At 41.5% G+C, this 72089-nt stretch overlaps 1 protein-coding gene across 1 annotated transcript; it reads left to right on the forward strand.

The window, feature by feature from the left end:
- Positions 1-4402: 4402 nt before the first annotated feature.
- On the forward strand, positions 4403-49136 carry siah2l (seven in absentia homolog 2 (Drosophila)-like). The gene is made up of 2 exons (XM_067996976.1): positions 4403-5026; positions 44021-49136. The coding sequence occupies exons 1-2, from the start codon at positions 4637-4639 to the stop codon at positions 44570-44572; spliced, it is 942 nt and encodes a 313-aa protein (XP_067853077.1). The 5' UTR covers positions 4403-4636; the 3' UTR covers positions 44573-49136.
- The last annotated feature ends 22953 nt before the right edge of the window (positions 49137-72089 follow it).

Consider the following 72089-nt stretch of genomic DNA (forward strand, 5'->3'; position numbering starts at 1 on the left):
TTACTTCATCACATACTAATATTTTATATAGCTGAGGTACATATTGTTTCTTTCAATTTACTATACTGTATTCCCTGCACACAATGCGGTCTCCTCTACACTGGGGAGATCAAACGCAGACCGGGTGATCTATTTGCTGAACACCTCAGCTCTGTCCGCAAGTGTGACCCTTACCTGCCAGTCACTTGCCATTTTAATTCCCCGTCCCACTCCCACTCTGACCTCGGCCTCTTACACTGTTCCAATTAAGTTCAACGTAAGCTCAAGGAACAGCACCTCATCTTTCATTTAGACACTTTACAACCTTCCGGACTCAACACTGGTTTCAATAACTTCAGATCATAATCACTGCTCCCATTTTTTCAGTCAGCAAGTAATGTTCTGCTGTTGCTATTCACAGCTACTCCTGACCAATCTTTTGTTTCTTAACCTGTCCCATTACCACCCTCTTTGCCTTGCACCTTCAACCCTTTTGTCATTTAATCACTCTTGCCCTCTACCCTATCATGTTCTTTCCTCCCCTCCCCTCCCTCTCCCGCCCCCTTTCACTGGCTCTGTATTTGCTTAAAAACTTTAATTCTTTTATCACCTTCCAGTTCTGTTGAAAGGTCTTCGACCTGAAACGTTAATTCTATTTCCTTCTCCACAGATTCTGCCTGACTTGCTGAGCTTCTCCAGCATTTTCTACTCTTATTTCATATTTAGGATCATCCTTCTTCCACATACCTCTCCTCCTGAAAACAAGTTACAAGCGAAAAGTTTCCATGAGTAATTGCACAGGAAATGCACTAATATTATATAGGAGATAACACACTGCACCTGGCAGTAGGTTACAGGGTAGTTAATGTGATACCAAATGAGGCAAGAGATCTTGTCCTGGTCTATGGGACAAAGCAGTATGAATGGAGACCTGTATTGCCCACAAGGCCCTCCATTGCTTTATAACACTTATTGGATCACTCACTTCAGCCAATAATACATGATCAGGATGAACCAGCTTTACAATTGGTAAACATTTTTCTGCTCTCTTATGATAACAATTTTGAGTTTTTACAATATTACTTCTTGTTTTCTTTTATGACTGTTTAAAAACTCAATGTTCAAAAGGCCTTTATGGCAAATTAATGACTGCTGTCCACAAGCAATCAGAAATTTGATTTACTTCATCACATACTAATATTTTATATAGCTGAGGTACATATTGTTTTAATACCATTTTAATGTGCTGCTTTAAGCTTTAGTTAAATACCATTAGTGGGATCACATGATTTTTTTTGCACAGAAAATTACTGGGTTTGTTACTATATTTATCCATAATTATTATATTATTTATAACATTGCAACCAAATAAAAAATTTCTTCACATAGGCCATGATAGAACTGCATATGTATTTTTAAAGAACGTAACTAAAAGTAATACAATATATAATGTACAATTTTGTTTGGTTATGCATAATTGCCCATCTATAAACAGCTTTAAAAAGTGGACACAGGCCAGAAAAGCCCACAACTCAAAAATGGCACTGAATATAAGCCTTATGATACATGAAAATAAGGAATTAGAAAGTGCAGGGTGACCCTTGTCTGTTATAACTTAAGCTATAAGCATACCCAAGATTCGAGTGGATAAACAAAAATTACACAAAAGTGCAGTTGGCTGTACTGGTGATTTGGAAATTACTGAAAAGGATTTGAGTGCTGAAGGCATGAGATTTATTTTCTAAGGCTTCTGAGGACACCCAGAAAGTTTTGATTTTCTTTACACTTTGGTGCACTTCCCATCATTTTGAAGCCTACTGTAATTCTATTTTTCAAAGATAATTTGTCTTGGAAGGGTTACAGTTAACTTAAATATGAAAACAGAAGTAGTCACATTGAATTCTATACAACTTCATAAGATAAAACTAAAATAGCAGATAGAGGAATGTCAAACAAATATGTTAAGGGTTCATACGCTATTACCGCCAATTTTCATGTGGGCTTAGATTGCTCTTTTCAACTTGTCAAAAAGATTTATTTCACTCTTCTGGAACTAAAATTAATTACATCTTGCAATTATTAAAAAAAACACAGTACATTAAATTATGATTTCTGGAACAAACATACAGCGCTTAATGTTGTGCACCTTACTGCCTCAAGTCCGAGGTTTGCAATCTATTGTGCTCTTCTTGATTATTAATGTTGCATCTTACATTTCCCAGTGCATGTTGACTGCTCTGATATGGATGCTGCAGGCTTTCTTCCAACTACTCCATAGTAAAAAAGGGACTTTCAGATGTGTGTGTAAATAAACTGTAAAGTGTTTTCAAAGTTTCAGAACATAACCAGGCACTGTGACTCACACAAATAAGCTGAAAGTCTGCATTACACCTAACAGTGGTAATTATAGCAATTTTAGTGTAATTTTTAAAACTTAAGTAAAACTCATCACCATTCAGTATTTTATTTCCAACCCCTGGCAATTCCACATATGCTGTGACAGGAATGTTCAAATAAAGCCAGTTAATGCATTGACACTGAGCAACATCCTTCTTATCTCAAAAAGAAGCTATAACTAGTTTTATGAAGGGACCGAGTGTAATGTATCCAAGTTTCCTGATGACACAAAGCAGGGTGGGAAAGTAAGCTGTGAGGAGGACGCAAAGAGTCTACAAAGGGATATCAACAGGTTAAGTGAGTGGGCAAAAAGGTAGCAGATGGAGTATAATGTGGGGAAATGTGAGGTTATTTACTTTGTTAGGAAAAATAGAAAAATGGAATATTTTTTAAATGGTGAGAAACTATTAAATGTTGGTATTCAGAGGGATTTGGGTGTCCTTTTACACAAAACACAGAAAGTTAACATGCAGGTACAGCAAGCAATAGGAAGACAAATGGTATGTTAACCTTTATTGCAAGGGGGTTGGAGTTCAAGAGTAGGGAAGTCTTGCTGCAATTGTATAGGGCTTTGGTGAGACCACACCTGGAGTAGTGTGTGCGGTATAGGTCTCCTTACCTAAGGAGGGATATACTTGCCTTAGCGGCGGTGCAACGAAGGTTCACTAGATTGATTCCTGGAATGAGAGGGTTGTCCTATAATGAAAGATTGAGTAGAATGGACCTATTCTCTCTGGAGTTTAGAAGAATGAGAGGTGATCTCATTGAAACATATAAGATTCTAAGAGGGCTTGACAGGGTAGATGCTGAGGTGTTTCCCCTGACCGGAGAGTCTAGAACTAGGGGACATAGTCTCAGGAAAAGGGGTCAGACGTTTAGGACTGAGATGAGGAGGAATTTCTTTACTCAGAGGGTTGTGAATATTTGGAATTTTCTACCCCAGACGGGTGTGGATGCTCAGTCATTGAGTATATTCAAGACTGAGATCGATAGATTTTTGGACCCTAAGGTCGGGAAAGTGGAGTGGATGTAAAAGATCAGCCATGATCTTATTGAATGGCGGAGCAGGTTGGAGGGGCCGTATGGTCTACTCCTGCTCCTATTTCGTATGTTCTAATGTTAAAGAAAATAAACCTTCACATAAGACACCAGCTAGACATAGTCCAGAAAGTTGCTCTGAGGAATTTTTTTTGAATTAAAGACTTTAGCAGCTAATTTGTTATATATGATTTATTTGCGAACAAACACTAAATCAAATCTCAGAAACCATCAGCTCATCATCCTAAAACTTTTCTACACTCACGTTCATTCACAACCATTGGTAGGAGAAAGTAACGTGGTTGACAGGCTGCAGTGCTGCCCCCAGCTGATTGTTCATATTCATAATCTCTAATGCCGGTGAAAATAAAAAGAATTTTCTTAGAAAATGCTGGCAACTGATATATGACTTGAAGCAGTGACTTTCAGCTTCAAAAGCTAATTGCTAACGTACATGTATGTATTTTGTTTGGGGAAGCATGATAGCTACAATATTTCTAAATAGGCTGCTTTTACATTTTAAAGCACAGAATTGGCGATCGAATCATTCTTTTATGCTTTAATCATTTTGTTATTTTATATGTTATATAAATTCCCTGAAAGGACAAAGGTCTTATCTTCAAACGCAGTAACACCCAGGCACATGATTGCACTGAGAAAGGATAAAGTAAATGCACATGACAACAAAGATTGAAACATGCGTCGACTACAGCGCTGATTCCATGCACTATGGGAGGTGAAGTCCTTCCAATTCCCTTCCCGGAACCGAATGAGAACAGACCAGCGTCTTACGAACTACAACTCCCGAGATGCTTTGCACGTCGTCCCAGGCTGACGACTCCACCGAGCGTGATGCGGTCGGAACATCACTGAGCCTCCCCCCATTTCGAGCCACTCAGCAACACTGTTGTCCAGCGAGGCGGGCTCTGATTGGCAGTAGTGATCAAAGGACTAAGCCCCGCCCCCGGGTCGCATTCGGTCGTGGGATGAAGCGCCGCCGCCGCCATGTTTACGCACGGCCGTGAGAAGGGACGTTGGCTTCAGAAATAATAATAATAATGATGGCGTTAATAACAAGGAAAGGACGAGGTCGTGCTGCTCGCGGCGCGATTTAGCCGGAAAATTTTTTTTTGTTTGTTTTCTTTTTGAGAGTAATTTAAAATTTAAAAGAAACGGGAAGGCCGTTATTTTGAATGCGTTGTCGACCGGAGCATCGTTCGCCATGAGCCGACCCTCGTCAGCCGGCGGCGGGAAAACGGGGAAGCACACGGCGACGGCCGCTGCCGTGGCGGCGGCGGCAGCAGCGGCGGCAGCGGGTGGAGGAGGAGGCGGCGGCGGCGGCAATAATAATAATAATCCAGCAATAGCAGCAGCCGCGGCCGCAGCAGGGGGATCCACCCCGCCTCAGCCCGAACTCACTTCCCTCTTCGAGTGCCCCGTCTGCTTTGATTATGTGCTGCCGCCCATCCTGCAGTGCCAGGCCGGGCACTTGGTATGCAACCAGTGCCGGCAGAAACTTTCCTGCTGCCCGACCTGCAGGGGCCCACTCACCCCCAGCATCAGGAACCTGGCCATGGAGAAGGTGGCTTCCACCATCCCTTTCCCTTGCAAGGTGAGTCCGTGCATGCGCGGAGCAAAGACCCGATAACTTTTGGGGCTAGTTATGTTAAACTTCGGCGGTGCATGCTGGACCGTACAAGGTGTGTTTCTCCATTCCTGTCTTTTGCAGTCAGATAGAATTCCTAAATTTATAAAGTTATCTTTTTAGCCAGCTGTTAATACTTACTATAGTTGCATATAAAGTAAATGTGTTGTAGTTTAATGTATTAAGATATTCGATGTGTTTATATTCCATTTCTTACTGTGTAACCATTTGGTGATAAATGTAGCTTAGCTGTCAAAGATCATCTGCAGAAAAGAGTGATGTTAAGATTTCGACTTTCTCAAGTTGAAATATCCCCTTTTTTGATTCATTCGGATAATTATATTAAAACCTGTAAAAGTACATTGCCCAGCATTGATATGGCATCAGTTACTATGACAGTGGATGGAGCTGATGGTTGCTTATTCTGAAATTATTTGGCGCTAGGTGTATTTACAACATAAATCCAGTGTTTTCCATGGATGGCTACATGTCTTGGGATTTGATAGTTTGAGATTTTGATGCCACAGTAAACTCATTATTGTTATTATCCTTTAGTAATCCTTTGCCACTGCTTGTGACATGCTTGCATTGGTCCCTGGCTTCCTATTTGACCCTGAGATGCGCTTCCGACCACATATCTGCTTCATCACCAAGACCTCCCACATCCACCTCTGTAACATCGCCTGTCTCTGTCCCTGCCTTAGTTCATCTGCTAAAGCCCACGTCCACGCCTTTGTTACCTCTAGACTCTTCCAGTGCTCTCCTGGCCTCCCATCTTCCACCCTCCATAAACTTAAGATCATCCAAAACTCTGCTGCCTGCATCCTAAATCGCACCAAGTCCCGTTCTCCCATCACCCATGTACTCACTGACCTGCTTTGGCTCCCGGTCCGGGAATGCCTCGATTTTCAAATTCTCATCCCTGTTTTCAAATCCCTCCACGGCCTCGTCCCTCCCTATCTCTGTAACCTCCTTCAGCCCTGCAACCCTCTGAGATCTCTGCGCTCCGCCAATTCTTGCCTCTTGCGCGTCCCCTAGTTTAATTGCTCCACCATTGACAGCTGTGCCTTCAGCTGCCCAAGCTCTGGAATTCCCTCCTTAAACCTCTTCGCCTCTCTCTCCTCCTTTTAAGATGCTCCTTAAAACCTACCTCTTTGACCAATCTTTTGGTCATCTGTCCTAATACCTCCTTATGTGACTTGGTGTCAAAATTTGTTTGATAACGCTCCTGTGAAGCGCTTTGCAACGTTTTACTACACTAAAGGTGCTATATAAATGCAAGTTGTTGTTGCTGCAGTTGACTTGAACTCTTTCTCCTTCATTCTACATTCTTTGTTCCTCATGATCTGCTTCCACTGTTCCTTTTCCTGATCTCTGCTCTTTACTCTCTTCTTCACTGTTTGCATTATGCCTTGTGTACTGCACCCTCCCTGTTGCTACTCTCCCGCTATATTTCTACTAGTGCTGCCATCCCAGGCTTCTATCCCTCCTGGGCATTCAATTGACCTTCCCTTCTCCAACAAGGGCATTCTTTGCTGCATCACATGCTGCTAGCTTTATTCAAGCTGTCTAATTTTCCACCCCCCCCCCCCCCCCCCCCCATGCCTTTGGGGCCAACTTTCCCACTCTTCAACCCTCTACAGTTCTACACTGACAGTTTTCTTCTCAACCCCCAGCCATTCTCCAGCAGCCTAACCCCCCCCCCCCCCCCATTGCTATTCAAAATATCCACACTCTTGCAAGCATGGCACTCCCCATCCAGAACCTCATCGCCTGGGAACTTAATATTGCTGGTTATAACCATTTCAGGAGATATAGGGAGGCAAAAATAGGGGTTGGAATGGCAGTGTTATTAAAGGATTCTATAACAGCGCTAGAACATAAGGATCCTTATGGATAGAGTTAGGAAATGGTACAGTTCTCGTTATGCATTACAGGCCACCAAACAATGGAGATGAGAGGGTGATCTGCAGAAAGTTCAGGGAGATATAAGAATAGCTGGGCAATCATATTAGATGATTTTAACTATCCCAAGAGAGACTGAAATAAAGATAATAAATGTGGTCAAAGTGGGGAAGGCTTTTCAGAATGCATCCAGGGTTTCTGCTTAGCATATATTAAGTTCAACAAGAACAGAAGCATTGCTTGATTTTGTTCTGGGAAACAAAGTGGGGCAAATATCTGACGAGTAGGAGAACAATTGGGAAATAGTGACCAGAACATAGTTAAATTCAATGTGAGAAAGAAAGGATAATGAGTATAATATAAGTGCATTGGACTGGAAAAAATCAACGTTAAGGGATCCTGCCCAAATTAACTGGGCAGACCAGCAGTGAGATGGATAGAGTACAAAATAAATATATTCCTGTAAGGTGAAAATGGGGAGCATCTAAAATTGAATTCTATGGATAAATGGAGAGGTGAAAACTAAACAAACTTAAAATTAGGGCTAACTGTACTGATGAAAATTATGAATATACAGTTTAGTGGGGATGTGAAAAGGGAGATTAGAAGGGTAAAAAGGGAATATGATAAAAGGCTGGCCGATAATATCAGAAGAATAACCAGGGCTTTTATAAGCATGTAAAACTGGAGGGTAGGACTAAGAGATGAAGGAAGGGGGTCTATTTGTGGAGGATGAAATTGTAGTAGAAATATTAAATATTTTGCATCCATTTTTACAAATGACGTTGGAAGTCAGAAGGTAGGTGTACTAGAGGAGGATATGGGACAATTGTTAGAGATAACTATCGAAAAGGAATTGGTTCTGAAGAAATGAGCAGAACTCGTGATGGCATGCACCCTGTTGAAAGGAGTCAGAGGAGATAGCAGAGGCATTGGCTGCAATTTTTCAGTCTTTTTTGTTAGATATGCAACTTCTGCCATGGGACTGGGGGAGTAGTGAATGCAACACCTTTGTTCAAGAAGGGAGAGAAAGATAAACTAGGTAATTATAGACCAGTTAGTTTAATGTCAGTTGTGAGCAAATTCTTAGAATCCATAGTTCAAGATAAAATTAGCGAGCATTTAGAAACGCATGAGTTAATCAAAGATAACTAGCATGGATTTGTTAATGGCAAGTTGTGTTTGACGAATTTGTTTCTTTTCAGTAAAAAGTAATTTGATGAAAAGGGAATTGCAGTGGATGTAGTGTATATGGATTTTGAGAAGGCATTCAATAAGGTGTCTCGCGAGGCTTGTTAGATAAATTCAGGCCTGTCGTATAAGAGGAAGTATAACAGCATAGATGGAAAGTTGGTTGACAGACAGGAAGCAGTGTTTGTGTAAGTGGATGTTACTTGGATAGGAGAAGGTTGGCAGTGGTGTACCCCAGGAGTCAGTGCTGGGTCCACGTTTGTACTTGTACTGCACAGTCTTACAGTTTGCTAATACAAAAGTTGGGCTTTGGTAAACAGCAAGGAGGACTATAAAAGACTTCAGGAAGACAGATAGGTCAGCAGGCTGGTAGATGCAATTTGATGCGAACGAGTGTGAGGTAATGCATTGTGTGAGGAACAAGGATTGGGAATATATACTCAATGGAAAGATACTGAAGGATATGGTTGAATAAAGATCTAGAGGTTCAAATCCTTGAAAGTGTAAGTACAAATAGATAGAGCCATTAAGAAGGCCAAAAGGCATGTTTGATTTTATAAATGGAAGGCCCAGAAGATATAAATTAAAAAATAAGTAATACATTTGTAGAAAACATTGGTTGTGCCAATATTAGAGTACTATGTGCAGTTTTGGGCACTGTGTTGTAGAAAGTACATTAATGCCACTTATGGTCATCAATTTAAAATTGTTACTGAGAAGGAGGGAGAACTTAGGAGACATGTCTTTATGCAGAGGGTTGTTGGAGCATCGATTGCTTTGTCATAGGGAGTAGTTCAAGCAGAGGCCATTACATAATTTAAAGGAAAAATGGATAAATTATTTGAAAATGTGAAGATACAGAACTGTGGGGAGAGAGCAGGGCAGTGGGATTAGTTTTGGATTGTTCCTACCGTGAACCGGCACAGACGTGATGGGACAAATGGCCTCCTCCTGTGCTGTAAACTTTTTTGGGTGCTCTCATCATTTCTGTTCCTCCTATTTCCAACCAGCCCACAACACTGAGTTTGTCATAGTCACTAATGACATCCTGGTGACTGCAGCTCATTGTCTCTTCCTGCCATGCTCGATTTCTTCAGTACTGTAGACAAACTGTGGTGCCCTATCTCTGCTGTTCAACTTTCACATCAGTTTCTTGTGGTTTCACTCCTAGCTGCCCCAACACGACCCTACGTCTTCCCAAATAATTTCTACTCCTGTGTCTGTATAGTAATGTGCAGTGTTCCATCCTTAATCACCTCCCATTCATAGAAAGAGAAAAGAGCTTGCATTTTTATGGCACCTTTCTCAATCTTGGGATGTCCCAAAAAACTTCACAGCCAATGAAGTATTTTTGAAGCATAGTCGCTGTTCTAATGTAGGGAAATGCATCAGCCAATTTGTGCACAGTGTGGTCCCACAAGGTGCAGTGAGATAAATGACTACATAATCTGTTTTAGTGATGCTGGTTGAGGCATAAATGTTGGTCAGGACACTGGGAGAGCTCCTGTGCTCGTCTTTGAATAATGCCGTGGGATTTTTTACGTCAATCTCAGGGCAGATGGAACCTCAGTTTAACATCTCATTTGAAAGACGGCATCTCCGACAGTGCAGCACTCCTTCAGTACTGCATTGAAGTATCGGCCTAGATTATGTGCTCAAGTCTCTGGAATGGGGCTTGAACCCACGACCTTCTGACTCTGAGGTGAGACTGCTACCACTGAGCCAAGGCTGACACCGTAAGTTTCATCTGCCATTGTTCTACCCATTTAACTATTTTATCCAACTTGTTTTATAGTTTCTGATCTGCCTCCTGGTACCATTGCCTCTGCTAGTTTGGTATTATTTGCAATTTGACCAATTCAGCTGGATGCTGTTTCCATCTCTGGGACATCAGTCCCTCTTGATTTTAAGGACACTGCTATTCAGCTGGTCCATCTGGGATTCATCTGTTGATAGGACTGTGCTCTGCTGCTGCAACACTCTTTGATTCCTGTCTGCCATCAAAGGTTTCTATATTGTTACCCTGGCTTACCCACAACTCTGGGCTCTCCAACCACTGTGCATATCATCGGATTACTTTTTGACTTTCCCATGGCTGTAAAATAGATTCTGTACTACACAACAGCAGCCATGAAGATCCTAGCAACCCTTTCACTTTTTGTGCGCACCCTTAATTACTCCCGATCTTAAAACAGAGCCTGGACTTCCCGATTTGCACCGATATCCCAGACTCTGTGAATTCTGGACTGCTCTCCAACCCTTCTGGCTGGCTGAAGTATTTCCCTGCCATGTTCTTGTAAAGAACTCTTACTGCTGGAGTTCAATGTTTTAATCTCTTAATTTTGGTGGAATCTGTCTTCATCGCACGTGCAAAGTGACTTTTTGTCTGAAGCCAAGGTCTTCTGCTTCTCCACCCTTAATTTCCTTGCTTCAGTCTTTGCTGTATCTCTACTCCTCACTTCCCTCCCCATCTTGCCTCTCATTCTTAAACCCTCCCACCCAACTGACTACCTACATTCCACGTTGCTCCCTAGTCCCACTTGTTGCTACTCCCTTGCTGAACTCCATTCCTGGACATGCTTATCTTTGTTGAGGAACCTGCAAAAGAGTGACTGCTGGAGCAGAGCCAAAATATCTATTTCTCCTTTCCCTGCACCTCCCTTACCCATCTCGCTTCTCTGGAGCCAATCTCTTCACCTTAAAGGTTGAGCCTGTCCTCAGGGTTGCGATCGGGCCAGTACCAGCTGCTTGCATATCAAATTTTAGAAGGACTCTGCTGCGATTAGTAGCAGAGTCCTGAGGAAAAATTTGTATCAGTGGAAAAACCTGAGTTAAGTATTAAAATTGGGAGGGACGCACTCCAACTCAGGTGAGGGCGGGCCTTTTTAAAAAAAAAATAAAATAAAACAAGGGTCCATAAAATAAGCAGGTGGCCAGATGGTTGAACAGTCGACTATACAATCAAATTCAGGGGAAAGAATATTAAAAATAGTAAAATTTTAAAAATAGACATCAGCAATTCAGAGCAGTTTGTGTCCACTGTCAAGTTGAAACAAGGATTGAACTCCTGTGAATTGATACTTCGAGCTGCACAGTGCCGCAGGTGATGGAGATGCCTGACCGAGGCACGACAGTGCCAACATTTTTTAAAAATTCATTAATGGGATGTGGGTGTCGCTGGCAAGGCCAGCATTTATTGCCCATCCCTAATTGCCCTTGAGAAGGTGGTGATGAGCCACCTTCTTGAACCGCTGCAGTCCGTGTGGTGAAGGTTCTCCTACAATGCTATTAGGTTGGGAGTTCCAGGATTTTGACCCAGCAATGATGAAGTAACAGCAATATATTTCCAAGTCAGGATGATGTGTGACTTGGAGGGGAACGTGCAGGTGATGGTGTACCCATGCGCCTGCTGTCCTTGTCCTTCTAGGTGGTAGAGGTCATGGGTTTGGGAGGTGCTGTCAAAGAAGCCTTGGCGAGTAGCTGCAGTGCATCTTGTAGATGGTACACACTGCAGCCACGGTGCGCTAGTGATGGAGGGAGTGAATGTTTAAGGTGGTGGATGGGGTGCCAATCAAGCAGGCTGCTTTGTTGTGGATGGTGTTGAGCTTCTTGAGTGTTGTTGAAGTTCCACTTATCCAGGCAAATGGAGAGTATTCCATCATACTCCTGACTTGTGCCTTGTAGATGGTGGAAAGGCTCTGGGGAGTCAGGACGTGAGTCACTTGCTGCAGAATATCTAGCCTCTGACCTGCTCTTGAAGCCACAGTATTTGTGCCTGATCCAGTTAAGTTTCTGATCAATGGTGACCCCCAGGATGTTGATGGTGGAGGATTTGGCGATAGTATTGCTGTTAAATGTCAAGGGGAGGTGGTTAGACTCTCTCTTGGAGATGGCTGGAGGGTGTAATTACAATTTGGTAAGTTTACATAAGGTGTTGCCATTATAAGTGTGGACATAAGAATTTATAGTGCAAAAAGTTGATATAAAAATGTGACTTAAAAAAAATAGGAAGTAATGCTTAATAGACAGGAAGTGTGTGCAGACATAAAACTTTTAATAAGATACAGATCTATTTATATTGATATCATCAATCCTGCATACTAGCCCACTTCTAATGATCTGAAAATGGTAGGAAAAGCAAGAAGGAACTTCCATTTATAGAGCTCTTTTCATGTTCTTGGGATTTGCTGAAGTACTTCACAGTCAATGAATTACTACCTTTGTCCAAGCAAGCATGGTAGACAATTTGTGCACAGCACAGTCCCACAAACTGTAGAGATAGATGATCAGCTAATCTATTTTGTTGGTATAGTTGATGGATAAATATTGGCCAGGACATGGGGAGAACTCCCCAGTTGTCTTCGAATAGTGCCGTGGGATCTTGAACATTCACCTGAACAAGCAGACGGGACCTCGGTTTAACATCTCATCCGAAAGACAGTTCTTTGAATAATGAAGCACTCCTTCGTTGCTGCATTGAAATGTGAGCCTAGATTATGTTCTCCCAAGTCCTGGAGTGGGGCTTGAACCCTCAGCCTATTGACTCAAAGGTCAGAGTCTTACCACTGAGTCAAGCTGACACCCAGTCCGTTGAAAACCATGTGACTACCAAATCTCTCCTGTTATTCATCTGGTAACGTTTTGCTGCTCATCGGGAATGACTGCTTGTTGGACACTGTTAACACTGTATTCGTGTAATTCAGCTGCCTTTTTTGATCCCACACTTAGGCTGCTCCTGGACCCTCTCCATGCCTGGCCCTTTGCTCTCAGCCTAACCTCACTCCTCTGGGCAAGTGCCTAGTGTGACAGCTAAGATCAGGAGGGGAATGGCATATGGATTTGTAATCATAGAATCATAGAAGTTACAACATGGAAACAGGCCCTTCGGCCCAACATGTCCATGTCGCCCAGTTTATACCACTAAGCTAGTCACAATTTCCTGCACTTGGCCCATATCCCTCTCTACCCATCTTACCCATGTAACTGTCCAAATGCTTTTTAAAAGACAAAATTGTACCCGCCTCTACTACTGCCTCTGGCAGCTCGTTCCAGACACTCACCACCCTTTGAGTGAAAAAATTGCCCCTCTGGACCCTTTTATAGTCCTTATGAACACTATTTCCTTAGCAGCAGTCTTGGAATCAAAGCTTGCAGCCCAAGTCCCAAGGGAATGTTTCAAGATTCAAATTAAATCTTAGAGCCACACTTTTTGAAAGTTGGAATTTAGACTTTCTGAAGCATATCTGTAGGGATCTAAATTGGAAGGAATTTGGATAATCCCCATTTTAAAATATAGAGTCTCAGGAACTTGTATTAATAGAGCAGAAATTCTGTTCATGATGCACAAAGATTGAACAGTGATGTCCATGACTCTTTCCTAAAGGAACTACTGGTAAATTAAGCACTGCGGCAGCACATAGAAATAACATTCATGGTCTGTGTAATATGTAACATATCTTAGTATTTGTACTTATGGACATGTAGAACGGGTTAATTCTATTCATGCAAATCATCATGCTGTGGTGGCTTTGCTGTTTAACAGCTTGTTACCAATTATGTGCTGATGATTCCTACTCCCGATAGTCCTACTGATGATTCCTACTCCCGAGCAATGAAGTATTTCACTGTATATACCTGTTGGGATGCTTGCAACTTCAAGTATTTTTGTGTGCTCTAAATTTTAAAAGTGCTTTAGTAAATTGGAAGCAAATGTCAAAACTAATTTAGTGGTTACTTGTTATAACATTCCTAAGGTTCTTGGCATTACAATGTCAGCTCCAACATCTTGAGCCGAAACTGTGGGCCATATGTTGTGCAGTGTCCTCCCACGTGCTGCTCACACACCATTTGCTGGAGTGCTTTCAGCTTGAAAATTGTATTGGAACTTGAGGGCATTTGAACAGGTTCATGATTTCGCAGCACTGAGCAAGGTATTTAATAAGTAGAAGTCTTGCAGGGCCTTTTACAGAACCTGGTTAAATTGGGAATATTAAAAGATAGTGTACTGGATTTAATTTGAGTGTTTTTTTAAAAAAAATTGCAGATTTAAGAGCAAGTACTTTTAAAATGTAATTGATGATTGTCATGTTTTTTGAAACAGAAGTAAAACTAAGTGGCTTTAATGGGGCCATGAAGAGTTAGACTGTTCTTTTGTTTTCCTTTGATACAATCTGTGTAGAACTGATATAAATTGAATCCATATCTAAACTAACACATGATATTTTGTTAGCCAAGTGTCTGGCATGTGCAGAAACCGACTCTGTGTCTCTAAACCAAGGTGCGGAGATATTCATATAGGTTGAGTTTTTGTTTGTTTGATGTGGATTGCTGTGGCGACACATTCTACTTAAAGTCCAGAGTACTTAGGCACAAGATGGCATAGCCAAGTCTTTGGTGACACTTTGCATTCTTGTACCTGGCTGAAATAAATTCAGAGAATAGAAACAATTCACAATTTAGATAAGATACCTGCCCGTATACAAGCAAAACAAAAACAAAGAAGTTGACCTCGGGATATGCCTTTTCAGTGCAATTCGATTTTGTGGCTGCAAAAAGAATGGCCAGAGTGAGCACGTTAATAGCAGAATAATACATTGTGTTACATGGTCTGATGTTCTTATCATTCTAACAGTGTATCCTCCAACTTACCATGAGTAATTCCAAGGGAGTGCCACTAGCAAATTACAGTAATATTTATTTCAGCTTCACTAGGAACTGTCCATTATGCAAATATAATTATCAAGCCAATTTTGAAGTTGCTATTGTGAAACTGAGCCTTGTAGGCCAGGAAAATTTCAGATTTGATGCCCAGTTTTGAGTCGAGCTAATTTCAGTAATGCTGCTGTAAGTAGCTTCAACATTCCTGAGCTAGAAAGCAGAAACGGGCCGGATTCCTTCTCCTGTTTGCTATACAGTGGTTCCTGCTTGAATGTGCATGGATGTTGGGTGAGACCTGGATTGGGCTTAATTATGATGCATGGTGTTTGAATAGCCAGCTGGCATTGACTGTCTAGATTGATGTGAAGAGTGCTTTCTTTTTTGTGGCACCAGAAGCTGCTGGTTTGTATGGAACCATACCCTAGAGCAGTACTTATAGAAGAGGTAAATTGGAGGATCAAAAGTACAATTGTGAGGCTCTGAAGAGTAGGGCAGGGCTGCATTTCTAACGGACAGAGTATATTGAAGCTGAAGTACTCTTTAATGCTTGAGTATTGATTGCCGAGAGGTTTACTTTGATTTGAATTTTTGCCAGTTTTGAAATATGCAAGTTTTTTTGTAAAATAAATTTGTCATGTCAAAATTATTCTAAATACATTTGTAGCAGTTCTAATTTCTGATTTACTAAAAAATACATTGCTGCGGAAGGAAGAAGCAGGCAAGAAAAGCTTGGAGAGCAGCCATCCAATAAAGAACATCACTATGTCAGTGATCTTTTTGTAACTCTCTTTCCCTTTTTCCTCTTCTCACTGATTTTGCTTTTCTCTCAGAGACTTAAGTTTATCAAACTAAACGAGTATGTTAACTGTTTTGCGGGGTAGGCTCGGCCCTTCGATTTTGATGGGAGTTGATGGTAACCTTTTGAAAGGGTTTGTGATGGGTAGTTCGTGTTTGACAGTGGTTGGGGGTAGGGCTGCTTAAAGTGTCTTTAAATAATTAGCCCAGTTAAACTCATCCTGATTTAAATAGTGTGATCAGTGATAAGTCTCAAGATTTATGTTCCATAGGATATTGTGGAAATTCCTGTTGCTTTATACTGTTTTATTTCCATTTTGATTCAAATTGTACCTTGTTTAGCACTGCAGCAAATATAAACATCCTGTGGCATTTGGTAAAACAAAAATGAGTGTGGTTTCTTGGTAACATAAAAGGGGTATTACATAACCAAGTTTGTTTGTCAAATTTATCCCGCTTATATTTCAGTGAGATTCAGTGACAATGAATAACTGTGCATTTACAAAATCTACATTTCTGGCTTTGCCAGTTTGTAACTGTCATTTTCCATGGGGAAGATCTGTATAGACCAGCAATACCATTGGTGACTTGTACAAGTGGGCTTGAGACCAGATGCAAAATAGGAATACATGACCTATGTACCGCTTCGGTTGAGATGTTAAACCTGCCCCCTCTGGTGGATGTAAAAGATCCCATGGCACTATTCAAAGAGGAGCAGGAGAGTTTGCCCCAGTGTCCTAGCCAATATATATCCCTTAACCAACATCACTAAAAAAAAAACATTATCTGGTCGTTATCACGTTGCTGCTTATGGGATCATGCTGTGTGCAAATTGACTGCCACGTTTCCTACATTACAACAATGACTACACTTCAAAAGTACTTCATTGGCTGTAATTAGCTTTGGGACGTCCTGAGGTCTTGAAAGGCACTGTATAAATGCAAGTTCTCTCTCTCTCACTGATGGCAACTATTTATATTTGATGTGGAGATGCCGGTGATGGACTGGGGTTGACAATTGTAAACAATTTTACAACTCCAAGTTATAGTCCAACAAATTTATTTTAAATTCCGCAAGCTTTCGGAGGCTTCCTCCTTCCTCAGGTGAACGGTGTGGAAATGAAATTTTCGAATCCTTCGCATTCGAAAATCACAGAACAATGCCTGGTGATTACTGCCCGTTGCCAAGGCAATCACAGTGAGCAGACAGAAAGGTGTCACCTAAAAGGCCACTGTAGACGCTGAAAGACGCCCTAGTAAGAACGGGATATGATGCTCGACTCATCGATCGACAGTTCAGACGGGCCACAGCGAAAAATCGCGTAGACCTCCTCAGAAGACTAACACGGGACGCAACCAACAGAGTACCCTTCGTCGTCCAGTACTTCCCCGGAGCGGAGAAACTACGCCATGTTCTCCGCAGCCTTCAACATGTCATCAATGATGACGAACACCTCGCTATGGCCATCCCCACACCTCCACTACTCGCCTTTAAACAGCCACCCAACCTCAAACAAACCATCGTTCGCAGCAAATTACCCAGCTTTCAGGAGAACAGCGTCCACGACACCACACAACCCTGCCACGGTAACCTCTGCAAGACATGCCAGATCATCAACACAGATACCACCATCACACGAGAGGACACCACCCACCAGGTGCACGGTTCATACTCCTGTGACTCGGCCAACGTTGTCTACCTCATACGTTGCAGGAAAGGATGCCCCAGAGCATGGCACATTGGCGAGACCATGCAGACGCTGCGACAACGGATGAACGGACACCGCGCAACAATCGCCAAACAGGAGGGTTCTCTCCCTGTCGGGGAACACTTCAGCAGTCATGGACATTCAGCCACCGACCTTCGGGTAAGCATACTCCAAGGCGGCCTTCGAGACACACGACAACGCAAAATCGTCGATCAGAAATTGATAGCCAAGTTCCGCACCCATGAGGACGGCCTCAACCGGGATCTTGGGTTCATGTCACACTACATGTAACCCCACCAGCGAACAAATCTTATCTGTTTTTAATATAACGGGTCATTGACTGTCTTCCTTCTCTCTTTTGGGGGGTTTGTATATTCAGTGGCCTTTTAGGTGACACCTTTCTGTCTGCTCACTGTGATTGCCTTGGCAACGGGCAGTAATCACCAGGCATTGTTCTGTGATTTTCAAATGCGAAGGATTCGAAAATTTCATTTCCACACCGTTCACCTGAGGAAGGAGGAAGCCTCCGAAAGCTTGTGGAATTTAAAATAAATTTGTTGGACTATAACTTGGTGTTGTAAAATTGTTTACAATTTATATTTGAGTAATTGGAAGCACTGGTGAAAGCCTCTTTCGTGGTGAGCCTAGTATCTTCAATGACACAAAATTGGAAGTGTAGTGAACAGTGAGGAGGATAGTGATACATTTTGGTAGGAAGAACGAGGAGAGGCAATATAAACTAAGGGGTACAATTCTAAAGGGAGTGCAGGAACAGAGAGACCTGAGGATATATGTGCACAGGTCGTTGAAGGTGACAGGACAGGTTGAGAAAGCAATTAAAAAAAGCATACCGCATTCTGGGCTTTATAAATGGAAGCATAGAGTACCAAAGCAAGGAGGTTATGATGAACCTTTATAAAACACTGGTTCGGCCACAACTGGAGTATTGTGTCCAATTCTGGGCACTGCACTTCAGGAAGGATGAGAAGGCCTTAAAGAGGGTGCAGGAAAGATTTACTAGAATGGTTCCACGGATGAGGGACTTCAGTTACGTGGAAACGCTGGGGTTGTTCTCCTCAGAGCAGAGAAGGTTGAGAGGAGATTTGATAGAGGTGCTGAAAATCATGAGGGGTCTAGATAGAGAGAAACTGTTCCCGTCGGCGGAAGGGTCGAGAACCAGAGGATACGGACATATGGTGATTGGCAAAAGAACCAAAGGCGACATGAGGAAAAATGTTTTATAAAGCGAGTGGTTATGATTTGGAATGTACTGCCTGAAAGAGTGGTGGAGGCAGATTCAATCGTGGCTTTCAAAAGGGAACTGGATAAGTACTTGAGGGGAAAAAATTTGCAGGGCTATGGGAAAAGGGTGGGGGAATGGGACTAGCTAGATTGCTCTTGCATGCCAAATGGCATCTTTCTGTGCTCTAATCATTCTATGATTCTAAAACAGTCCTCTTGCCATCAGAGACTACCCTGTAAGATAAATCATCCTTGGATGTATGCAAGTGGAGTTCAGATTTCAGTGGTATCTTTAACATTATTTTGAGATATGTCATCTGAATACTATAAACTTTCACTTGAATGTGCAGGAAAGTGCTTTTGAACAGTAATATAGAGGGGATTACATGGAATTTATAGCACAGAAACAGGTCATTCGGTCCATGCCAGTGTTTGTGCTCCACACAAGCCTGAAATTATGTCACAATGAAGGCCCTGATCTCAAATGTGAGAGCTTGAAATTACTTACCCACTTTTTTTTGGTACATTATCTCTTCCTGCTGCCCCCACTCCCACCACATGACCCTCGATCCAGTGGCGGGGGAAGAGAAGCAGCAGTCAGGAAACTTCTTATTGGGTGTATGTGCTTTATGACTAGCCTCTAGAAACTTGGAGCATCCTATGATCATTTTTGTGGGGATGTACCTGTTTTCTGACAAAGCAGAGAGCAGGAATTTATAGAATGTTACAACACAATAATGGGCCATTTTGGTTTATTAAGTCTGTATTAGTGTTTTTCTAAATGTGAGCCACCAATTTAATCTCACTCTCCTGCTCACTTCTCCATCTGTCTGTCATTTAAAAAAAATTGTGTCAATGTACACTTTCTGTCTATAAAAGCTTACTTCCTGTTGTCTCACTCTCCATTGTGCCTATTTCCATTATAAATTCTAAATACACATTTGTGATTGAAACTGCCTATGTGAACTAGTCAATGTGTAATTGTACAATCTGGCCACTGTGTGGCACTGTTCTGCCCACAAATCACTCAAACTGCTTTCTGAAAATATTTCACTTGAGAAAAAAATAGCAAGTCAAACATTTTCAAGTCCAAAATAAAAATGTTCAAAGCTACATATTTCATAATAAAATTAAGCCTGCAGCTCCTTTTTCTGCCATCCACCGCCTCCCACCTGACTATGAGCTTATATTAAACTTTAAGATTTTAGCAAGACCTCACATAGCAGTAGGTTTTTAAAAAAAAAAAGTGAAAGCCCATGGGATCCAAGGGAGATTGGCAAGTTGGATCCAAAATTGGCTCAGTGGCAGGAAACAAAGGGTATTGGTCGACGAGTGATTTTTGCGACTGGAACGCTGTTTCCAGTGGGGTTCCACAGGGCTCAGTAAGTCCCTTGCTTTTTGTGATATATTAATGATTTGGATTTAAATGTAGGGGGCATGGTTAAGAAGTTTGCAGATGATACAAAAATTGGTGGTGTGGTTGATAGTGAGGATGAAAGCTGTAGACTGTAAGAAGATATCAATGGACTGGTCAGGTGGGCAGAAAAGTGGCAAATGGAATTCAATCCAGAGAAGTGTGAGGTAATTGATTTGGGGAGGGCAAACAAGGCAAGGGAGTACATAATAAATGGGTAGATAGTGAAAAGTGTAGAGGAAGTGAAGGACCTTGGAGTGCGTGGCCACAGATCCCTGAAGGTAGCAGGACAGGTAAATAAGGTGGTTAAGAAGGCATATGGAATACTTTCCTTTTATTAGTCGAGGCATAGAATATAACAGCAGTGAGGTTATGCTGGAACTGTATAAAACATTACTTAGGCCACAGCTTGAGTACTGCGCACAGTCTGGTCACCACATTACAGGAAGGATGTAATTGCACTGGACAGGGTACCGAGGAGATTTACGAGGATGTTGCCAGCACTGGAGAATTTTATCTATGAGGAACGATTGGATAGGCTGGGGTTGTTCTCTTTGGAACAGAGGAGGCTTTGGGGGTGATTTAATTGAGGTGTACAAAATTATGTGGCGCCTAGATCGAGTGGATAGGAAGGACCTATTTCCCTTAGCTGAGAGGTCAATAACCAGGGGGCATAGATTTAAAGTGATTGGTAGAAGGATTAGAGGGGAGCTGAGGAAAAATTTTTTCACCCACAGGGTGGTAGGGGTTTGGAACTCACTGCCTGAAAGGGTGGTAGAGGCAGAACCCCTCAACTCATTTAAAAAGTACCTGGGTGTGTACCTGAAGTGCCGTGACCTACAGGGCTATGGACCAAGTGCTGGAAAGTGGGATCAGGCTGGGTGGCTCATTTTCAGTCGGCACGGACACAATGGGCTGAATGGCAGCCTTCTGTGCCATAAATTTTCTGATTCTATGATTGTAAGACCTCAGTTAGAGTAATGTATGCAGTATTGGGCTCCACAGTGTAGGAAGGATATTGAGGCTTTAGAGACAATAAAATAGAGATTCACTAGGATGTTGCCTGGTATGATGAAATACAAGTACGAAGAAAGACTTGAAAAATTGGGTCGTTTTTCATTAGAACAATGCAGATTACAAGGCAATATGATAGAACTGTTTAAAATTATGAATGGATGGGACGTGGTTGATAATACAGACTGTTTCCAGTAGTTGATGGGTCAAGAACAAGAGGCCATACACACAAGATTAAATTTAAGAAATTTAGAACAGAGGGCAGAAGAAACTTCTTGAGAGTTGTAACGAAGTGGAGTTCACTTCCAGGGTTAGCAGTTGAGGCAGTTTTCAAGATTAGATGGGCTAGGTGGATGAAAGAAAGCGTTGAAGGGATATGGATCGCAACGGTTAAAAGCGAAGGCCACCACTGCCTTGGGGCAACTATAGATGAGCAAAAAATACAGTTTTGCCAAGAGCAATTTCTTTTTAAATGGCCATACTCACAGAATGATGGCCATCAGCCAAAATCCCAGACTCCTGTATTACCATTCCTGTCCCATCAGAAGAATAGACCCAGTTAATATTCTCTCTTTGAAGCAGTCAGCAAATTCTACTCTTGTATCCTTTCCACAATGGGGTGTCAAAACTCGACACAGTACCCCAACTGCAACCTAAGGTCTTGTACAACTAAAATATTACCCCCTTGCTTTTGTATTTTGTGCCTCTAGATACAAAATCAAGGATTCCACTTACCTTGTTTATAACGTTATCTAATTGTGCTGCCACCTTTTAATGTCCTGCATATCTGTGTACCAAGGCCCTCTTGCTCCTGTACTTCATTTAAAATGTGACCATTTGAAATGTATTTCTTTTTCCTATTCTTACTTCCAAAGTATATTTCATATTTTTCAACTTTGAACTTTATCTGCCATCTGTCTGCCCATCCGAGCTTATCTACATCCTGCAATTATTAACAATCCTTGTCATGCTCCCCAAATTAGTGTCATTAACAAACTTTGATATTATTCCTGCAATTCCTAAGTCTAGATCAATTATTTAAGTATAAGTACCAGTTTGGCTCAGTGGTAGCACTCATGATTGAGTCAGAAGTTGTAGGTTCAAGCCCCACTACAGGGTTGAGAACATAATCTAGGCTGTCTTGAATGTGGAACTGAAGCAGTTCCACATTGTCATCTGTGCCATCTTTCAGATGAGATGTTAAACTGAGGCCCTGTTTGCATGCTCATGGTACTAATTGTTTGGTCAACATTCCTTCCTTGGCCAGCACCACCAAAAACAAATTATTTGGTCTTTAATTTATTTGTTCTTTGTGGGATACTACTATGTGCACATTGGCTGCCATATTTGTCTACAAAAAAGAAAGACTTGAATTTATGTAGCAGAGATACAAACAAGTAGATTGTTTTAAAGCACTTTGGAACGTTGCAAGGTGTGCTGAATAAATGCTCTTTTTCTTTTTTCCGTATTTTCTGTCTCATTCACACTTTCGTGCATGCTCATTGATACCCATAGTGCTGACCCAGTTTCTCTCTCTACAGGAAGGTTGGGACCTTAATTACCAGCAGCTGATATTTGGGGCATCAAATATCAACATAATCTACGTAATGGTGTTTCCACTGACCGATTGAACATCGGTGCGAGTTCTGGTCATTCTGATTTACTGAGAAGGTGCATTACAGTGCACTGATATACTATTTAATTTTATTGTAATATATATGGAATCATTTTGCTCTTACTTTTTGGAGGACTGGTGGTCCCAGTAGAACCAAAACCAGTATGGGCATTGCCTTTTGTTGTGGACAGCTTTGCCAGTATGTGTTCATGGGTGGATTATGTTATCCAGAGCAGCTAGTTACAAAATTGTTGTATAAAATACAACAGTCACACCTTTGACCATGTTGACTGGGAAATTAGAATGCAATGAGGTCAGCATTTCTCCTCCTTTCTGCTTCTATTTATGCAATGATGAATGGAATGTTGAGCTTGAGAAGGCTTATTATTCAGAAAAGGCTTGTTTTTTCACAAATGTTTCGCAGTTTTGTCAGTGAGTTAACTTTTGTATTTTCAACTTCATATATTCTCCGAACAGCTAAATATTTAACTGCATGCTGATAGCTAAGTAGTTTGTAATGCATGGTTAATCAATTCATGGTATATGGCATATCTAGATGCATGCCAGCTGAACATTAGCATTTTTTTGAGGATTGTTGGTGTAAATATTTAAGGTTATTTTTAAAATCTTTGCCCCAACCACAAACCACTGCTTGGTTTTTGTCTATTTTAAAAGTTTGTCTAATGATTCGCTAATGCTGTAATTTTTTTTTTGCTATTTCAAGATTTTGATTAAGCTTCAAGTTTTATCTTATGGCTTCTGAAACAAGCTGAGTGCATCAAGGTAGTCAGAGCAAAAACAGATAATCAAATTGTAAATATGCTGTTGGACAGTTGCCACATTTACATAATGTATGGTGGAATGAATGTTGAACAGCTTTAGATCTGTAAGAATGCTGCCATTCACCTACCTGTGCTGTGTTTGAGTATATAGTCAGACTAAATTCTCTTAATAGAAACAATATTCATGTATTTCTATCATAATGTTACGGTATTGCTGGGCTTAGAGAGTTGGTTTTTGGAGCTATACTAACTTACTTTGGGAAATAAAAATGGGGGTGGCTTTCTACATGTGACGTGAAATTCCAACCCCTCAGTCCACGATTTTGGGCCTTCTCCCAAAATGCTTACTTGCGCTCGTGCAAAAGGCAGGCCTGAAGCTCTATAATGTGAAAATGCCAGTCTTCCAGATACAGGCTTTTGAAAAAGCTGAAAGCCAGTCTTAAAACTGAATGCAAGCAGAGGAGAAACGTGTTCTTTTTAAAATTTGCTTTCACATCTCAAATGGGCAGGGGAGCTGAAAGTAGGTGGCAGGTAAGTAAAGGTGTAAAACTTTATGGAAAATGAATAAAGATAGCAACAGTTTAAATTAGGTAGGAAAATGTGAAGTTTAAAGGACAGAGAATGGGGGAGGAGAAGGAAACGAAAGGGTGAGCAGATTTATGTAATGCAAGGTTTTTTTATTCATTTATGGGATGTGGGCGTCGCTGGCAAGGCTAGCATTTATTGCCCTCGAGAAGGTGGTGGTGAGCCGCCGCCTTGAACTGCTGCAGTCCGTGTGGTGAAGGTTCTTCCACAGTGCTGCTAGAAAGGGAGTTCCAGGATTTTGACCCAGCGACGATGAAGGAACAGCGATATATTTCCAAGTCGGGAGGGGGTGTGACTTGGAGGGGAACATGCAGGTGGTGTTGTTCCCATGTGCCTGCTGCCTTTGTCCTTCTAGGTGGTAGAGGTTGCGGGCTTGGGAGGTGCTGTCGAAGAAGCCTTGGCAAGTTGCTGCAGTGTATCCTGAGGATGTTACACACTGCAGCCACAGTGCACTGGTGGTGAAGGGAGTGCATGTTTAGGGTGGTGGATGGGGTGCCAATCAAGCGGGCTGCTTTGTCCTGGATGGTGTCGAGCTTCTTGTGTTGTTGGAGCTGCACTCATCCAGGCAAGTGGAGAGTATTCCATCACACTCCTGACTTGTGCCTTGTAGATGGTGGAAAGGCTTTGGGGAGTCAGGTGGTGAGTCACTCGCCGCAGAATACCCAACCTCTGACCTGCTCTTGTAGCCACAGTATTTATATGGCTGGTCCAGTTAAGTTTCTAGTCACTGGTGACCAGGATGTTGATGGTGGGGGATTCGGCAATGGTAATGCCGTTGAATGTCAAGGGGAGGTAGTTAGACTCTCTTGTTGGAGATGGTCATTGCCCGGCACTTGTCTGGCGCAAATGTTACTTGCTACTTATGAGCTCAAGCCTGGATGTTGTCCAGGTCTCGCTGCATGCGGGCACGGATTGCTTTGTTATCCGCGGGGTTTGATCATGTGATTTACTATAATATTTTTAAGTTTCTGGTATGTCAGAGCTGTTAAAGCTTTTGTGTTTGTGGGCCTCTAAGGAGTGTGCCGTTTGAGTCTTGGGCACATGCAACGTTTAAAGAAGTGTTCCCATTTTCATCTATTTCAAGTTGCTGAGACTAACAGTTGGTGTTTTGATCAGGATTTATCCACTAATGAGGCAACTGTGCTAAAACAGCCCTTTCCAAACCTCTAAGGCCACAAATTTCAATTGAACAAAATTTAAGATAATGCTTTAAACGTTAGCTTTCATAAGAAGGAATGAGGGGCAAGTTGTGTTGTACAAATGGTAACATTGAAAGGAACTTTCTGAAATTAAAATATATGGTACTAATAAAGAAGCATTTGAGGATTTCAGGGCACTGACTAGCGAGCCAATGTCTTGTCACCTTTTAGGAAATAGAAACTCCTTAATGCCAGCAAAAATGGAACTGGTCAGTTTTTGATATTGTCTATGTTATGTAGTTAGTTAAAGGATGCTCATAAGTAAGCTAAGTGTTGTTGTCGGAGATCAACTATGCCTTATTACACCCCGTTTCTGTCCAAAGCTGCAGTGTGATCTGTGAATTGCATCAAGGAAGACTGATAATTATATTGAACGTAATTACTTAGCATCCTTTATTGCATGCAGAGCAGTGAGGTTGAAATTTCTGAATTCAGAGCTTGATTGACAAGTGAAGGAAAGGTCGCTTAATAGCAATATCTCTTTCACAAGAATCTCCTGAGGGCATGATTGCAACAGTTGCTCTTTGTGTGCACCAGTCTTTCACCAAGCTTAGCTATCTGTTCTTGTATTTATCTTACTGATTCATTTTTCAGATACATTTGGATAGAGTAAATGTTATTTAACAAACTTGTTTACAAATGAGATGTCGAAGCTTCTTAGTTTTAGTGCTGTTTGTCAGATGCACATTTGTGGAATCATATTTGTGATCATTTAATTGAAGACTGGAGTCTGATTTTCTTGTAGCAGTGCTATTAGATTTTCTTTCAGTGCCGCTCTCGTTGGCAATTTCATTATTTCTATTACCTTGCAGTAGACAAATTGAATTTAGTTTTATGCAGGCTTTTGGCAGACTTTCAATATGAAATGTAGCTTAGTCTAAAAATTTGCTAACGGAAAGTGAAATACAATTGAAGGTCTTCAAAAATTCCAACAGAAAAATGGGTATCAAGATATTTTCTGACTGATTAGTATTTTACTGTAAACCAAAAATATTTAATTGTTTAACCTTTATCAGAGGTTGAAGAATAATGGTATGGTATGGAGTAACTTCATTCTAAAAGTCTAAACCCCAAACTTCTGATCTTGCAGCAGCTGAAGCCAGATACAAAAGTGAGGAAAGAAAAAACACATCAGCTACTTTTCTCTCTCTTCCCACCCCATTCCCAACCACTTTGCTTTATTTATTTTAGCTGTAGAGAGGGAAAGAGCTGAATTTGCAATTTTTTGTTTCTTGTATTTAAAATGTGTTTCATTATATTGTGCTATATAAAGTAGAAACTTTTAAAAATGATAGCTTGATTACATTGAAGTATATTAAATATTTTTCCATGTCCCTATTTTCTAATTTCCTGTTCCAGCTGCTGGGGCTTCTGTTGTGCTATATATAAATGACTTGAAATTACAGTCTCACTACCAAATAGTTAATTTCACAGTTGAGACCTAACCAAGAAGGGGAGGATGAGAATGAGACTGTGGACTCAGGTGGAAGCCAAGATCTCCACAACCTTGACTGGGTTTAGGAAACATAGGAACAGGTATAGGTCATTCATCCCCGTGAGCCTGTTCCGCCATTCAGTCAGATCATGACTGATCTGCACCTGGGCTAATCAGTTAATTATGTTTAATATAGGCAGATATATACTGCATATATTGGAAGTGAAAATAGGAGGCATGTGTACTCAATGGGAGGATGGAATTTGTCGGGGGGGGAAGTTGAGAGACCTAGGGCATTAGTTGACTCCCAATTTACCATGTCTAAACGGTGTGAGGTGACCATAAATAAAACAAATAGAATACTACGCCAGGGCAGCTAGGGAAGGTTATAGATTCAGGTTGTGATGGAAATATTTATATAGAGCATGATCAACAACTGGAGTGGGTTGCGAGGGTACTGGACTTGCTCTAGAAAGAACCAGATTCCGTAAATGTAAGAAGTCAAGTGACTTTGTTTCAATTCATTTCGTTTTTAAGCAGAATCAAAGTAGTGTTTTTGTGTTGTCGAAATAACTCAGTTTATCAAGTGTTATAATTCATTTTCATCTTTTCACTTCTATCTTTGTCCTCAACTTGAAATTAGTTTGATGCCCCTGGGTTTAAACAACCGTTATATATTTGCTGTGTAGATACATTACTGTTAGCAAACATGTCCAGTCATACTTTTTGGAAAAAAGCAGCAAGATCACTGAAAACTGAGGACCGTGCACTGTATGGTGGTGTAGGATCTTCAGCTGTGCTATGAGGAGGAGCAAAGCCTAACAAGCAGTTATTGTCTTCTGCCTCCCTTTCCAATGGTGCCGCTTCCCAATTTGAGGTACAGATTTTTTTACACCTAACAACAATGGTGGTTTCTGGCCGACGGGATGCAGCAGCCCGGCAAAATTTAGGTCAATTGTGAGGAGGACACAAAGTGTCTGCAAAGGGATATAGATAGGTTAAGCGAGTGGGTAAAAATTTAGCAGATGGAATATAATGTGGGAAAATGTGAAGTCATCATCCACTTTGGTAGGAAGAATAAAAAAGCAAAATATTATATAAATGGAGAAAGACTACAGAATGCTGTGTTAGAGGGATTTGGGTGTCCTCGTACATGAAACACAAAAAATTAGGATACAGGTGCAGCAGGTAATTGAGAAGGCAAATGGAATGTTGGCCTTTATTTCAAGGGGGTTGGAGTATAAAAGCAGGGAAGTCTTGCTACAGCTGTACAGGGTGCTGGTGAGACCACACTTAGAGTACTGCATACCATTTTGGTCCCCTTATTTAAGGAAGGATATACTTGCATTGGAGACGGTTCAAAGAAGGTTCACTAGGTTTTCTTATGAGGAAAGATTGAGCAGGTTGGGCCTATACTCACTGGAGTTTAGAAGAATTAGAGGAGATCTTATTGAAATATAAAATTCTGAAGGGGCTTGACAGGGTAAATGCTGAGAGGATGTTTCCCCTCGTAGGGGAATCTAGAACTAGGGGGCATAGTCTCAGAATAAGGGGTCACCCATTTAAGACGAGATGAGGAGGAATTTCTTAGAGGGTTGTGAACCTTTGGAATTCTCTGCCCCAAAGAGCGGTGGAGGTTGAGTCATTGTCTAACTCAGCCTTGAATATATTCAAATTTTTGATGAGCAAGGGAGTCAAAGGATATGGGGAACAGGCGGGAAAGTGGAGTTGAGGCCAGAATCAGATCAGCCATGACCTCATTGAATGGCAGAGCAGGCTCAAAGGGCCAAATAGCCTACTCCTGCTCCTATCTCTTATGTTCCTATGTTCAATCTAGACAAATGAGATGGAGTGCACATTTGCTCCCTCATTGAGAGTCAAGGCTTATTGGCTGACCACCTGCTTTAGTGAATCACTTGTATGTGTAAATGGATTGAATTAAGTATATAGATTTTATTATATATAATGGAATGTGAGCACTCATTTTCCAAATAGGCCTTATGTAATGAGCCATGCTTGAAATAAATGCTACATAAAGGTACTCGGCAATTGCAAAGCCCTATCCTAAAATACGTTTTGTTTCTAAAATGGACATTTGCTTTGTGTAACAAGCAGTAGCTACTTCAAATAAATTTTGATGTCAATCATGTAATTTTCACAGTTCATTTTGAAGACTATCAACCAAAACCTTGATAGTAAGGGCTAAATATATTCTGACATTGATGAAGTGCCTAGTTTATTGCCTGATTCCCATGGTGGATGTCTCAGTGGGTAAACCTAATACAAGATTTGTACAGCATCAATAACTCGACCCTCTTGAAGCGGGATGGTTTGTCTCGAAGTAACGATTGGGAACATAGTTGTTTAAAGATAAACCAATACCGTTGTCATTTGTTGTAAAATGTTTGGTAAATCTAGAGGCATCTCTCAGCAATATCACAGTTTCCTCTATAGATGTTCACTGGCAGACCTTGGGGGAGGGGAATTATGTTTTATATATACATTGGAGGTTTAGAAATATGTTGGATAGAGGCCAAAGGGCAATATTGCAGTCATGAGTTGATCAGTATTATGTAAATTCTAGCTCTTTACTGTATTGCGTATTGTACTAAAAGAAAATTACAACTGCATGGATAGTGCATTTTACCAAGTATAGAACATCCAGGTAACTAATCTTGGATCAGGCAGCCAGAGTCTATGAAAAATTAATTTAAAAAGCTGTTGTATTTTAGTTAACTTGGGCAAAATGAAGCCTATAATCTTATAGACAATCTTGTTACTAATGAGAGTGTGGATAAAATAGGTTCCAGTGTAGTTTTTGGAGTTCCATGACTTACTTTTTGGCCACTAGGAGGTGCGAGAGAAACTTGCTTTGACTATCTCTTGGCTTTTGAATCATCTTAGTGGATTGGCTTCAATTATATTTTGCTGGGAATCTTGGGATGAATAGCCAAGCATCGTTGTTAAAAATTTGAGTCTGACAGTTACCTTATCTGATTCAGAGCATCTTATTTTTATGGGAATTCACTCACTGCTCTATCTTTAAGTGCACCGTAGTGTAACCCAAGAATGTGACAATAGCATCCCCTTTGTGGTATGGGCTAGAGATTCATGTCTTTCATTTGAATGGGTCTTCAATCTCTCCGAAGGTGGACTGAGCAAACACTGTGTAATACGAGGCTTGATACAGATGTTGCTTTATTTCAAAGTGAGGTAAACATACAGAACAGCAGATATGATCGGACTCACTTAATTCAAACAGTATAACTTATCTGGGCAAAATGATACAAAATGAAGATCACACAATTCTTACCCACATTCGTGCGAAAGACACACACATGCTGGAGGAATAGATAAGTTATCCTGATTTAAATAGGATGACTTCTAACTGTCCCTTCAGCATTTCTGACCACAGTCTCGGCAGAAACCCTCACAGTTTTTTAAAAAAAAACCTGACTGCCTGTACAGCCCTGTTTCAGAAAGCCGCTCTGCCAGCCTGTGTTCCAGTCTCGATTTTGTATCTTTACTCACAACTGAAAAAGAATTAGACTTTCCAAAACAATGGATGAGATGTTTTTTGATTGCCAAGATTGGCCAATGAATTGTTTATTTACAGTGTGTATGGAAGTTATATCAAAGCTAGCTTATTAGCATCTTAACTTGTCCCAGTCTTGAGTTTTTTCTAATAAAATTATCTGGATACACTCTGCTTTTAAAAACCCAATAATAAAAGTAATGATCTAAATATCCCAAAACTTGAAAATGGCAAAAGTAGACAACCCCTAGCTGTTGAATCATCTGGAACTGCTGCTGCTGTTGATTGTGAACTTTACTGCTAGTTTGTGGGGCGTGGACGAGAGGGAAGATCATGGTTGCGCAATCTGCAGAAAATTTGAGTGAGCTGTTCAGTTCTGACGGACTGTCCTAGCATTCAGTATGAGGTTAAATGGAGATTATTGGAACATAGGAACAGGCCTTTGAGCCCCTTGAGCCTGTTCCACCATTCAGTTAGAACATAGCTGATCCGTACCTCAACTCATACACCTGCCTGGAGGATTGTGCTTCATTTTTGAGGGAAACACCCTGGCATTGCACTTCCTGTGTTCAGGTAGATGAAGTAAAAATCATTACTCGAAACAAAATTAGGCTTACCTGAAATGTCCGAGGACAATAATATGACCAAATTCGCAATCGTTGTTGGTCTCTGCATCAGAAATAACTTCGGTCCATTGTTTTTTGTGCATCTTGCTGGATAGAGCCAACACGCTTGTACTGTCATCAGATTCCTTTGGTCCTAGTATAAGGAGTATAATCTTGGCTGCATAATGTGAGTTTAATGGCCAGATAATGATCTTCCTAATATTTTGGCCAGTTTACAGCATTGTGAATTTGTTCCTATAAGGAAACATTTGTATCAATTTGGAAGCTCACTTTACTTTAGTTCTTGCTTGAATTGTTGTGTAGTACTTGCATATGTTTTTATATGTACATTAGTGTTGATTTAGTTTGTTCACTCTGTACATAGAAATACGATATTGCTATTATCCTTGGGAGTGGGGGGAAGGAGAGGGGAGGAGAACACCTGGGACATTATTCCATTAAGGAATTTGAGCTTGTTCAGTCAGATAATCTACCCTCAGTTCTTTATTTTAAGGAGTTCTTGTGTTTCCTTCACTTTTTTTTGCTTCTGTTTGCACCAGCTCACTCCCATCCAGGGAAATGAATGAAGAATAAGGATTTCCTTTCTTTTAGCCTACCATTCCCCTATTTCCCCCCCCCCCCCCAAATCTCTATCTACCCTGTTTCAAGGACAGGGGAAAATTGGGTGTTATACCTTCTTTCTGCAAATGTGCCACTTAAGCAGAAGCCTATGGCTGGATTTTCCAAGGAATATTCCAAGCAATGATTTTCAGGCTGGGATGGGGATCTGCTAGGTTGGGTCACTATCCACTTTAGCGGTCACACAATTTTCTGCTGTCAATTCTGGCGGATGCTGTAAGTGCTTGCCCTAAAAGGGCTGGGTTTATTTATGAGGCATTGAGGACGTGTTAAGTCACATGACCCGTTTTCCATCATTACCACCTCATCTATGCTTTGTATCCATAAAAGTAAGAATCTAGCCTTATTTTGCTGCAAAGAGAAAGTAGAACATAATTTGAAGGGCCAAGTAGCTTCTTAAAAATGATTCACAGAAAGCTGGGGTTTTTTTTGCTGCTGACAACAGCTTTACCTTTGTGCCTTTTTCCTGACCCGCAGCCCACCTCCATCACAGACACTAGCCCAGTTTCTTTAACATTTCCTAATAACTTGGGTTCTTATTATCATGTGAGTTTTAATTTCTACATTCCTGTCATTCCAGAAAAATCTAGTCCCAGTTCATGCCTTCACCAGTATCCACACACAAATCCTTAAAATAATTCTCAAATTTGCCTTCAGTCAATTTTTAAACTGCAAATTGTTTTTTTTTAAATGTCAAATTCAGACCAGGACTGACATTAAAAAAAAAAGTGTTATATTTTCAGAGCATCAACCGAGGTGGAACTGTGGACAGAGTACAGTATGGGAAAGTACTCCCAATTCCCACAGTTGACTAAATTATGCAAGTGATAACACTTGAGTAATAAATGTATTCAGTAGTCTATACCCCTATGAGTGGCATAAAAGCTAAGTGGTAAGCTTCAGTAAAACATAGTGACAGCTAGTTCTTGTTTTCATTCTTCAGCAGGGGTGTAATGCATATGACCTGGACTTGACAAATTAATGCTAAAAGGCTTTTGGAAGATGGGCAATGCAAAATTCATAAGATAATGGAATTTATAATCTATCACACTTGCAACAGGGAAAGGTGATCCTAATGTTCAAAATCATTTCAGAACAATACGTCTTCCTTACTATGGTTTATTATAAAATTAACTGTAAAGTGCCATTAGTACTGACAGAAGTGAAGGATATTTCTATACAGTAGCTGTACATTCCTAATTGAATATTCTGGCATACAGGGCAGCCTATAATACAGACCCTGGATTGCAGAGTAGCTGGCAGCATTCATGATTCTGCAAAGTAATCTAATCCACATCTTAAAAAATGTTTAGTGGCTGTTCTGCAGTGTTTGTGTAACTGATGCAGCAAGTTGACCATTGTCACTAATGCATGAAAATGGCATCATGAAATAAGATGGAGAAGGAAAAAAGACATCTGGGTGGCACTTTGAACAACCTCCAGAAAATGTATTGCAACTAACAATGGTTTTTATTGAGCATGTCTTAAAAGCTAAGACTCTTCACTCCAGCTAAGTAAAATAACTATTTTCTTATTTTCACCCTGACGGTGATGCCTTGATAGATGGCAGTTAGTTTCTGATGGATGGAAGATTTAATCAAGCATTATGAGCATAACACATTTTTGGAGCAGAAAGGCTGTTATTCTAAAGAAGCCTGTCCCTTTTTGATTATCACTCCATCCACCTGCTCACTCTTTCCTTGAATCCTTCCTTGCCCAAAATCCTCCACTGGCCTCCTTCCCAAGTAGAAGTCTTTTACCATTTACATTTTTAAAAGACTTGCTTCCCTTCCGACTCTTGCATTTTTAAGTTTAAAATTTTTAAACTTTTGTCCTTGTTATTTGAACTCTTTGCCACAGTGAGCAGTTTAACTGTTAATATAAAAACAACTTCAATTAGTTCTTCTCAGAGTCTCTACTTGCTTAAAAAAAACTAGCCCAGTTTCTTTAACCTTTCCTAATAACTTGGGTTCTTGTTGTCCAAGATTGTCATGTGAAACCTTCAAAGGTAATGGTATTCTTTTGTGTGATTTAAATGATCAGAAGTGTACACAGTACTCTATTTAGGGTCTAGTATAACTGCTTTAAGTTTCTGTTCCTTTACTAATGCCCTTCAGTGCCTTTTTATTTGCCTTTTTTATACTGTAGCAGAACCCAGGGCTGATGATTTCATAAATTTATTTGCAGTAAACCTTGCACTTCTTCCCTTATCAGGTCATGGTCTCATTTACAGCATATTGCCTTTTTTGTTGATCCAACAGTAATTATTTTACATGTTGAACTGTACCTGTTGCTTAGTTAATTCAGTTACATGACAGATTCAAATTCTTCTGAATCTGGTTGGATTATTTGTCATCTTTATTTCTTCAATTTTGCTGCTTTTTGTAGACTTGTTTACAATATTCTTGTACCATTTGTACATGTTAAAATTAACAAGGGTCTTGAGCACCTACTTTCCGGCTTGGAAAGCCTCAGGCTATCTACCCTCTTTCCTGTGCTTAAACTAATCTACCCAGTACCATATTTGACCACTTCTATGACTCTAAACTATAGCTGTTAATTACTGATGTGCAGACTTTCCAAAGTTTTTCTGTTGTCTACCTCTCCTTCCTAAATCCACACTAGCTGTCCTTTTAACAGAATTTGCTGCACAAGGTTCAGTCCTTCAGTCATTTCCGAGACAAAGAGGAATTGAAGTGAAATGCACATCTTCCTTCATTCAGCAGAATCTAAATTATGGGCACATTGTTATGCCTTGCAAGCAGTAATGTCTTTTCCTCTGCCTATAGCATGTATTGAACTTTGCAGCACCTCTCAAACCCATGACCACCTAGAAGGACATGGGCAGCAGGTGCATAGGAACACCATCATCTCCAAATAACACAGCATACTGACTTGGACAGATAATGCTGTTCTTTCATTATCGCTTGGTCAAAATCCTAGAACTCCCTACCTAACAGCATTGTGGGGGCAGCTTCACCACACGGACTGTAGTGGTCAAGAAGCAGGTCCACCGCCACCTTCTCAAGGGCAACTGGGGAGGCTCAATAAATGCCGGCCTTGCCAGCAACACCCACGTGCCGAGAGCGATTTAAAAAAAAAAACTCCCTTTTCCGTTAATCTGTCTTTCCACGCAACCCCTTACTCCCTTCCCTCGTTCTCACTCCCTGATTCATGTTATGTTTACAGACTTCCATGAAAATAATTGGTCACCTCTAACTTATAATAGATTTTAACAAGTTACTCTGATCAGACACTGTGGGGTAGATTTCCTCTCCCCATCCCCCTCCCTCCCCCAAATCAGTGTTCAGGTGGGCTGGACGATTGTTCTGGCCGCTCAATCGTGTGATGGCTGGTCCTTATTTGCATTTCATTGGCAGACTGCGCAGGCATTGAGATCGCTAACTGGCAGTCCGCACAGTTAGGCGGGATTTCTGCCTGAGGTCAGTAGTATTTAAAGAGTGAATACACTTCTTAGAGAGCTGTCGTCACCCTGAGAAGAGTTTGTCCTGTTTAATTTTAGCGATTTGTCAGCGACTGTTATTTGATCAGTGCCCCGAGAAGAGTAAGTTACTTTTGCATGGTGCAGAGTACAGAATGCAATTAAAATTTATCAGTAAGAATTATTGATGTGTTACAACTTTTTAAAGCCTTGGAAATGAAGCACCAATGTTCAAAATGTGACCACTTTTGAAAAGGAAGTACAAGGCTGAATTTTGAGGCCTTCCGCCCATTGGAAATGGGGTGGTAGCACCCCACAATTCAAGGAGAAAGACGTACCACCCTGTTTGCATTGAAGGTGCTGCCAACGCCATTTTTCCAAGGTACTTGGCTTAGATGACCTGGGCATCTGCCTGAACATAGTGGTTGCCTGATAATATTGTAGAAATCTGGGCCCTATGATGAAAATAAGACCCCAGTACTATCTTTGGTGGCTAAAATGGAAGTAACGTCAAAGCGGTGTGACCAACCAGAAATCTTCAGCATTAAAGGCCAGAATCGGCGTTAAGAACATTTATTTAAAGGGCCGAACTCCTGCAGACAAAAGCGGTGACTACTTCAGCTGAAATTTTAGTTGAGTGGTGTGGAAGGATTTGCAACTTCAGTACTGAGAGATCTTTTGAAATCTTTGCCTTCTGGGAGAGTGAGTGAGGAGAGGAGGAATGAGTGATTCTAGCAACCCAATTGTGGGCAGAGGAGGAGCAGCAAGGAGAGCACGCTGGAGCTGCAGCAGGTCCTATCAGAGAACGACATGGTGGGGGGGAGTTGTACATAGACGACCTTATTCTCCACATAAGGTTTCTAGAACTAGAATCAGCTGCCACTTGTATATATCTGGTCACATTTGATTGACCAGTTGCTGCAACAAAAGTACAGTATTTTGTTGTGTGGATTTTTCATCTTTCTCCCTCCCCCCTCAAATGTACACAAACTGGAGAACAGTGTAAAAGTGTGTGTTTCCATGTAAGCATTTTGAAATGACTTGATGGTAGTTGCACAATATCTTCCTAACTTGTGACTGTTGCTTTTAATTTTGATATGCTGAATGTTGTCGAATACAGCTTTCATTGAAACACATTTTAGAATATAATCAATGAGCATTACTCACTTGGACATTGCGTGCCATTAGAATGCTTGTTAAAATGCAGTGTACATTATGCTGTAAGTTATCTCTAGCATCAATCCATTGTACCTGTGATGGTGTAACAGTAGAAATCCACCTGAATTGGAACCAGTTCACGTGTGTGATTAGTCTCAGAGGTCAGGATTCAACAGTGAATTCTCCACGGTGTTCTAAACATCACGTTTAAGCTGGGAGGTCTAATTAGATGGTTTTTCTCTTGAAGGGATGATCACATGACTGCATCATATTGTACTACTGATTGGTTGCCTTGCTGCTGCAGATATATTCCCAATCTCTACTTTAAATACAGGAGAGAGAGCAAAAGTATGAGGATGCTGTTAGGGAGGGAATTGTGAATTTTTATTTAAGAAACAGTGTATTAAAACAGTCAGCTTTTCTTTTTCTTTTAAGCCTTAATACTTAGATGGTTGTGATGTTTTGCTTTGCTCAGTGTTTCAATCTTGTGCTGGATCTTACGCATTTGCAATGTCAGTTCAACAAAACAAGGCGATCACTATCATCCTCGGCACAACATGTGTGCAAAGTGCATCCAGAGCACAGGCATATGGTAAGTCCTTGGGCAAACCAGCAACTGAATCAATGTTTTTTCTCGAGATTCCTTTACTACAATATTGAGCTTTCTTGTTCTAAATTGGTGCTGAATGATTTAGGCTGTGAAATGCATTCATATCTTTAGCTCTGTCACATGCTGTAATTACTAATGAAATATCATTAGCTAAAGAGTCATAACCAATACATATTGCCAAGCTAACCTTTTGTGTGCTTTTGAGCTGCTTTGAAGGAGACCAGATTAACCATTCTTTGCTAAACTATGATTAGTGGAGAAGAAAAATCTTGTATTGGCAAGCTTTCTAAAAAGGGAGATTTATTGTAATCGCTAGCTTCATTTTTGTTATTGTATGAGTAGGAATGTTTAAAGTTAAGAATCCAGTTGAAGCAGTGGCTGAATAGGACTAATGTACTCAGCTCATTGAAAAGAGCTGTCACGTAAACTGGGAGTAAACATAATTTTAAAAAGCATTGCTTTTCCTCCAGAGACCTGTTCATCTTGCAGAATCACTCGGGACTATGATCCTAGGGAATTTTTATGTAATCCAGTACACTAGATAGTAAGCAAACAAGAAAAATAGGCAATGTCTCCCTGTATGGAAGTAGATATTAAGTGTTGGAACTGTTACGATTTTGAGGACGTACTTCGTTAAAAATGAGTGAAAAATTTCAGGTAACAAGATGTGTTATATTTACAAATGCTAGGTTCAATATTGTAGATTTTAAGTAACTTACACTTTTATAATGCAAATTTTTGAAAAATGGAATGAAGTACTAGAAAATGAGTTTCCAGTCAAGTAATTTGAAATGTTAAATGTTTTGCAAATGAAATGTTTGACTAGAATCAACTTGTTTTCTTTAGCATTTTTCCTTCTAAGCTTACTTCTTAGTCTGTGGGCAAACAACAGCTTTGGAGGAAACAATCTGGTTTTCTTTTTTATAGTTCTTTGGGACAAGATGTTGCATGTAGAGGATGTGTTGTGTCTGCCCTCACCGGGTCTAACTGTCTCTTGCTAGCAGCCTGAATTGCGACTTATTTTGTGGAGTTGCTTTTGTGTGAAGCTAATTTTACAAGCAAATCAGAGTATTAAATCTTAATACCTTGGTAGGTAAAGCAGTAGTGGATTGAACTGCTGCGCTTCATAGAGGCATCATAGCTGCCTTGCTCTAAAAGTAAGTGGAAATTAAGATTTCTTGGCTGCATTTGTTATCCATCAAAGCACCTTTTATTTAACTTAATTATTGAACAAAATCATCTGTCCCTTTCTGCAGACAGTTTTCTTGTCTTCAATTTAGAAAGTTGTTGAAGCATGGGCAGCCTCCATTTTGAATATATATACACTTTTTTGCTATTCCAGCCATCATGATGCAAGTAGGTGATGCTGCATGTGATCTCCCACTTCTATATTGTAAACATTAAAAAAATCAAGATCTGTAACATTGCCCCAGTTGTTTACCCCAGCCTTATGTTGGACTTTTTTTATATATCACCAAACATATTTGCAACACAATTTCCAGCCTCGACAAGAGCAGTTTAGATTATTCTGTTACTTAATCCAGCCTGTCTGGGTTTTTGCATTTTCTGCATTCCCAGGATTCTAAGATGTTGGCAACTACCTCCTAAAGATATCATAGGTAGTCATTTTAAAGACTGTCATATGCAAAAGAAGTATTCTAATTGGAAGCTGTGCCTAATTAAGCTCTTTTTGGTCATTTAGGTCCTTAATATAGTTCTTGTAAATAATGTTTCCATCAGTTGAATGTCTTCAAGCATGTGACTTTTTATTTCTTATGTGAAAAACTGCACTGCTAGCTTCCAAATAGATTGCATAAAATGGCATGAAGGTCTGAACTTGTAAGCCCTTATTGTAAATCAGTTGCATTTATGTGAGATTCTTAAAGGATGGTGCTAGAGCTGAGTTTTTAACTTACGGTTGCTTCCTAGTTTCATTTGGATCAAGTATTGTTGGCACATTATTTTAACGGCCTCCACGTGAGTCAGAATTGGAAGGTCATTTCCAGCGTGATACTTGCAGAGGCTTAGGTTATTTTGTCTTCCATGTAAAACAGTTTTAGGTACTGTTGATAATTTTTCTATGGTATAGAGACCCAAGGCAACACTGTTATTAAGCAGCGGGTAGTGAAATAGCTGGTTTAGTGCACTGCTGCCATCTTTCAGGGCTGAAGGTCATTCCCCTGTTCTGTAGCTGATTTCTAAGCACTACTCAAACATTTTCCAATTAATGGCATATGCAAGGCCAACACATGGAGCAATCCTCATAGATTTACTAAACATTATTACTGTCTAGACTTAACTGCAGCACATTACAACATTGGTCTTGACAGCTGGCATTACAGCTCCCATGAAGAGGCCACCCTTTCCCATGCTTATATCATGGTATGCTCTCGTGGAGTGCGGAGAACTGAACTTCTGAGAGAAGGTCAGTTGATCCATTCTGTAGGGGTATAATTCAGAGTATTAAGTAGTTAGTTATACGACACAGGAATAGGATGACATGCAGCACTGCCCATCTTGAAAGTTGAGATTTTCAAGCATGTGCTTAACCTGTAGCTTCACAGTACTATCAAGCTAGGCTTTATTGCTATGGTGTGTGGAGGGTTCATATTCCTGGAAGGAGGAACACTCTACCAAATAGGTAATTTTTTTAATGCATATTAATTATTAAAATATTTTCCCTTATACCAAGAAGCATCTTTTGGATCAGGTTTTTGACCTGACTGCAGGATATATTTATTGATGATTCCATTTATGGTGTGCTGCTTGTCGATAAAACAATTGCAGAAAGCATTTGTCAGGGTCTCGTTGACATTGGGAACAAATGTTTGGATGTTTCTGACTAGTCCTTGCCTGGGAATTGCCCAGGTGTTTCCTATCGGCAGTAGGAATTGAGATGCTTTTACTACTAAACTTAATTCCTTTTAATTTTCTAAAGTTAATTTACATCCACTAGTTGGTTTTAAACGGATGGTAATTTAGTGATAATGTGGCAATTGTTTGCTTTTGATAAAATTAATATCAGTCTTTCCCCTTCTAATGCATAAATATTGTCAGTTGTACTAAAAAACCTTTTTTAAACTATTGTGTGTCTTGAACTATGCCTTTATTTTCTTGTCTTCTGCCCCCCCCCCTCATTTTTCTTCCCTTTTGTTTCTGTTTAGTAATTTACCTTGTGGCACAGCTAAGATCAGAAACATGAAGGTTGGATAAATTGAAGGGATCTGGCACTCCTTGCCTGATAGCAATATTTAAAAGTATATTATTGGGGTATACCTATTATTGGACCAGTAGAGGTGACACTTGGAACCCCACTATCACTGGACAGAACTCAGTACTGCAAGTGCCTCCTTTAGGAGGAGACCACTTAAAAATAATTTAACCAAGATCCAATCAAACTAATAGAAGCTTAAAGTGCACTTTAGTATTTTGTTATTTTGATTGTTTATAGAATGAATGTCATACGGTGCCCGCTGGTCGCGGAAAGCTACTAGTGTAGTGCTGGACACCACGTGTTCCCTCTCCAGGGCTACTGGGGAGTGGACAAGACTGCGGAAGAGAGGGAGGCAATGGTTCTAAATTGTTGATGTTCTGGTTTCTTCTGTGTACTCGCTCCCTGTCCCGACTCCAAGGAAATGAGCAGTAAAACTGCTTGGCTCCACTTAATCCCTTTTATTGGTGACTCAGTGCCTGAGGGGAGGGTCTGTAAATCCTGCCCAACGTTGAGCCTAGCCATGAGCTTTAACAACTGAAATGCATCTTGAATAGACAGCAACTTTATTTTTTAAATCTATCAATGTATTGGCTAAATATTAACATTTATGTAAATATATTTCAACCTTTAGCAAATATCGCTTTCCATGTATTGTTCTCTGTTCTTTCTATATTAATTTTGGTAATGTGAAAGACTCGTGGCCTGTCTTTATACTGGTTAGCTTTTCCTCACTTTTTAAAGACACTTGGACTCATTTACTGAACATGAAGTAATTTTTCTCTCTGCATCCTAGTCTTTGTTACTATACCACTAAAGTTCAAGTAAAACATTTTTGTGGAGTTTTTTTTAAGCTTAATTCTGGGAGATTGCATTAGTATGTGCATTTGAGAATGACTTTCATTTTTCTTGGAAACACTGATTAAAAACAGTATAAGAATTATTATATACTAATTGTGATCACAGCTTTCCATTTGCATTCAGATATTCTAATGGCTATATTAATGACTTCTAATGCAGATTAATTGTCAGATTTTGAAACAGCATTGCTGCTGAGAAGAAACTGACACAGTTGTGCAGATGTATTTAAAAATCTATCATCAATATAATTAAGTCTTGCACTCAATCTGTCAGTAGCAAAAACAAATCAAGTGTCACACTTCTCTGGCTCAAATAAGCAACTTAAGCATACTGAATTGCTGAAATGTATCAGCAAAGATTCCATAGAAAAGCAACCACATGAAAGGTTGCAATTGCAACCTGTCACATTTCTTACATAGTTCCAATTGCTACTTTTATTCCTAGCCCACCTGAATATATAGAGGTCTAACTTCAACATTGAAGAGGAAATTTTTTTAAGATTGTGACTACAGTAATTCATGATGTAAACTTTAACAGTGAATCTGAGCTGAATGAACCATTTGAGCACAAAATCCAGGCTGACACTTCAGTGCAGTACTGAGGGGGAGCCGTACTGATGGAGGTGCCATCTTTCGAATGAGATGTTAAACTGAGGCCCTGTCTGCTCCCTCAGATGGATGTAAAAGATCCCATGGTGCTAATTCGAAGAAAAGCAGGGGAGTTCTCCCCTGGCCAATACTTATTGCCCAACCAGCATCGGTAAAACAGATTATCTGGTCATCATCACATTGTTGTTTGTGGAACCTTGCTGTGCTCAAATTGGCTGCCACGTTTCCTACGTTACAACAGTGACTACACTACAAAACGACTTCATTGGTTGTAAAGCGCTTTGGGATGTCCTGAGGTTGCGAAAGGCACTATATAAATGCAAGTTCTTTCTTTAGGAAAGTCTTGTGTTTGATCCCTGGTCTGTACTAAGTAGTGGTGGAAGTGGAGAACAGGGGAGAAATCTGTCACAGTTCCTGCTCCTGACCAATTTTAGTGACTTCTGTAAATGTAAGTGTATGGACATCAGGTGAGTGCTAGATTGGGATTGGCTTCCCATGGTTAAATGGCCTGCCAGTCCTTTCTAGGTTTGTACATTAAGAATGGAAAATACTGAAGACCTGTGGCGTTTATGGAGTCGCACTGTGGCATGAGTCACTGCCTTCGATGTTGGAGCTCTGTCTATCTTGTTCATCGGGCTAAATTTACTTTGGGTTATTTTCATTTATAGTGTATCTTTACCTCCTCATGGGTGTAGCACTATTTCCATTATGGTTAAATCCCAACCTTCCTTAAACTGTCAAAGTTGTTATGTTGCTTCCAAAAACTAGCCTGAGCCCATTTTTCACTGGAAATTATCCAGCGTCAAATTGGCGCAATTTCAGCTCTCATCACAAAAGATGGATGTGAAAAATAACATTTTAAAAACTACTTGTCTTGTGAATATTGATTCTTCTACAAAGAAAAGCAAAGTCATGTTGTTTTTCTGTGCATATTATGTGCAATAAAAACAGTTCAAGAAATTGCAAACGTAACTTTCTCTAAGACAATATTTATTTGTAATTAGGAATGCAGGTTTGTTAATTTGCTCATAGAATCACAAGATAATTACAAATGAAGAAGGCCATTTAGCTCATCTTAATTCATTCATTCAGAAAGACTCCACGATTTCCCTCTTTCCCCATCTAATTGTTTCTTAAACAATTCCCGGGTTTTCCTCTCCACTACTTTATCTGGAAGTCCTTTCTTATACATTGATCACTTTGTGAGATGATGAACTTCCTGCTATCAATCCTAACTAAATTTACCTTTTACTAGTTTGAACCTGTGACTTCTTGCCCTACAGTTGCAATTTAATTTAAAATAATATTCTGTATTTAACTTTTCCATTTCCTTAACTCTCTTGCATACCTTTCAGATGATCACATTCTACACCCAGATTTCCTCGGCCTTTCCTCAAACTCAACCCTCTGACAAAGATCAGCCTTGTGGCTCTTCTCTGTCTCCAATGTTTGAATGTCTTTGTTTCCTATTGACCAGAACTGAACCCATTTTTCAAGTCTGAGTTTGGGGTTTAGGCTGCATTGGTAGTTTGTGCAGTGTAGCTTTAAATAGCAACAAGTTCCTTTTTTAAAGCCCTACTGCTTCCCATTTTGTTGTACTAATTTGGTTTTCATTTGTATGTGAACATTGAACAAATAAACTTGATAGTTGAGCAGATGAAGATATAGTATTAGATTACCGACTTTCTTTGAATATAGTACAACCTCTGCTTTCAAACCTCTCTTCCCTCTCTTCCAACGCTTCATGGTCTTTCTCGCCTGGTAAAACTTGGGAGCTGCTTTTGATTTTTCTTCAGATTTCCTTGCTATTATTTGGTTTCTTCCATTGTCTATTCTAGTCACGATGTGGAGATGCCGGTGATGGACTGGGGTTGACAATTGTAAACAATTTTACAACACCAAGTTATAGTCCAGCAATTTTATTTTAAATTCACAAGCTTTCGGAGGCTTCCTCCTTCCTCAGGTAAATGTTCAGGAGCTCCTCGAAGCCTACGCATTTATACATATAGAACAATACATATAGAACAATACATGGTGTTTACAGAATGCCCCTGCAACTGCCCGTTGCCAAGGCAATCACCGTGTTCACGGTGATTGTCTTGGCAACGGGCAGTTGCAGGGGCATTCTGTAAACACCATGTATTGTTCTATATGTATAAATGCGTAGGCTTCGAGGAGCTCCTGAACATTTACCTGAGGAAGCCTCCGAAAGCTTGTGAATTTAAAATAAAATTGCTGGACTATAACTTGGTGTTGTAAAATTGTTTACAATATTCTAGTCACAATTAAGATGTGGCTCAGAATGAGGCCCCCTTGTACATTGGGGGTCATGACAAAGATGGGAACGTCAGGATGCAACAAGTATCTTGGGTACTGTCCACATTTTTTGATGCCAAAGTATTTGAATTTAGATTGAGACAGTATCATTGTAGGTAATTTGCCTGTGTTAGTGTAACTTTTCCTCAGCATTCATTCTCTCATTTAATTGACCATGTAAAATGTGTGTGTGTGTGTGTGTGTGTGTGTGTATAATACACACACATACATAATCATTGAACTTTACTAAAATGCTTATATCTTGTTACTTTATTTTAATCATACAGGACTTGAAAATGGTGTACTGAAGTTTGTATAAAGATTGGAGGCTTTATGTTTTTCTGTAGTTAGTCTTTAAAATTTGTTTATTATACTAATTGAGTTTTTTTTTCTTTTCTCTTCTCGTCTCTTTCGCACCTCCCCTTCCCATCTAGTATGCCTCGGCTGGATGTCTCTTGTCATTGCACCACACGGAAAAACCAGAACATGAAGAGGTGTGTGAATTCCGCCCATACATGTGCCCTTGTCCAGGAGCCTCCTGCAAATGGCAAGGATCATTGGAGGCAGTTATGCCTCACCTCATGCATGCGCACAAAAGCATTACAACTCTGCAAGGGGAGGACATTGTATTTCTGGCAACTGACATCAACCTTCCTGGCGCTGTGGATTGGGTTATGATGCAATCCTGCTTTGGTCACCACTTCATGCTGGTGCTAGAGAAACAAGAGAAGTACGAGGGCCACCAACAATTCTTTGCTATTGTTCTTCTAATAGGCACGCGTAAGCAAGCTGAAAACTTTGCCTACAGACTGGAACTGAATGGAAACCGTAGACGCCTCACGTGGGAGGCCACTCCAAGGTCTATCCATGATGGGGTTGCAGCAGCAATCATGAATAGTGATTGCTTAGTCTTCGATACCTCCATAGCTCATCTTTTTGCAGATCATGGGAACCTGGGTATTAACGTTACGATCTCAATGTGCTGAATTGCATTGTTATATACAGCAGTTTACATGTAACAATAGAATGTTTTTCGATTCAGAGGATGCAGTAGGCAGAAGAATGCAGTTCTATATACTTTTAAGCACCTTGCCTGAGTAATTGGTGCTAGCCCATTTGACTGCCCCATGCGTGCATGTGATGGAATGTAATGAAGGCATGCTCAGCACGTGGTTCCAAGCCTGACTAAAAGAAGATGGAAACAAAAACACCAAAACAAATCCAAGTTGATGCAGCTGTTTTATAAATGAAAAGTGATTCAACCCTGTTTTTCTTTTAAAGTCATCTTTTCCTGCTTTGTGTCTCATGTAAGTTCAAATTACTTGAGACAAATTATTCAAGATGTATTTATATACGGGTCCAGTGTAGAGAACTACATTATGCGCCACATCAGTACTTAAAAATGCAAAGCCAGTAGACGCTTGTGCCTATCTTAAATATGCTTCAGGAGAACAGTATCTTAATAGTTATTTATGAAGATCGGTAATGTTGCAGAGCCATGGAATGAGCTTATTCTTTATTCATTGCCATGACAAATGGGTTTTGTTGCAATTTTCTTTTGGGTAGAAAGGTGGGAACAAAGTTGCGAAGAACAGCAATGAGGATTCCCGTTATACATAAAGCAGTCGTGGATAAATCTAGCTTTGGCATCGTCCACTGCAGTTTTTTTTTAAACTTTGTAATCCCTATCGTACCTGTATACAGTTATTTGTATCAGATTAAGTTCTATTCAAATTATTTTTTATTAAATTGTCTAATCAAATATATAAATGTTGACTGCAGTCTCACTTTGAGTAATGTTTTCATTATTTGTATCCTAAACGAGAGCAGTTGCTATACCCCATAAAGTGTACACAAGCACATTACCCAGCTTCGTGGCTGAACTGCACAGCCAGGTTCATTGATTCAATCATAACATTTAATTTTAAAAAAATAATTGAAATGCTAGAAAAATTGTGTAGAGCCAGTCAGTATTTATTAATGAATTACAGCTGTTAGCTTTAATGAGCTTGCTGACTTCTAAATGATATTGAACAAAGCAATGTTTAAATGAAATTTTTAAGTTAGATTTGAATTTAACCAACATGCTAGCAGAACACTAAAGAACCAAGGAAATGATAAATTTTTGGAAATGTGAGTGATTTATCTACTTTAGTCAATTATGCCCAGAGTAGTTGGGCAATTTTCAATTATTTTTGTAAATGTAAAAAATGGGCAGGGTAGTGGTAAAGGAAATTATCTTTCTGTCCCTTTTCCCCCAAGGAGAAAAAACAAATTTTCATAATACTCTACATCCAATGGGGTAATATATCCCTTTGAGACTTTCAATCTGGAACACACATTACCTCACCTTGTTTTACCAGCTCTCCTCCGTCTCCTCGTTCTCTCTCTCCCTACACATGGTTATGCGTTTGTACCTCTTCCAGCTATTAAAAGGATTATGGACCAGCCTCCTTAATATGCCTTGAATCACTGGGTGAAGTTTTCATTGGAAGTGGACCCAGCTACTTCAGTCTTCAAACATACCTGTTGCCATCCACATCCGATCACCTAGATTTCAGAAAATTCCTGGTTCTAGTGCAGATTCTTGAATTTTTATACTTTTCAAGGTGAGGGCATGGAGCCTGGGGATACCTGCTTTTTAAGAGCAGGCTTTACATTTTGAAAATAGTAATTTCCTTGCTCTATATTGACCAAATGGATCTGATGATGCACCTGTTAACACCTGTAAAGGGATTTAGATTAGCCTGGCATCTGCCTTCATCTGGAGAAAATTCCTGCAGCAGGTAGACTGCACTGCCTTTCACGATTGGTTTTAAACATTTGGGACTTTCTGCTATTCCAGGTCCAAAGTCAAACTGGCAAATCCCTTACACTGAGCATATAACTAAAGAGAAAATATAATTAAAATGTGAAATATAGGGCATATTGGTCCAAACTTGTCTCATGGTATGAAACTCTTGTAGCTTATTGATGTATAAGCTACTGTGCTAGCTGAGAATATTGAAAATACTCCTGTTCAGAACTTAATAGCAGACCGGCCTTTTGTGGAGACCAAGCAAAGGGGATCAGTAATCTCTTAAACACCTACTTTCAGGTAGCTGTTAGCAAGTGATCAACGGCTTTTTAAGTGAATGGCAAATGCTTAAATTTTGACTCTTCCCAGATTTTTCGCCAAATGATATATATACACACACACACACACACACACACACACACACACACCTGTGCTTCAGAAGTACCCTTTTATTTAATCTATTTTAATGACCAGATTAGTCACTGAATCCAACTCCAGACATGTTCTTCAAAATGCTGCATGAATGGCTGTGTATTTCCATTTGAAAGTGTCAAAATGACACCCGTGTCAAGATATTGTTTTCATAGGTTCCAGACATCTGGCAGGAACCAACTTCCCGGGCCCTATGACTAATAGTACTGCCTCTGTAGCCCCAGATGTGATGCCTACAGTGAGGCCATTGCAGCTCTAAGTCTTGGCTCAGTACTAGGAGAAGATCCAAAGAAGGTGACTAATAGCTAGAAAGTTATGAACCCATGTACTAGTAGAAGTACTCTTGTTACTTTGTTTACTGTCTGATTATTATCACCATTCCTTCTTCAGGAGTTGGGGAACTCGCCTTCAGGGAAGACCTAAGCACGTTGCCTTGGCAGCAATCCACATGACACAAACCAGCGAAATCCAAAGCAGTGTAGTCTTTTCAGCAGTTATGGCTCATGCAGTACCAGTCTCTTTTATGAGCAGTGTTTTAGCAGTTTACCGGTTTGAGGTGGGAGTTAGCTTCATAGTTGAAGATTGCTTGGATAGGTTGAGGATAATGTTGTGGTGAAGAAGGTACAGTCACTTTAACAGCCCAAGATTTGTTTTTTTTCAAAAGGTGCGCAGGATCTTTCCACCAAGAACATGATCTGCTCCCTTTGCTGCGTACATTTGCTGTTGACTGGCATAGAGCAGTCTGTGCAGTATTTTGCCTGGGCTAGTTTAAGGCAGTTGATGCTCTGAGATATCTCCAGGGCAGCGACCAGCAGTAATTCATATAGCTTCAAGTTCTACTTCTTAAATATAATTGCAAAACTGCTTTGTCTCTTAGTAGAAATGTTCTGCACCATGCCCTGATCTGTTCTTTACCATTTTGAGGTATAATGTGGGAGACTTTTTTAAATAGCAGTGTAAGTTCATCTTGGTTGAAGATACACTCCACATTTTGTATCCTCCCCTTGGCACTGCATAATGGGAATTTCCCTCTGGTGTTTTTACTTTCAGGGTATGTTTCTCTCTGTGCAGTTTTGCAGGATGGCAACCTGTACAGGCATAGTTATGCTTTTAATGGATATTATCCAGAGGTTTCAATAAATTGCTTTTAATACATTTTTTTAAAAATCCATTCTTCCTGTGAATTTTCAAATTTTTAGGACTATATTTCAAATTTAATTAAAATGTTAATGCAGTTTGATACCTGATCTGTAGATTCCTTTCCAGTGTAATCAAAGGGATGTTTATCCTATTCTTCCTCTGTCATACTTTTTTAAAAAAGGACATTGTGGTTTCATCTAATGATGAGATATCATCTTTAATTGTCATCTACCTGAGAAGGTAGTCTTGTAAGAACAACAAGAGAAGGGCAAGAGTGTTCAGGCTAAAAAGTCTTTCAGACAGGACTCCTTCTCATTTTCCCCCCTCACCCCCACTACCAGCTGAATGGTTTAGCTTGACTCAATACTTGAAATACACCTTCATTTAAAGAATGGTGTCCTCTAAAGTTAAGTAAATCTACCCTTCCAGGCACTGATGAAGAAGAATCCAGCTAAGATATGGGTGGATCTATTATACTTATAATTAATTTGCCTCACTAAAGCAGACTATAAAAGGCACCCAATAGTAAATGCAGCCTATTGCTTGATCCATGAGAACAGTTGGTAAATCAGTGCTCAATTTTGATGTACTAATAACATTGAGATTTATGGGTGACCTACAGAGAAAAAGAGAAAAGGCTGAATTTAACCAGAATAATAACATGGAAATGAGAATATGCTTAGTACAGTCACGTTTTACTCTGTTGCAGCAGTACATTGAGTAAAATTAGTCAAATAAAAACCCAACAGGGTGACTGTTGTTTTGAATTTTGTCAAACAAGGTAGTTTATACTGTATGAGTTTTTAAAAATTACTTTTGGTAATTATGCTAATGTGCATTTTTGAATTCAAATATGGATACTGTGGATTTCCTGTTGAGCAGGTGTTAAAATTTGTATTGTACAAGGTTTTTTTCTGTTTTGTTTTATATATGTATTTCTGTATGGCTATGTTTTCTTTGTGTGTGTTTTGTTGTATTGAAAGAACAAATAGTTCTCTGTTTAAAAAGTTGTTTAATTCTTATCACGAATGGCTGTTAATACACAGTAAAACTTTAGTTTTGAAGTGACCACTCTTTTTAATCAGGAAAACTGTTCTGTACTAGTATAAAATAACCTATTTCTTTATTTGCTCTGTATTCAAATTGCAATGAATTAATTAAAACAATTTACATGGATATTACACAGGAGTAGTGTATATTTATTCATAAGCCATGAACAATATATTTCTTAATTGTTTCCTAGGTTTCTTTCTGAATATATTTACTTTTCTTATTTGTATGTTGACACTTTAAGGTGATCAAGTTGGTGGAGGAAGGCTTGCTCATGGCTCAGCAGGTTTATCCATTGAGTAGCTGAGCCATACAAGCCAGAATGGTCCCAGATTGGATCCTCTATCCTCTTGATCTCTGCTACGATGATAGGGGCACTACAGTTTGCTTCAATGCACCTGAACAAAGAAAGGAAATATTTGACGGGTTCCTGCTCCTGGTTGCTGTTAAGTGGCCCCAGCTGAAAGTGCACTTGTTGACAGAGGACGGGATCGGGCAGGATCCACAGCAGATTACCTGGCACAGGGACCCCAAGAACTTAAGCCTAACAGTATGACTCTAAAAGGAAAAATAACATTCTGCAGTGTCTACAAATCTTAAAACGAAAACAGAAAAGGCTGGAAATACTCAGCAAGTCGGGCAGCATCTGCAAAGAAAGGAAAAATGTTGATGTTCCGATGAAGGGTTACTGTGTGTTAGGCTTCCTGCAATTTTGTCAAGTAGCCCAGAATTTCCTGGTAGCTGGTCTCACCCTGCTGCCTCAACCTCGTCGAACATGTGATCACCACAGCGGGTGGAGTGGGACCAGCCAGCAACAAGAAAATTCCTATTCAACTGTGTTCAAAAGTGCAGCCTGCAAGTTCTGCAAGTGGTAAGTGAAATTATTAAGAAAAGTCTGTGGGTTCATTATCTTCTACATTATGTAAGGTCTGCCATTCATGGATTGTCTTGCTCATTTATTATGAATCCAAATTTTCAGTTTTTAAAATACAATAGAATATTCTTAACATTTGAAATAGTGATTCAATCATTTTCTTAAGCTTACTAAAGTAGTCGCTGAGGTCCCGGACTCTCAGGAATCTTTTGTTTTCTATATTATCACTTCTTCCTCCAGATGTGCATCTCTCCATTCCCTAGTATGAACATCCCTAGTGAACGTGATCACAAACAATCTTTTTTTGTTGAGGACTTTCCCTTTTCAATAGCGGTGCGCCCTATTCAGACTGCTTTGCAGATTCACCCTATCGGGAGTTTAGTGCTCAGGTGTGGTGCGAGAGGAGATGGTATGTCCGAGTACAGAACAGTACTTTTATTCCTAAACCTTTTGCAACATCAGTGATCATCAGGATCCTGTTTTTATTCCAGTATTTGTTTCTTTCCTCTCCCAAACTCCAGGTCATAAGGGTTTGATTTCTCGCTCTCCTTACTCCCCATCCTAAAAGCCATGTGATCAAACATCCAGGAATAAGTCCAACCAGAGTTGGCAACCCTAATGCTGCCTCATTTGGTTAGTGTTTCCAGCACTTTGTTTTTTGGCCTTTGAAAAGTTTATAAAGCTATGGCTCCCATGAGCTAGCTGGTGTTCTGGAAGGCATGTTGGGGGCTATATTGGACCGCATAGTGCCCGTTCTTTAGGTACTACGCAGACATCTAACCCCCCAAAATGGCATCTGAGATGCACGTGCACACTTCCAGCGTGACGTGCGCAGAACGCTATCTTGGTAAAGGTGGTTGTGCTTGCGCACCTAACTAATGCCGGCTGCGTGTAGAGTAGGGAGATTATGTGCAACGCTGATTTAAAGGGACCACTGCTATTTTTAAGACCTGTTCAGCTGTGCGGGTTAAGTTGGTTACAGCGCGCTGTAACCAACTTAACCCGCACAGCTGACAGGTCTTAAATGGCATGGGTGACCCCCCCGCCCCAACCAGTGCTTTTAAAGGGATCATGTCGGAGTTACAGGTTAGTTGCTGGATTATTGCTTCTGGCGGCTGATGCATTTGTCTCTGTTTTTGGAGGTCTCCTGTACTTGAATACTAGGGCTAGTGGACATACCTGAAAGTTCTGGCTTTAATTTTTAGGCTATGAAGTTTCACTGTGTACCATCCACAGGATGCACTGCAGCAACTCGCCAAGGCTTCTTCGACAGCACCTCCCAAACTCGTGACCTCTACCACCTAGAAGGACAAGAGCAGCAGGCACATGGGAACACCACCACCTGCACGTTCCCCTCCAAGTCAGACACCATCCCGACTTGGAAATATATCGCCGTTCCTTCATCGTCGCTGGGTCAAAATCCTGGAACTTCCTCCCTTAACAGCACTGTGGGAGAACCTTCACCACATGGACTGCAGCAGTTCAAGAAGGCAGCTCACCACCACCTTCTCAAGGGCAATTAGGGATGGGCAATAAATGCTGGCCTTGCCAGTGACGCCCACATCCGATGAACGAATTAAAAAAGTTAGGAAATGCTTCTACACGCAAAGGGTGGTAGATGTTTGGAGCTCTTCCGCAAATCGAATTTTTTTTTATTCGTTCATGGGACGTGGGCGTCGCTGGCGAGGCCAGCACTTATTGCCCATCCCTAATTGCCTTTGAGAAGGTGGTGGTGAGCCGCCTTGAACCGCTGCAGTCCGTGTGGTGAAGGTTCTCCCACAGTGTTAGGTAGGGAGTTCCAGGATTTTGACCCAGCAACGATGTAGGAATGGCGATATATTTCCAAGTCGGGATGGTGTGTGACTTGGAGGGCAACGTGCAGGTGGTGGTGTTCCCATCTGCCTGCTGCCCTTGTCCTTCTAGGTAGTGGAGGTCGTGGGTTTGGGAGGCGCTGTCGAAGAAGCCTTGGCAAGTTGCTGCAATGCGTCCTGTAGATGGTACACAATGCAGCCATGGTGAGCCGGTGGTAAAGGGAGTGAATGTTTAGGGTGGTGGATAGGGTGCCAATCAAGCGGGCTGCTTTATCCTGGATGGTGTCGAGCTTCTTGAGTGTTGTTGGAGCTGCACTCATCCAAGCAAGTGGAGAGAATTCCATCACATTCCTGACTTGTGCCTTGGAGATGGTGGAAAGGCTTTGGTGGGGGGGGGGGTCAGGAGATGAGTCACTCGCTGCAGAATACCCAGCCTCTGACCTGCTCTTGTAGCCACAGTATTTGTGTCTGGTCCAGTTAAGTTTCTGGTCAATGGTGACCCACAGAATGTTGATGGTGGGGGATTCAGCGATGGTAATGCCATCGAATTCAAAAGGGAGGTGGTTAGACTCTGTCTTGTTGGAGATGGTCATTGTCTGGCACGAATGTTACTTGCCACTTATTAGCCCAAGCCTGGATGTTGTCCAGGTCTTGCTGCATGCATTTGATGCCAGCTCAATTGTTAATTTTGAATCTGAGATTGATAGTTTGTTGTTAGCCCCATATCCCTTAATACCTTTTGGTTAAGGCGGGTATATGGAATTAGGTCACAAATCAGCCATGATCTCTATGAATGATGGAATAGGCTTGAGACACTAAATGGCCTACTCCTGTTCTTATGTTCCTATAATAAAGTTTCAGTACCCTACAGGGAGTGGGCTGGCTAGCTGACCGGCAACAACAAGGGCAGTGGTGGAGTGGCAGGGGTGGGACAGGAATGCTGTCTTCCTAAGAAGGGTCAGCGGGTTCATGTTCCATGGACCCACTGCCACTTGCTGCCTCCTGTTATGCGCCATCTTCTGCAAGAAAGTGGGAAGTGTGTCAGTGAGTGTCCTGCACGATGTTTGGGTGGTGTGCCTGTCATGTTTGAATAGCTGGCAGTGTGTATGACCTGTAATTTGTGGGTGTGCGGCTTGCAACAGTGGTAGTGTTAGGGTGGATGAAAGCATCTGATTGGAAGAGTTGGGTACTGATTGAAAGAGTTTGTGGTAGGTAGGAAATGGGGGGTGTAGTGTGTAGAGCAGCAGATGCATCCAGTGGTGCAGTTGGTACAATATGCCACTTGAAACTTGAACTCACGCACCTTGATAACTCGTGTTAAATCATTGAACTTCTTCCTGCACTGCATCCATGTTTGTGGTGCTATGCTCCTGGCATTGACCTCGTCCGCTACTGCCTCGGGAGCATATGTCTGGAGGGCCTCTTGCCCCGCTGTGGATATAGGCTGCCCTCCTTCTATCTAACTCTTGCAGCAAGGCCTCTAGTGCATCATCAGCACCATGGTGCATGCTCTCTCGCAGGCCTGGTACAAACTGATTGGTGGGATCTGGCGTTCAGATTGGAGGATGTGGGATGTGGTTTTGTGAAACCTTTTGTTCAATATTTTAAAATAGAACAGTTTTTAAAACATAAGGACAAGACCGGCATCTCTGTTTTACGTGTGCGATTTCTGACCTCCGTTCAGACCCTTTAACGTCTCATCCCCAAGCCGGAAGCTCCGACAGTGCAGCACTCCCTCAGTATTCCACTGAAGTGCCAGCTTCAGTAATGTGCTCAAGTCTCAGTAATGGGACTTGAATCCGCAACTTCTGACTGAGCCAAGAGTGCTACCATTGAGTTCAGACTGACACGTGGTAGGGGTTAAATTTGGGAGCACCCATTTTTGCCCCCCGCCCCACTCCCGTACACCATTAACACCCCGCGTTCAACTGGTGAGGTCCAAGTAGTTCCGGATATTGGGCCTCAGACCTCATCATAATGAAGATGACGCTGCGTTAGCAGGCTGCACAGATAAGTGCTCCCTGTTTGCCTGTTCCAGTTTGAAGAAGTACAAGGAGGTCGCCAATGTCCTGGCCAACATTCTTCCTTCAACCAACATCACCACCAACAGATTAATTAGCCATTCATGTCATTGCTGTTTGTGGGATCTTGCTGTGCAAAATAGCTGCCACCTTTGCCAACATAACTGTCACTGCACTTTGAAAACATCACATAAAATGAATTGGTAAAAGTTGAGAGAAGTGAAAAGGTACTATTATAAATGTGTGTCTCTTTATTCCCTATGCTTCCTGTTCAAATGACTTACAGCTCCTATGTGTCTGCATACCAGTGTTCACTTTAACACAGGCCACTCTGTATTTAGCCATCAACTGATTAGTAAGCTTTTTAGTAAGCTTTAAAGACAATTATAATAAATGCAATTACATTATAACAGGATATATGAGACACAGAAGAGGGCATTTGAAAGGCAGTGAAGAGATACAGTTAGGATCTATGGGTCTGTGCTCAATCTTTTAATGAAAAATTAGAGCAAGGAAAGATAAACAGTCCTCCACTGATGATATGGTATTGAATGGAAAAGGTAGTTGAATGTTATATTGCACCATAAAGCAGCGCAGAGGATAATAGTGAATTGGATAATCAATCTCTTCTGAAAATGGGTGGGGGAAGGGGGTAGTAACAAATGAAATTGCCACATTTAAATCCTGGTTTTAAAGCCAGATGAGTTTTTTAAATAAAGGTATATTTGATCTTTATAAAAACAGCTGTAGAATTATGATTTTTGTCTTTATCATTGCTGTTTTATTGATTTTTTAAAAAAAATCTGCATTATTTACTTCTAAACTAATATTTAATTAAAACCTAGATATTCAAATCACATTCTATTCTTTTAAACCATTTGAGTCATATGATTAATTCCCTTAAATGGATGAGTTTGCATGATACTGGACTTGTAAATTTATATTACTGAGAAGCCATACTAAAATTCTGAGCTTGGTACAATATTTGATAAGCCAATGATCTATTCTGCTGTTACTCCTCTCCCTGCTCCAGATTTTCAGCAGGTACCAAGTGTTCAGTAAAAGATGCACTTTATCTGCACACCAATCTACAATCTGTGATTCAGGAGTGAATTATTTCCATCTTTGGTAAACTGCAAATCAATTTGCCAATTTAGCATTTTCATCATTTTTTCCCCTCTTTGAAGTAATATTTTTGGGAAAGTGAAAGTTAATACAATTTTACTTTAAAAAAAAATTTAGTCATCAAATGAAAACAGTACTGCTCCAACCCTTAAGCTGTAAAGTGTTCCTGTAGTATTCTCTCTAATATTTCCCTTCTCTAATCTCTGAATTGTAGACCAGAAATTTGTAATACCATGCCACTACAGAAGATGGTAATATCAGCACACTACACTCAACCTTAGCTCAGGCTCCCAATTAAACCAACTTTTCGTACAGAAATTAAGCAAGTACAGTACAAGCTTTGGTATAAATGGCCTGATCTTTTTAAAACTACCATCAGTCCAAATAGCAGTAAATGTAGAGATTGACTTTTAGCATCAGCCTGTAACTCTCTCCAGCACAAGCTTTTGGTTAGGTTCCATTCAGGACCACCTCGGGGTTCCCACACTCTCATGGTTCAATCCTCTGAAGTCCTACATGCAGAGGCTTAAAGTACAATTTGCTTTTTGATTTTTCTGGAGTTCAAAGTGGATTTTGGCTAAGCATAAAATAGTGCATAGTGAATGTTGATTTGAAAAACATTTAATTAATTACAATGGCCCAGAAATTGCTCGGAGCAGCGAACCAACAGTGTTCGCCGCTCCATGGATTTATACTAAACCATGAACTTACCGTAGTCTTTACTGCGTGCACTTCCTCTAATAGGAAGCGGAGAAGAGCCCAGCATTAGTTCCAGCGAAGTTAGGACCCATGGGAGAAGCAAGAGGATCACTCTCCACTCGACCATTCAGGTTGCAGCATTTTTGACAAGCTGCGAAGAGTTTCTGTAAGGTGCAAGGTAAAACCCAGGAAGTGAAAGGTACAACACTAAAATCATTTGTTAAAACAGTTATAGGCATCGAAAAAAAGAGAAGGTAAGAAATAATCAAATTAAATGAAAGAGACAGAAGGGGAAAGTAAAATAAGAATTTTTTAAAATGTTATAATTTTTAAAAAAAAAAATTTTAATGACTAAAAGCTATTAAAATAAGGGGTAATGAGACTCCACATTTTTAAAAGTTAATGACTGCCAAACAATGAAAAATTAACACTTACTGCACTGTTAAAACTTAGTTTAGAACTGGTATTTTTAAGCGTACCTGTTTTGTGATGCAATTAATTACTTTCCAACTGGGCAGATGAGCAAGTTGACACTGGTCCATTGTTTCTACTCATTCCAGCTGGTGCTATCCCTTTAATTCAAAGCTGTCATATCAGTGGCAAACCAGGAGCAGCAAGTTTCGGATTTCCGCGTTTCACTGTGCATGTGCAAATGCCGGAACTTGCTCCTTGATTTCGCCACTAATAATGGTGAGCACCGTTGAGCTCACTGTTCTTTTTTAAACAATTTCTGGGCCAATACATCATGAAAAGCAGTCATCCCAAAGAGTGTAAGAGAACTGATGATTAAAATGCATAAGTACCTGCTGACATTGAATTTAACAATCATCCTATGATGACTTTCAGTAAAATACTGTATTAGTTAATTGATGTACTTACTATAAAATTAACTCAATAAACAACAATAACTTGTATTTATATAGCGCCTTTAACATAGTAAAACATCCCAAGGCGCTTCACAGGAACGATTTTCAAAAGAAACCGAGCCACATAATGACATATTAGGACAGGTGACCAAAAGCTTGGTCAAAGAGGTAGATTTTAAGGAGTGTCTTAAAGGAAGAGAAAGGGTAGAGAGGTGGAGAGGTTTAGGGGGAGAATTCCAGAGCCTAGAGCCTAGGCAGCTAAAGGCACAGCCACCAATGGTGGAGCAATGAAAATCAGGGATGCGCAAGAGGCAAGCATTGGAGGAGCGCAGAGATTTCGGAGGGTTGTAGGGCTGGAGGAGGTTAGAGAGATAGGTAGGGGCGAGGCCATGGAGAAATTTGAAAACATGGATGAGAATTTTAAAATCGAGGCGTTCTTGGACAGTGTAGTTAGTGAGCACAGGGGTGATGGGTGAGTGGGACTTGGTGTGAGTTGGGATACGGGCAGCAGAATTTTGGATGAGCTCAAGTTTATGGAAGGTGGAAGATGGGAGGCCTGCCAGGAGAGTATTGGAAGTCTAGAGGTAACAAAGGCATGGATGGGGGTTTCAGCAGCAGATGAGCTGAGGCAGGGACGGAGACCGGAGATGTTACGGAGGTGGAAGTAGACGTTCTTAGTGATGGAGCAGATATGTGATCGGAAGTTCATCTCAGGGTCAAATAGGACACCGAGGTTGCAAACGGTCTGGTTCAGCCTCAGATAGTGGCCAGGGAGACGGCTGAAGTCGATGGCTAAGGAAAGGAGTTTGTGGTGAGGACCAAAGACGATGGCTTCAGTCTTCCTGATATATAGTAGGAAGAAATTTTTGCTCATCCAGTACTGGATGTCGGACAAGCAGTCTGACAAATCAGAGACGGTGGAGGGGTTGAGGGAGGAGGTGATGAGGTACAGCTGGGTGTCGTCAGCCTATATGTGGAATCTGACGTCGTGTTTTCGGATGATGTCGTCGAGGGGCAGCATGTAGATGAGGAATAGGAGGGTGCCAGGGACAGATCCTTGGGGGACTCCAGAGGTAACAGTGCGGGAGTGGGAAGAGAAACCATTGCAGGTGATTCTCTGGCTACGATTGGATAGATAGGAACGGAACCAGGCGAATGCAGTTCCATCCAGCTGGACGACGGAGGAGAGGCATTGAAGGAGGATGGTGTGGTCAACCGTGTTAAAGGCTGCAGACAGGTCGAGAAGGACGAGGAGGGATAGTTTACCACAGTCACATAGGATTTAATTTGTAACTTTGATAATGAATCAAACTGGATAGCATAAAAAAGGAATGTTTTTATTAATAAAATGTGTAACTTAGCTAATTGTAAATTCTAAAGCTAAAGTGATGGCCTGAAAGATTTGCCACTGTCTATGAAGTTTTTGCATTACTGCTTACCAAAAGCGTTTTCCTTTTATGCCTATTCATTGTTTAATTTGCTCTTTCTCTTAAAGGAAGATATTCACAGTTTTCTTGTCACTTGTTCAATTTGAACTTATTTTCATTGCAGAATATTAGATTGAGAAGCAATAATTCCCAGGTCTTCAAACTGCAAAACACAGATGGTGTGGATGAAAGTGAAATATTTCACTTGGTATGTGAATGAAAATCTAACAGGTTTAAAATTAATAAGCTTCATGCAATACTAAAGATTTTTGTTAAAGATCCTGACAGAATAGTGGCTATGTGGAACAGAATCTCAGCAAAAACAACTGATGCTTTGTCCACTGTCCTCTTCTAAGGGGAACTGGATAAATATTGAAATAAAAACAGAAAATGCTGGAAACACAGCAGGTCAGGCAACATCTGTGGAGAGAGGAAGGCAGGGTTAACGCTTCAGGTGGATGACCTTTGATGAAAGGTCCCTCTGGGGACTTACCTTCGGGCTGCTGCCAATAAGGCAAGTGGCCCAATGTTCATTTTCTTCAAATAGGCGAGCTGCCTGTGGAAGGCATGATAGGCGCTGGCAACTCATTCAATTATTATTAATGAGGCCTGAAGCCCAATTTTGGGCTGGCCTTGGGCCTCCCAGTTCAGGTATGTGTTCCAGCCGCATTGCCACCTTTGTGCCCAAAACCAGGTGCCGACAAATGTCTACTCCAGTGCCCCTTTAAGAATTTGCTGTTGTACAAGGACCTCCAATGATCAGCTGATCATGCCTCATTTCCTGAACATATACAAGGCTTCATTCTGAAAGCGTATCTCAGTTCTTATTTTCCTGGTCTCTGTAGCAGTTAATTTTATAGTCTGCACACCAGGAAAGAAAAATAATCTTCACCATTTTATCCATCATTTTATAGATTAATTCATTCGAGTTGCTGCAGTGCATCCTGTAGATGGTACACACTGCAGCCACAGTGCGCCGGTGGTGAAGGGAGTGAATGTTTAGGGTGGTGGATGGGGTGCCAATCAAGCGGGCTGTTTTGTCCTGGATGGTGTTGAGCTTTTTGAGTGTTGTTGGAGCTGCACTCATCCATGCAAGTGGAGAGTATTCCATCACACTCCTGACTTGTGCCTTGTAGATGGTGGAAAGGCTTTGGGGAGTCAGGAGGTGAGTCACTCGCCGCAGATTACCCAACCTCTGACCTGCTTTCGTAGCCACAGTATTTATATGGCTGGTCCAGTTAAGTTTCTGGTCAATGGTGACCCCCAGTTTGTTGATGGTGGGGGATTCAGCGATGGTAATGCCGTTGAATATCAAGGGGAGGTGACTAGACCCTCTCTTGTTGGAGATGGTCATTGCCTGGCACTTGTCTGGCATGAATGTTATTTGCCACTTATGAGCCCAAGCCTGGATGTTGTCCAGGTCTTGCTGCATGCAGGCTCGGACTGATTCATTATTTAAGGGTTGCGAATGGAACTGAACACTGTGCAATCATCAGCGAACATCCCCATTTCTGACCTTATGATGGAGGGAAGGTCATTGATGAAGCAGCTGAAGATGGTTGGGCCTAGGACACTGCCCTAAGGAACTCCTGCAGCAATGCCCTGGGGCTGAGATGATTAGCCTCCAACAACCACCACCAAGTTCCTTTGTGCTAGGGTATGACTCCAGCCACTGGAGAATTTTCCCCCTGATTCCCATTGACTTCAATTTTACTAGGGCTTCCTTGGTGCCACACTCGGTCAAATGCTGCCTTGATGTCAAGGGCAGTCACTCTCACCTCACCTCTGGAATTCAGCTCTTTTGTCCATGTTTGGACCAAGGCTGTAATGAGGTCTGGAGCCGAGTGGTCCTGGCGGAACCCAAACTGAGCATCGGTGAGCAGGTTATTGGTGAGCAAGTGCCGCTTGATAGCACTGTCGACGACACCTTCCATCACTTTGCTGATGATTGAGAGTAGACTGATGGGGCGGTAATTGGCCGGGTTGGATTTGCCCTGCTTTTTGTGGACAGGACATACCTGGGCAATTTTCCACATTGTCGGGTAGATGCCAGTGTTGCAGCTGTACTGGAACAGCTTGGCTAGAGGCGCAGCTAGTTCTGGAGCAGAAGCCTTCAGCACTACAGCCAGGATGTTGTCGGGGCCCATAGCCTTTGCTGTATCCAGTGCACTCAGCCGTTTCTTGATATCACGTGGAGTGAATCGAATTGGCTGAAGACTGGCTTCTGTGATGGTGGGGATATTGGGAGTAGGCCGAGATGGATCATCTACTTTGCACTTCTGGCTGAAGATGGTTGCAAACGCTTCAGCCTTGTCTTTTGCACTCACGTGCTGGACTCCGCCATCATTGATGATGGGGATGTTTGCAGAGCCTCCTCCTCCCATTAGTTGTTTAATTGTCCACCACCATTCACGACTGGATGTGGCAGGACTGCAGAGCTTTGATTTGATCCGTTGGTTGTGGAATCACTTAGCTCTGTCTATAACATGTTGCTTCCGCTGTTTAGCATGCATGTAGTCCTGAGTTGTAGCTTCACCCGGTTGGCACCTCATTTTTAGGAATGCCTGGTGCTGCTCCTGGCATGCTCTTCTACTCTCCTCATTGAACCGGGGTTGATCCCCTGGCTTGTTGGTAATGGTAGAGTGAGGAATATGCCGGGCCATGAGGTTACAGATTGTGCTGGAATACAATTCTGCTGCTGATGGCCCACAGCGCCTCATGGATGCTCAGTTTTGAGCTGCTAGATCTTTTCTGAATCTATCCCATTTAGCACGGTGGTAGTGCCTCACAATACGTTGGATGGTGTCCTCAGTGCGAAGGGGGGACTTCGTCTCCACGAGGACTGTGAGGTGGTCACTCCTACCAATACTGTCATGGACAGATGCATTTGCAACAGGTAGATTGGTGAGGATGAGGTCAAGTAAGTTTTTCCCTCATGTTGGTTCGCTCACCACCTGCTGCAGGCCCAGTCTGGCAGCTATGTCCTTCAGGACTCGGCCAGCTCAGTCAGTAGTGGTGCCACCGAGCCACTCTTGGTGATGGACATTGAAGTCCCCCACCCAGAGTACATTCTGTGCCCTTGCTACCCTCAGTGCTTCCTCCAAGTGGTGCTCAACATGGAGGAGGACTGATTCATCAGCTGAGGGAGGGCAATAGGTGATAATCAGCAAGAGGTTTCCTTGCCCATGTTTGACCTGATGCCATCAGAGTCAATGTTGAATTCTTTGAGGAAGTGACAAGGAGGATTGATGAGGGTAGTGCAGTGGATGTTGTCTACATGGATTTTAGTAAGGCACTTGACAAATTCCCACATGGCAGACTGTTCAGAAATGTAATAAGCCCATGGGATACAGGGAAATGTGGCGAATTGGATCTAAAATTGGCTCAGTAATAGGAAACAAAGGGTAAAAGTCGATGAATGTCTTTGCGAATGGAAATCCATTTCCAGTGGTGTGCCACAGGGCTCAGTGTTGGGTCTCCTGCTGTTTGTGGTATATATTAATGATTTGGATTTGAATGTAGGGGGCATGATTGGCAAATTTGCAGACGACACAAAAATTGGCCGTGTCGTTGATAGTGAAGAGGATAGCTGTAGACTCCAAGAAGATATCAATGGGTTGGTGGAGTGGGCAGAAAAGTGGCAAATGGAGTTCAACCCGGAGAAGTGTGAGGTAATGCACTTAGGGAGAGCAAACAGTAAAAGGGAATACGCAGTAAACGGGAATATATTGAGAGGGGTAGAGGAAGTGAGAGATCTTGGAGCGCATGTGCACAGGTCCCTGAAGGTGGCGGTACAGGTAGATAAGGTTGTGAAGAAGGCATACGGAATGCTCTTCGTTATTAGCCGAGGTATGGAATACAAAAGCAGGGATGTAATGATGGAACTGTATAAAATGCTGGTAAGGCCACAGCTGGAGTATTGTGCGCAGTTCTGTCACCACATTACAGGAAGGATGTAATTGCTCTGGAGAGAGTGCAGAGAAGATTTACAAGAATGTTGCCAGGGCTTGAAAATTGCAGCTATGAGGAGAGATTGGATAGACTGGGGTTATTTTCCTTGGAGCAGAGGAGGCTGAGGGTAGACTTGATTGAGGTGTACAAAATTATGAGGGGCCCAGATAGACTAGACAGGAAGTACCTGTTTCCCCTAGCGGAGAGTTCAAGAACTAGAGAACATAGTTTTAAGTTGATTGGCGGAAGGATTAGAGGGGACATGAGGAAAAACTTTTTACCCAGAGGGTGGTGGGTATATGGAATTCGCTGCCCGAATTGGTGGTTGAGGCAGGGACTCTCAACTCTTTTAAAAAGTACCTGGACCTGCACCTAAAGTGCTGTAAGCTGCAGGGCTACGGACTGGGTGCTGGAAGGTGGGATTAGAATGGGCACCTGGTTGTTCTTCGAGCCAGCACGGACACGATGGGCCGAATGGCCCCCTTCTGTGCTGTATCTTTTCTATGGTTGTATGGTTCTATGAGCGGAGAGGCCACTCCTTTCAATCATCAGGAATGGAAAGGCAGCGCAGAGTGTCTGCTGACGGTTTTTTTTAGACTTTAGAATATAAATGAAAAAAATCACTGTTGTTGTCCTGCAGTCACCTTCTCTAAGTGTGATTCTCTTGGGCAAGACAACTAAAGGTTGTGCAACTCAAATACAGGACCTGCCATGGAAACATTCATAGTATCATAGTAATACAGCACAGGAGGAGGCCATTTGGCCCATCTCGCCTGTGCCGGTTCTTTGAAAGAGCTATCCGATTAGTCCCATTCCCCTGCTATTTCCCCATAGACCCGTACATTTTTCCCCTAGTTATTTACATGGTGCAGTGTATTTCTTCAACTCTCAACACCTGATTGAAAGGTGTTCTGTGTTGACAGCAGCAATATTTTCCGTAATCTGGGGTATAGTTCTATGAATGCTGCCACTGCCTGGTATCAGTTGTTAAACAATTCCAAAGAAAGGAGATAAATTAATAAGATAGCAAACCACACTTCAGGGATTTAGTGATGCCTGGAAGTTTATGAATACTTTCTACATTTGACTTCTTTTGCACATTTTCTTAAAAGGACAGATTTACATTTAAACGATGCCATCTTGTGGTAACACATTAAGTGAAGAATAATTACAGGATAAAGCTTTGCTGATGATGTGTGTTTTATTTAGAGATTAACATTTGCTTACAACAAAGTGTTCAGAATAATAATACAAAGATTAATGGAGCAAATAGTTTGGCTAGCTTTCTGGTTTCCTTAAAGCCACATTTAAACACCATTGAGCTGGATAGAGTTACACCAAACAGTTCCACTTGTTTTTAAGTAGCTTTTGTTCAAATTCTGCTTCATTTATGCAATAGTGGAGAATCACTAAACTATAGATGTTTATAGCACATCAAGTCTTTGCCAGCTCTGTGCTAGAGCAGTCCCAAACTAATGCCACTGCACTGCTCTCTCCCTGAAGCCCTGTATCTTCCTCTGTTTCAACTATTTGTCCAATGTTTCCTTAAAAGATGCAATGGCCTCTGCCTCAACTACTCCCTGTTGTAAAGCATTCCCTGCTCTAATAACCATCTGTGTAAAGCAGTTTCTTCTACCTCTCCTCAATTTTAAATTGATAACCCCCCATCATTGACTCCCCAACTGGAGGAAATAGTCTTTTCCTTTTTACCCTATCCAAACCCTTTATACTTCTATTAAATCTCCTCTTAGCCTTCTCTACTTTAGTAGAGATAATCCTTGGAAAACCAAGCCATTTAAATATGCAGAAAGAGGTGAGTATTTAATATCAGAGGATGTTTTTTAGCCAATTGTGTCAGTGTACCAAATCTCTGCACCCTATTTTTTTTATATATTATCAACCATTTTGTGAAATAACCAGTTTTGTGTCAAGAACATTTTGACCCACAGTAGGACCAGGGCCATGATTTTAACATGGAGGCAGGAAGGGAGCTGGGGCAAGATAATCGGACGCCTAAGCTGGAAGTAATTTGGCGGGTCGCAATCTGCGATCATGACCTTAATGAGGGCAATAAATTTTAATTCCGGGTTTCAAGCTGGCTGGCAGTCAGGCAGGAATCAGAGAGGAGGGAGGGAGAGATTGTGGGCCGTGAAGGATATTGGAGTGGGGGGTGCGGGGCGAGGAGGGTGGCAGGGGGACGTGGAGGACCTCGCAGGCCGGGAAGTGATTAAGTTGGCAGAAGATTGGAGGTCAGCAGCAGTCGGAGCTATGGAGGGGTCTCGGCCATCGGGGAATGGGGGCGTCGGCTTTGGGGGAGGGCCACCATCGGGGCAGGGGGGCTCCACCAACACAGGGGCTGTCCAGCATCATGGGGGGGTGGTCCACCATCCGATCATGCCAGGTGAGATTGTTCGGCCTGGGTGAAGCACTTCTGCTCATCCTAGCCCAAAAACAGTGCAATAAAGGCACTCACCTCAAGGCTCCGGCCCTTCTCGCCTGCTTTCACCTGACGTGAATCAGAAGCGATGGGAAACCCGAACAGGTAAGGTTAAATTCATTTTGCATTTGTAATACCACAAAAAATTAAGTGACTCCACTATCGCAATGAGGTACATTGCCCCTTTAAGTATCGGCCCACCGGCTTTAAATGGGAACGGGACTTCTGAGTTTCTGTTACACGCGTTGGAGCCGGGATGTGGTCCTGCTCCAAATATCAATTATTTTTACTACCCACCCACCCCCCAGCCCACCCGTTCTTGGGGTTTAAAATTACCGCCCAGATGTCCACACCATGCACATCATTTGATGCAAATTGGGACTAAATTAGCAGTCTCAAAGATATAAGATCGATGATGTAGAAAATGGAAAAATTTACACTGTGCAGTAGTGGGTGCTGTTGTGAGAGTAGTCTTAAGGGCATGTTTTTAGGCCAATATAAATGCAGTATTACTCAGCATCTGGCCATACCTGACCTTGCTTGATGCCGATGCTTGGTGAAAAAAAATGTTACATTCATCAGTGTGGCATCTCTGACTTTGATTAATGGAAAATTTGACACAAAATTTAAATAAATGATCAGATGCTGATCAATATTGCATTTACTTCGGCCTAACAACATTCCATTCAGTCCATGTTCAGAACAGCACCCTGCACTGTACTTTCGTGCATCCCCAATTTTAACTCATCGGCAGGGCCAGGGTCGTTCTTTGTACGGTACTTAGATCAAACCGCTGAACAGCAAAGTAGAGGTGTTGTTGGACACTAGGGTTGAAGTAACACATGATGCCTGCGAGAGTTGAGGAAGGAAGCTGTGGTCTGCCTGTTCAGTTACCATCCGCTAGACCCAATTTCAGATCTATTCAGCCAGCTGCCAAAGGGGAAAGGAACATCTGCCACCCATGCTGACTTTCAGCCCTAGCAACAAGAAGGAACATTTGCTGCAGCTCCAGCAAATATACGATAAAGGATCTGTGGGATATTTGCCAATCAGAGCAAGTGATGCACAAGCACCACAAAGAGCTAGAAAAGCAACTGGAAATACAGTATTGGCTTCTTTCCCATGGACCTATCAAGTGCCTTCATCCAAACGGATTTCAAGACTCTTTGACACAATCCCATTTTTAACCAGATGTTTATGTAGCTTTGTTTTAAAGGTTGTAAACAATTTTACAACACCAAGTTATAGTCCAACGATTTTATTTTTAATCCCACAAGCTTTCGGGGGCTTTCCCCTTCCTCAGGCGGTGTGGAAGTGACAATTTCGAATCCTTCGCATTTTAAGATCACATAACAAAGCCTGGTGATTACTGTCCGTTGCCAAGGCAATCACAGTGAGCAGACAGAAAGGTGTCATCTAAAAGGCCACTGAATATACAACCCCCCCCGAAAAAAAAGGAAAAAAAAAGAAAAAAAAGAGAGAGAGACAGAACAAAGACAGTCAATGACCCGTTATATTAAAAACAGATAACATTTGTTCGCTGGTGGGGTTACGTGTAGCGTGACATGAACCCAAGATCCCGGTTGAGGCCGTCCTCATGGGTGCGGAACTTGGCTATTAATTTCTGCTCGACGATTTTGCGTTGTCGTGTGTCTCGAAGGCCGCCTTGGAGTATGTTTACCCAAAGGTCGGTGGCTGAATGTCCATGACTGCTGAAGTGTTCCCCGACAGGGAGAGAACCCTCCTGTTTGGCGATTGTTGCGCGGTGTCCGTTCATCCGTTGTCGCAGCGTCTGCATGGTCTCGCCAATGTACCATGCTCTGGGGCATCCTTTCCTGCAACGTATGAGGTAGACAACGTTGGCCGAGTCATAGGAGTATGAACCGTGCACCTGGTGGGTGGTGTCCTCTCGTGTGATGGTGGTATCTATGTCGATGATCTGGCATGTCTTGTAGAGGTTATCGTGGCAGGGTTGTGTGGTGTCGTGGACGCTGTTCTCCTGAAGGCTGGGTAATTTGCTGCGAACGATGGTCTGTTTGAGGTTGGGTGGCTGTTTAAAGGCGAGTAGTGGAGGTGTGGGGATGGCCATAGCGAGGTGTTCGTCATCATTGATGACATGTTGAAGGCTGCGGAGAACATGACGTAGTTTCTCCGCTCCGGGGAAGTACTGGACGATGAAGGGTACTCTGTTGGTTGCGTCCCGTGTTAGTCTTCTGAGGAGGTCTACGCGATTTTTCGCTGTGGCCCGTCGGAACTGTCGATCGATGAGTCGAGCATCATATCCCGTTCTTACTAGGGCGTCTTTCAGTGTCTGTAGATGTCCATCGCGTTCCTCCTCGTCTGAGCAGGGCCTGTCCATAGGGGATGACCTCTTTGACGTGGTTAGGGTGGAAGCTGGAAAAGTGGAGCATTGTGAGATTGTCCGTGGGCTTGCGGTAGAGTGAGGTGCTGAGGTGCCCGTCTTTGATGGAGATTCGTGTGTCCAAAGGAGTTAATTATTTTTGCTGGAGTCTATTCCCCATACTCTATGGGGATAAAATTTCTTCTACTGTGCTTTAGACTTCACAAATTATGTTCATTTTCTAGCTTCTAGTCTAAGTTAAATAACCTGCTTATACATACTATCCATTTCCTTGTCATTTGAAAGACTTGAATCATGTCCCTTCTGTGATTCTCTTCACAAATTAAGTTTCAAGTCCCAGAGTCATCCATTTTGCTCTTCACTGAACTTTCTTCAAATCTTCAATGTCCTTTTGAATCTGGGGTAGATAAAGTGGCACACAATACTCTAAATATGTTCTTATCAATGGAAGTTTAAAATAACCTGTTTGAACGTATAATTAAATGTCCTTGAGATCGGTCACAAGACTTGGTTAGTAAGCAGATACTGTATGCCTTTCATATTTTTGTAGATGGAAATTTTTTGTGAATACTGAGCTAAATTTTTGCCAGGAATCATTACTGATATCACTTCCCAAATATAGGTCTTATATGATTTTTTAAAAAAACATACTACCTTTAACATTCAAGCTCAAAAATAAAATGTATCACATTCTTTTATGTTTGAATTGTTCCTCATTAATAATTGATTGAAGGTTTTATCAGCCCTTACTCTCTTATCTGGTAGTAATATAAAATGACAAATTTGCAAGTACTTATGAAACTATTTATGGTCAAGGAAACGTTCATCTTAAGCGTTGCTGGAATGTTTCCAAAATTCCATTACGGAAAATCTCATGAAATCAATGGAGTCCCAGTTGATAGCAATTATTGAATCCTTCAGCATGTAATGTGAGAGCTTCATGAGGTCTAGAGTGGTCAAAAACAAATCAATAATGTAAAAATTAAAAATAGCTCCCCAGCATTTTTGTGCACTAATGGGAGGATTCATAAATCAATTAATAAAGATATTAACATGCTCCACCATATTGAACAATGGAACCCAGATGTTTCCCTGTAATTTCCCAGACTGTCTGACTGAGGCATTCAACAGTAGTGACGCACGATCCAAAAAGAGAACAAAAAGTGAATGGTGTGTTAATGTATAACACCATTTTATACATTATTGCTAGCTGCCCCAGGGCAATAATTGTAGAAGCCTAGGAAACTGATCACCTCCCTACACTCTTGTTCAAAAAATGGAGTGTAATGCGTAGTTGGTAGAATCTCAATCAGAAGTCAATGATTTATAAATACTATACGAAATAAAAAGCCAAGGAAATGATTTAACTCTAGCAGCTTTATTTAGCATCACCAGTCTGTCCTATGCCTGGGTTGGTGGAATATAACACATGAATGTTTGGTTGGGGTAAAAATATAGTGAACTGTTCTGCCTGAAGTTGTATCCTCCATGGGGATAAACATGCCAAGGAGTTCTGAGGGCAGCACTTACACATCATGCAAAGGGGTTGCATTCAGAAATTAAGGAAAGTTTGACAGAGGTCAGGGTTGTCATTCAGACTGCTTTCAGTTAGGTACATGGTTCCCTTCGTCATCTCCAAGCAACAGTGGAGAAAACCTTTGGCTAACATAGGAAGCATGCTGGATCTCAGGTCAGCAATTTCTATGGCTAGCTGCACAAATATAACGATTGCCTCAAACTCTGTGATCACTCTTTAAACCAGGACACCCTGATGCCCTTTTTATTCTCAGGGTTGAATGGGGTGCTGGATATAACTGAATGAAAATGAAAGAAGACACAAGAAAAGTAAGTTGACACTCAACATAGCCCAGGGTATGTGCAGTGTTGCAGATCAGTCTAAAACATCATGTTGGAAGCAATCTCAACAATATATACAATTATACTTGTTTTGGCAGGTTGACTGCATGCATAATTAGGTGAAGTAATTTGAAATATTTCTGTTTCATCCTAATTTACTGGCAGACATATTGCAGAAGGTGCATATCACTGATTCTGGTAATAATTCATACACTCCTGGCCTGAAACTGTCTCACACCCTAATCCATCATATTCCATTAGTATCTGATAACTGCCAGAAAGAGAAGTGTCCTGCTCAGCCCAGCATCTAAAAGGAAAAAGAGACAGCACTTAACGACATTTAAACAAGCTTTTCCAAGATTGCTGCCTTGAATGTTGCCAATCAAAGTCCATCAAGGAAACCCACTTGAGGATTGCTTAGCCAGAGGTAACTTTTCTGAATTCTGAAACACTGGCAATGGCAGATGCAGAAGTTCCTATAGCTTTTATAATAGAAACTCACAGCAGATAGTGCAGTGTACGTGGCAGCTATGCGACCCATCCAGTACTCTAAGCAAAATAGTAGTGACATGTGGCAGTCTATGGATATTTTACAGATGAATATAGGGATACAACTGACAGCAGAAGGGGATGTTTGCGGCGATGTTTGCGTGCCTCAGTGTAGTGTCGAATTCATTTTGACCAGTCATTCAGTGTATTTGTTAAGCATGACAATAATATTGTCTGGAAGACTAGGGATTGTAATTATGTACGGAGATCCCTCTAGAAGTTCATAGTATTAAGTGATAAAACCAATCCCTGCAACGATTCCGATACGATCTGTATACAGATATTTGAGCAGGACGTGGAAGACATTTGTAGTAAGATTTAAAAAGTCAGTAAAAATGCTTTCCTATGAAAACGCACAAGTAATTTTCTTCTACATTTCTCAGAAAATGGCAGGTGGCAGAACTTTAAGGCAGGAATAGTGTTGCTGTTACTCAGTACTGTGTCCCTATTCTGAGGCCAAGGTGCAGGAATAGCACCCTTGCCACTATTTTCTGAGTTCTTTCCACCATCCCCCCAAACCTATTTAATAGTCATGGGTAATTAAATGTTATGGCACCAGTACCACATTCTTTTCTCCTCCAACGTTTTCGGAGGCAATGTTAACAGTAATATTGATGGTGTTTGGTATGTAATACTGTCCCTTCTCCCTTTTTATACACACGTTACATTTCTGCTATTTGTCTTCCTTCCCACCAAGCTGCCTCTGGTAGAAGTTCACAAACCCCATCACTGCCACCCCCCCCACATACCCTTTGTGGGGAAAACATTGTCAGTACAGTGAATAGACCTTATATTTTTTTCATTATTCGTTCATGGGATGTGGGCGTCACTGGCGAGGCCGGCATTTATTGCTGATCCATAATTGCCCTTGAGAAGGTGGTGGTGAGCTGCCTTCTTGAACCGCTGCAGTCCATGTGGTGAAGGTTCTCCCAAAGTGCTGTTAGGAAGGGAGTTCCAGGATTTTGACCCAGCGACGATGAAGGAACGGCGATATATTCCCAAGTCGGGATGGTGTGTGACTTGGAGGGGAACGTGCAGGTGGTGTTGTTCCCATGTGCCTGCTGCTTTTGTCCTTCTAGGTGGTAGAGGTCGCGGGTTTGGGAGTTGCTGTAGAAGAAGCCTTGGCGAGTTGCTGCAGTGCATCCTGTGAATGGTACATACTGCAGCCACGGTGCGCCGGTGGTGAAGGGAGTGAATGTTTAGGGTGGTGGATGGGGTGCCAATCAAGCAGGCTGCCTTGTCCTGGATGGTGTCGAGCTTCTTGAGTGTTGTTGGAGCTGCACTCATCCAGGCAAGTGGAGAGTATTCCATCACACTCCTGACTTGTGCCTTGTAGATGGTGGAAAGGCTTTGGGGGGTCAGGAGGTGAGTCACTCGCCACAGAATACCCAGCCTCTGACCTGCTCTTGTAGCCACAGTATTTATATGGCTGGTCCAGTTAGGTTTCTGGTCACTGGTGACCCCCAGGATGTTGATGGTGGGAGATTTGGCAATGGTAATGCCGTTGAATGTCAAGGGGAGGTGGTTAGACTCTCTCTTGTTGGAGATGGTCATTGCCTGGCATTTGTATGGCGCGAATGTTACTTGCCACTTATCCAGGCTTGGGCTGATGTTTTTCAGATCTTGCTGATCGGACTGCTTCATTATTTGAGGGGTTGCGAATGGAACTGAACACTGTGCAATCATCAGTGAACATCCCCATTTCTGACCTTATGATGGAGGGAAGGTCATTGATGAAGCAGCTGAAGATGGTTGGGCCTAGGACAATGCCCTGAGGAACTCCTGCAGCAATGTCCCGGGGCTGAGATGATTGGCCTCCAACAACCACTACCATCTTCCTTTGTGCTAGGTATGACTCCAGCCACTGGAAAGTTTTCCCCCTGATTCCCATTGACTTCAACTTTACTAGGCCACACTCGGTCAAATGCTGCCTTGATGTCAAGGGCAGTCACTCTCACCTCACCTCTGGAATTCAGCTCTTTTGTCCATGTTTGGACCAAGGCTGTAATGAGGTCTGGAGCTGAGTGGTCCTGGCGGAACCCAAACTGAGCATCGGTGAGCAGGTTATTGGTGAGCAAGTGCCACTTGCTAGCACTGTCGACGACACCTTCCATCACTTTGCTGATGATTGAGAGTAGACTGATGGGGCGGTAATTGGTCGGATTGGATTTGTTCTGCTTTTTGTGGACAGGACATACCTGGGCAATTTTCCACATTGTCGGATAGATGCCAGTGTTGTAGCTGTACTGGAACAGCTTGGCTAGAGGCGCAGCTAGTTCTGGAGCACAAGTCTTCAGCACTACAGCCGGGATGTTGTCGGGGTCCATAGCCTTTGCTGTATCCAGTGCACTCAGCCGTTTCTTGATATCACGTGGAGTGAATCAAATTAGCTGAAGACTGGCTTCTGTGATGGTGGGGATTTCGGGAGGAGGCCGAGATGGATCATCCACTCGGCACTTCTGGCTAAAGATGGTTGCAAACGCTTCAGCCTTGTCTTTTGCACTCACGTGCTGGACTCCGCCATCATTGATTATGACAGATTCTCTGCATATGCATAGAAAACACTATCAAGTTTAGTATAAAAAGACAAATGCCTGAAGTCTGTCAGAATTTACTGTAATCATTGTGCATGGAGAGATTTTATGTTGCACGGTGCAGAAAATCAGCTTTCTCCTGGATATGCTGCATAGCACAGTCTTTTCTCAGAGAACAATCAAATCAAAGTACTAATCAGGTCAGGGGTCATTTAGCAATATCATAAAAGCATCGCTGTGCAAAGTGCTTGAAATAACATCTTTCCGTTTTACTATCAGAGGGAAACAGATTGCGGTCCTTCCTCATTCTGGGTGTTCAGATGAATGATCTGTATGTTTTTCTATTTTACTCATTAACCACCCCTCCCCCCAAAAAAAATCATTTAAAAAAAACCAAGAAAGTACCTATTTAAAATGTAATTTTTTCCCCTTTCTTTTCAGCCTTGACTCCTCCCCATGTACACCCACTTCTAATTGTGGGTGTTGGGGGGTGAGGCAGCGGGTCTGGCCAGTAGCTGGTGCTGAATTTTCCCTCCCTTCTTGAGGTGAAGCAACAGGCCTCGATGCATAG

Source organism: Heptranchias perlo, chromosome 15 (genome assembly GCF_035084215.1).
Source record: "Heptranchias perlo isolate sHepPer1 chromosome 15, sHepPer1.hap1, whole genome shotgun sequence".
NCBI lineage: Eukaryota > Metazoa > Chordata > Chondrichthyes > Hexanchiformes > Hexanchidae > Heptranchias > Heptranchias perlo.

Coding starts and splice junctions, on each gene's coding strand:
- siah2l (XM_067996976.1), top strand. CDS start 4,637: ATGAGCCGACCCTCGTCAGCCGGCGGCGGGAAAACGGGGAAGCACACG. Junction 5,027..44,020: donor CCATCCCTTTCCCTTGCAAG/GTGAGTCCGTGC, acceptor CTTCCCATCTAG/TATGCCTCGGCTGGATGTCT.